Below are 72089 nucleotides of genomic sequence, written 5' to 3'. Positions count from 1 at the left end.
TGTTTTGACCACAGTTATCAGTATTTATTGACACCTACAATGTCTGCAGCTAAGATAATTTATTGTGCAATGTAAATGTAATTGAAAAATACAGTACATTAAATCAAATATTCAGAGAAAATGCAACATTCTTAAAGATTAAAGATAAATGTGACCATGCCTGTGAAAACCCAGCTGAAGTATTTCTTTGTGATTTACTGTTTTCCACATAAATTCATCCTACATAATGTAAAGAACATTTTGTGAAAATATAAACTTGATATCTTTAATATTGACTGAGTAATGTCATGTCAGCGATTGAAATCATAGTGAAATTAATGCTTGAAATTAAACTGTGATGCTTTTTATTTCACAATAAGATTTGAGACTTTAGTCTGATTTTAACAGGCAGTCTCAGTGACATACTGTATACTTGAGCTGTTACACACACCAATAACATTGTAACATTTAAAAATGGCGAACAACAACAATGCATCTTTTCTATACATTTGCATTATGCCTCAAATAAGACTGGGTCAACAATGCTTGACCAAAGCTTGTATTATAATTATTAGCATTATTTATAAGGTAAAGAACAAGTTTCACACACCAGCAGCTTCAGTAAAGCAAAAATAACGACAGATCATTGAAACTGTGAACTTGAGAAAACAGCTATACTGTTATTAAATGAGTCTTCAGACTGTTTATTAATCAACGGGGCTCTAAAATGAAATGAATGACAACTATAACAGATTACGACAGATTTCCATTGATTGCTTAAACCTGTTGTAAGGTGAGAAGCTTTAATATACAAAACTGGACTAGTTTAGCCTTAGTTGCATTTCAGTTTTATCACAATCAACTCGATTCACGACTGCATAAAAATCCTTCCTTGGCATATTGCGTTATAAAACATTGGAGTGTTTAACCGATTGCATTTCTAGTTTATGTTAATTAGCTTATACGGGCAACGTTAATTAAAACAGCTTATAAGGGCTGACTTCGAGTTTGAATCATAACATAAAACAGGGAACGTAAATCACCTTGTTTATTTTTAAACTGAGGTGAACAGAGCGAAGACTTTACAGTGGAAAGAAAACTGCATTGCTCCAGCGTCACATTGTGTAAACTGCATTTATAGTAAGGAAGCGCACATATGCAGATATCATAGCAAAAAGCAGTAAATACACACACCTTGCTCTCTTGTGAAGTTCACGCGCACTGTGAGACCGTGGATTGAAGACGGCGCTAACACGCAGAGAGTAAAGACGGGGCGGAGCTAAGAGGGCTCAGCTTAAGGGGGTTGCGTTTGCGGCACAGTCTTTGGCTGGGGCCCTCAAAAGTTCATGGGCCCTTAGAATCGTCCTAACTTTTCCCCCCCTTACGGCGCCCCTGCCAGCAGCACTGGTGGTATCGCGGACTGGTTCTTCGTGTTGGAGGGAGGAGTTGTCGCAGTAGGTGTTTGATGACGTCAAAGTATGTCTCGCGGTAAGTTGACATCATCCATCTGTCGGTTCTTGCATCGCCTCATGAAGTCGAACACGCACAAAATTGCTGACCTCCGAGCACTCGTCTCTACTACTCGACATAATGGAGCAGCTGTATTTGCAAAGACAAACACACGAACCGAGTCAGCACGAACATCTTTCACCTTCAATTTATTTATATAGCGCTTTTCACAATTGTTAATTGTTGCAAAGCAGCTTTATATGAGTAGATGTAGAGGAGAACACAGAAAATCAATAGATAATATAAGATGTAGAATATAGCGGCTAAGGTTAAACAGTACAAGCAAGTATTAATAATGTAACGTATACAGTAAAGTGCTAAGTTAAGCCGAAGTTGGCTGACTCTCCCTGGGACGAAAATAACCCCTAGGAGAAAACCCGGTGGGAAAAACTCCTAGAAGGACAAAAACCCTTGGGAGAAATTAATATATTTATATATATAGATATGGTAGGTATAGGAAGCAGGTAAGCGGATTAAACTGGTTCAGCCAGTGGTCGTTGGTCGTGCATCGGCTAGGCATCACGTTGAAGGACAGCCAGTAGAACAGTGGTTTGATGACCTTCACAGCAACAGGAACTGGGTCTTTTGTCTCTTTGTCCTCAAGGTCGAGGATGAGACAGGGAGAAAAAACAGAGTTCTATTAGCGTAGGGGCCGTTCGCATGTAATGCAAGTGTCATACATAATAGTGGTTTAAGTCAGCTCGGTTCCAGACAGGCTAACTATTGCGGCAATAGTATATTACCCACATGAGGTATGTGAGTGCTTTGTTTTTAGACAAAATAACTACTGCGAGAAAAGTACATTTACTGGACATTTTATGTGAATGCTTTGTTAAAGAAGAATGTCTTAAGTTTAGATTTAAATTGATCGACTGTGTCTGATACTCGAACATTATTTGGTAAATCATTCCAGAGCTTAGGGGCCAAGTAGGAAAAGGATCTACCACCTTTAGACACTTTTGATATTCTAGGGATAATTAAGTGACCAGAATTTTGTGAGCGCAGTTTACGTGGTGGATTGTATTCTGATAGTAGTTCTTTAATATACGAGGGCGCTCAGCCATTTAAGGCTTTGTAGGTGATTAGTAAAATTTTAAATCGGATGCGATATTTAACTGGTAGCCAATGTAAAGATGCCAGAATTGGAGTAATGTGGTCATACTTTTCAGATCGAGTAAGCATTCTTGCGGCGGCGTTTAGAACCAGCTGTAGCTTGTTTACCTGATTTGAATGGCATCCCCCGAGTAACGAGTTACAATAGTCTATTCTAGAGGTCATAAAAGCATGGATAAGCTTTTCTGCATCTGATGCAGACAGCATATGGCGTATTTTTGAGATATTTCTAAGATGGAAGAATGCTGTGCGGCAGACGTTGGAGATATGACTATCGAAAGATAGATTGCTGTTGAACATTACGCCTAAATTCTTAACTGTGGAAGATGGCACCAACGTGCAGCCATCTACGGACAACTTGTAATCTGACATATTATGTTTGGAGCGATTTGGTTCAATAATAAGTATCTCAGTCTTATTGGAGTTTAGCATAAGAAAGTTATGTGTCATCCAGTCCCTAATATCACTAATGCAGTCTGTTAGCTTAGCAAACTGGTGGGTTTCGCTAGGATGTGACGTGATGTAAATGGTAAAATGGTAAATGGACTGCATTTATATAGCGCTTTTAACAGACCTATGGCCATCCAAAGCGCTTTACAATTAGCCTCACATTCACCCATTCACTCAACCATTCATACAACGACGGCGGTGTCAGCCATGCAAGCAGTGCCGGCGCCAGCCGAGCGCTGATGAGGGGGCGTCTAAAATACCAGAGGGGGCGATCACATGAATGCATATAATTCCCCCAGCTAGAAAATACATAGGTTTGGTACATTAAGTTTAAAGTGTTATAAACAAACATCTCTGTAATACAACCACAAAAACTACAGCTATAGTGAGCAACGTACAGAGCTCTGAACAATACAACAACAACAAAAAAACGCATACCTAACGTTACATATTAGCACAACACTGCTCATTTGAAGTTCAGACCCAGAGGTAGAAATACATTTTACGTAATGGTGGGGGGCAGTGTTGGCAAATAGAGTTGATGGTTTTAGCCCAAAAACGGTCCAAACGCAAGATTTTATCAACATTTTGGTTCAATTTGATCATATAACGTAGTTGCTGTATAATGTAGTAACTGCCACAAGTAATGCACCAAAAGCTAGCGATTAAGCAGCTAGAGAACCACAATAGCAAAATGACAATAACTCGTTTACATATACAGCTATGCTGTAGGATAGGCTAATTCAAATTCGTTAATTATAAATTTAACAATGTCTGTTTTTTATCTATTTACTCCTGATAAACAGGTGTGTGAGAGATCGTACAGGCTTACCTTTAACGTTAAATGCAGAACAATAATAGGCTGTTGGTTGTACGTTGACTTGCAAGGATGCTGAAGAACATGAACATCTGAACTTTTCAAAACTATGTAAAGTCTGGCTGAAGTTCATGGTGCCCGAATTGACATAATGACAGCCGAACATTTGGATCTTTGCACCTGAAATGCTCCGATAATTCATCCACGCCACGGCATTAATTGATGTGTGACAATCCGGAGTCCGGTTTGTAGAACTTCCAATGCTATTTTCCATATATCCATTGCTACAGGGCAGGCCCAGGTCACTCTCACACTCCTGTTTGTAAATTTTTATATAATTTCCCACTTCGACATCTTGATTTCCCTCTGAGACTCAGAACGCAGGCTCATTGTCGGCGTGCCTCAAGCCGTCAACACAAACTTCTTCAACTTCAGGCGCGGCTGCAAGAACCAACAACCACATGACGTCAAAGTACCGCGAGAACGATTCGAGAAATCATACTAAGTGTCGTTTCGTCTCGCTCTCGCGGCATTTTGACGTCTTCGCCTGATGAATTCAAACAAGCCTATAGGCTACACATGAGTGGGCGTGTGTCACGGTAGAATACATGCACACTTGTTTTTTTGTTTTGTTAAATAATTAGACTTTAAAATTCACTTTAGGAAGACAATACACAAGGCAAACGTGATTTTTAAATAGCGCATTTTATCATTAAAATCCCATTCAACATTAATGGTGATCTGAGGGGGCGGGATAGTGCCAGTGAGGGGGCGACGCCCCCTCACGCCCCCTCGTGGCGCCGGCCCTGCATGCAAGGCGCCAGCCAGCTCGTCGGGAGCAGCTGGGGTTAGGTGTCTTACTCAAGGACACCTCGACACTTGGTCTGGTGGAGCCAGGGATTGAACCACCAACCTTCCGGTTTGTAGACAACCTACATGAACCACTAGGCCACTGCCGCCCCTGGAATCCCCACTGGTATCCCAAAACATCCGCACTCAGATCCTCTCAGAAATTCAGGATGCTGGCTCCAGAGGCAGATCAAATCCCAACTCCAGTTCCTCACTATTCAGAATTAATATTCCTGTAAACCACCCGTTAAAACCCTTGCTGGACTCATCACTCAACACTATCCTACAAGCAGTCTCTCCCAGGGCCCTCCAATCCTACCTTACTGCTTGGAAATGTTTTAAAACATTCCATGTCTCTTACAACTTACCTTTCCCTGATTTCTCTCTTCTTTCTACAACCTCTTTCATTTCCTATCTTAATACCACAAAGGGCCTACAAGTCGGGTCTATTAAAGGTTATTTGTAAAGATGGGTGAAAACGTCTCAGTTACGTATGTAACCCTCGTTCCCTGAAGGAAGGGAACGGAGACGTCACGTCGTGACCGACGAATTGGGAACCGCTTCGCGGGTGACCTATCTACTTCCAGAACTATCAGAAACGCCAATGAACTTGGCATGCAGGTATTTGCATAATGCCGGCGCCGCCCCGCCAGGTGCGTATATAAGGCGCAGGTGCATAATACCAAATCAGCTATATTATTGCTGAGAAGCCGAGCAACAGTGCCCGGCCTGAAAACAGCAATGGAACAGCAAACTGTGGCGACGGGACGTGACGTCTCCGTTCCCTTCCTTCAGGGAACGAGGGTTACATACGTAACCGAGACGTTCCCTTTCAGTCGGTCACTACGACGTCACGTCGTGACCGACGAATTGGGAATCCCTACCAAAATGCCACTGCAGCTGAACCCTTCCAGTGCCTGCAAAAGCCCTCCACATAAAGGGGCGGAACCTAAGGCGAAATGCAGAAGGCCGGTCACTGCCTGTTCCTTAACCCACGATAGTGAAGCAGCAAACTGGGGAAGCGTCTAATCTGAGCGGAGCTAGAACACTGCGGAAGCCATCCCCTAAGAAGGTTAAATGGATGACATAAATATATGAAACAACCGAGGGTTGCTCAAAGAAGTCTCTGAACAATACATGGTATGTTGAGAGATGCAGAGCAGGCTCTGCTAAGGAAAAACGTGGAGGATTGGAACCCCACGGACTACCGTAAATCCTCTAATATTGGCCTGTATTCCATTAGCGGCCGGGTCTCTAACATTGGCCGGTCTCGTTGTCGGCGGAGGTAAATAAAGGCCGGTCTCTAATAGTGGCCGGGGCTATTATTAGAAGTAACATTATTCTGGGCAGGTCACAACATTATGCTTGTCATACATGCAAATACCACAGGGGGGCAATGTTTGCTCATGAATCCAACCCATCGCTACGGTAGCCTGGTCATGTCAATCAATCAATCACTTCGCTTTTGACTCGCACGTGAGACTTCAGTCACCATTATTTACCATGGCAGCTGCGGAGCCAAAGAGGAGACGGAAATTTGAAATTAAGTTCAAAGACGACGTGCTGGAATATGCTGCAGCGCACTCAGGGGAGCAAGCTGCTAAACATTTTAACATTGACCCGAAAAGAATAAGATACTGGAAAAAACAGAAAATGGATCTAGCCGCGGCAAACAAAAAGAGAGCAAGACTGCCAGGAGGAGGAAGAAAAAAGGTTAGTGAGGAGTTGGACACAAAACTCTCTGAGTGGATTCATTCAATGAGGGACAGTCATAACCGAGTGTCGAGGAAAATGATCCGAAACAAGGCTCTGGAAATCTACCCTACAGTGAGTGATAGAGGGGCGCGATTTGTGGCTAGCAGGGGTTGGCTGCAAAAGTTTTTAAACCGAAATGGCTTCGCATTGCGACGTCGCACTACAATGGCTCAGAAGGACCCAGATCTCCTAACAGAGAAACTTGTCTCATTCGTCGACTACGTGAGCAAGACTGTCGTCTCGAAATTAATTTCAGAGAACGACATAATTGCAATGGATGAGACAGCCGTCTGGTTCGATATGGTGTCTCCCAGTACTATTGACGTAAGAGGGACGAAGAGTGTTGCGCTCAAAACAACAGGCCATGAAAAAAGCCACCTCACTGTTGTCCTTGCTGCCAAGGCTGATGGCACTAAACTCAAGCCTTTTGTAGTCTTCCGGGGGGCCATACATGAAGTGAAGGCAATGCAGCAAGAGATCTCAAGAGCAGTCATTGCCACATCTGCCAACGGCTGGATGAATGACGACTTGACCACGGCATGGCTCAGATCAGTGGTAGGCAAATTCAGTTTTCGCCCGCGCCTCCTGGTATGGGACGCCTACCGCTGTCACATCAGCACCTCTACCAAACAGGAATTGAGGTCGTACAACATCACAACCGCGGTGATCCCAGGAGGCTGCACTAAGTATGTCCAAGCCCCCGATGTCATGTGGAACCAGCCCTTCAAAGCGAGCTTACATGCTTCTTATGATGAGTGGATGGCTGGGGACGCAGACAAGCAATACACAAGTGGAGGGAACCTAAAAGCACCATCTCGCCGTCTGCTTGTGGAATGGGTTCTCGCTGCTTGGGACAAGCTGGACAAAGACCTGATCATTAAGTCCTTTAAAGTGTGTGGGCAGTCTGTGAAACCCGACGGGAGTGAGGACGACCTCATACTGTGCTTCCGAGAGGGACAGGTATGTTGAAATTAGCACTCACATTTGTCACTATCACTCGCTCTCTCTTTCGCTTTTCCTGTCGCTCTCTACCATTAGATAAATTCCATTTGTGAGTGAGCCTGTCCACTGTGCCTTGCTATAACGCCAAACGAATTAATTAATGTATTGTTTATTAATGTATCGTTCTTTACAGCCCTGCGCTGCTGGACGAGAGGCTCTGACTGCTGCCCGCCTGCGTGAGGAAGAGAACAGACGCGCAGCGGAACATGAGGAGGACGAAGAGGAACTGTATAATAATGAACTTGTTGTAGAGGCTAGTGCAAGTGATGAGGAAATTACAGGGAGAGATGAAGAGGAGGAAACTGAGGAGGAGGAGGATTAAACAGAATTGTTTTTTTTTTTTTTACTTTAAACCAAACGAAACCGGACACACAACAACATGACATAGGACTATAATTGAAAATCTGAGGATGGTTAAACTTTGGAGTGGTAAGGTGTCTAAACCAGTAAGTTGCCTTTTGTTATGAATAGCCTACGGTAATTATCACAGTGTATGGTTAAATGTTCAAAATGCACTACCGTTATGTTTGCTATGTTTTTGCCGGTAGCCTGAATTACTGTTATTTTTTGTAAATGTTCTGTATGCATACCATAATGTTATATGGTAACTGTACGTTTTCAATAAATGAACCTAGTATTTTATAGGTTCAAATTGACACAAAATCTCGTTTTTATTAATTCTACTGGTCGTCCGTTTTGCTCAAATAGAAATAAAGGCCTGTCTCTAATTCTGGCCTCCTTCCAATAAAGGCCTGGGCCGCGATGTGCTTGAGTAAAATAAAGGCCCGGGCCTATATAAGAGGATTTACGGTATACACACAAATGAACCCCACGTAGGGGACAAATGTGGACGCCTAGCCTACACAGGTTTACAGAAAATACATCAGTGATAGGTTGACAGCGGATGCTCCGCAACACCAGCTATCAGGGCGGTGGAGGAGAGGCAAAAACAGTTTTTGAGACGTTTTTACCCCGATGGCCTTCCATATTGGTGCAAATGTACAGCACCAAAATAGAGGCTCCAAGCCGACACACGAGCCGACCCTCGGCTTTCTTAACTAACTGGTAGAAAGAACCTGAGTGGAAACTGGTTCGACACGAACACTATAGAATCTTGTGAACGTATTAGGTGTCGCCCAGCCTGCAGCTATACAAATATCTGTTAGCGAGGAACTGCGAGCCAGTGCCCAAGATGATGCCACACTGCGTGTAGAGTGAGCACGTAAATTAAATGGACAAGGCACATTCTGCTTTTGATATGCAAGGGCTATAGTATCCACAATCCAATGGGACATCCTCTGCTTGGTGACAGCTTTCCCTTTCTGCTGACCACCGTAACAAACAAAGAGCTGATCTGAGGTCCTAAAACTTTGCGTCCTGTCTATATACACACGTAGTGCACGAACAGGGCATAACAAAGCCATGGCTGGGTCTGCCTCCTCCAAAGGCAGCACTTGCAGGTTTACCACTTGATCTCTGAAAGGAGTGGTGGAAACTTTGGGCACAAAGCCGGGCCGGGGTCTAAGTGTTACGCTGGATGCAGCCGGCCCGAACTGAAGGCACGAATCATCGACCGAAAATGCATGAATATCCCCTATCCTCTTAACAGAAGCCAAAGCAAGGAGAGTTAATGTTTTCATAGTAAGAAATTTAACACTCACACTATGCAGAGGCTCGAATGGGGCTTCCTGGAGTGATTTCAGCACCAAGGACAGGTCCCAAGGAGGAATAGAGGGAGGACGCGAAGGATTCAGTCTTCGAGCGCCTCTGAGAAATCGAATGACCAGGTCGTGCTGACCCACTGTCCTACCGTTTACGGGTGAATGGTGAGCTGATATCGCAGCGATATCGACTTTAATAGTGGATGGTGACAGCCTATTCTCCAAACAACGCTGGAGATACAAAAGCACAACACTAATCGGGCATTCTCGGGGGTTTTCACTTTGGGAAGAACACCAGTCGACAAACAGGTTCCATTTAAGCGCGTAAACCTGTCTCGTAGACGGCGCTCGCGCAGCAGCAATAGTGTTAGATACCTCTTGCGGTAAATCACTCACATCCTCCGTGCCCCGTCCAGAGACCACACATGGAGGTTTTACAGGTCGGGGCGCGGGTGCCATAATGTGCCCTCTTGTTGAGAAAGAAGGTCCTTCCTCAGGGGAATCTTCCAGGGAGGGGCTGTCGCGAGGAGAGAGAGTTCTGGAAACCAACTCCTGGTTGTCCAATACGGTGCCACCAACAGCACGCTCTCCTCGTCCTCCCGGATTTTGCATAGGGTTTGCGCAATGAGGCTCACCGGAGGGAATGCGTATTTGCGCATGTTTTGCGGCCAGCTGTGTGCCAATGCATCCACGCCGAGCGAGTCGTCGGCTAGTGAATAGAACAGGCGACAATGGGTCGTCTCTGGGGAAGCAAACAGATCTATCTGCGCTTTGCCGAAACGTCTCCAAATCTGCTGAACCGCAATGGGGTGGAGCCGCCATTCGCCGGGGCGCGCATCCCGAGAGAGCGCATCCGCCTCTACATTGAATGCCCGGGATGTAAATGGCACGAAGAGACCTCAAATTCTTCTGACTCCAAGTGAGGAGGTGACGGGCGAGATGCGACAGGTGACGCGAGCGTAAACCGCCTTGACGATTGATGTACGACACGGTCGCAGTGTTGTCTGTGCGAACTAATACGTCTTTGCCCCGTAACTCGTTGCTGAAACGGACGAGCGCAAGATATACAGCCCACATTTCCCAGCAGTTTATGTGCCAATGCAGCTGGGGTGTCGTCCAGACCCCCGAAGCCGCAAGCCCATCGTACGTGGCCCCCCACCCCGTGTCTGAAGCATCTGTGCATACTATTGCATGCCTGGAGACCTGTCTCAGAGGCACACCGGCTCTGAGAAACGCACGGTCTAACCACGGAGTGAAAGTGCGACGACACGCAGGTGTAATGATAACACGGTGAATGCCGCACAGCCACGCTCTCCTCGGGACTCGATCGTGAAGCCAATGCTGAAGCGGTCGCATATGAAGCAGTCCGAGCGGAGTTACAGCTGCGGCTGCTGCCATATGCCCCAAAAGCTTCTGAAATTGTTTCAGCGGGACCGCGCTCTTGCTCTTGGATGTATTCAGGCAAGTCAGAATCGACTGTACACGCGCTTCTGTTAGACGAGCTGTCAAATCGATCGAGTCCAGTTCCATACCGAGAAAAGAGATTCTCTGCACGGGGCAAAGCTTGCTCTTTTCCCAGTTGACCTGAAGACCCAAACGAGCGAGGTGTTTTAAAGTTAAATCTCTGTGATCGCACAGCGTCTGACGTGTTTGAGCTATTATTAGCCAATCGTCCAGATACGCGAGAATGCGCACACCTTTCTCTCTCAGGGGTTTTAAAGCCTGTGCCGGGGGAGAATCGATACGTGGAAGTACGCGTCCTTCAGGTCGATAGATGCGAACCAATCGTTTGGACGAATGCATGGAAATATGCGTTTGGGCGTCAGCATTTTGAACGGCATTCTGTGAAGTGCACGGTTCAGCGAACTCAGGTCCAGGATCGGTCGCAAACCGCCGCTTTTCTTGGGTACAATAAAGTGAGGGCTGTAAAACCCCGACCTCATCTCGGCTGGAGGGACCGGCTCGATCGCGTTCTTCGATAATAAGACAGCGATCTCCGCACGGAGGACGTGCGCATCGGCAGCTCTCACCGCAGTGAAGCGAACGCCGGAGAATTTGGGGGGACGCCGGGCAAATTGGATCGCATAGCCGAGACGAATCGTGCGTAAAAGCCAACGCGACGGGCTGGGAAGCTGTTCCCACCCCCCAGATACCGTGCGAGGGGGACTAAAGGCACGATCGGTGTACCCGCGGCGGGCGCAACGGAGGTGATCGCCGGTGTGTGCGTAATGGCCGCACCGACAGCAGTGTTGTGTGTGAGTCCGTTGCTGGGTGGGTGAGTAAGGGAGGCTCTGCTGAAGAAACCTCACACCACTCGATGCACCCTCTGGCGAAGGAGGAGGAAGACGATGGGTTATGAGCCCGTAGCTGTCTCCTACCGCCTGAGAAGTTGGAGAGCGCGGTGGGGTTATGAGCCCGTGCGTCGCTCTCGTTCTCCTCTGATGAGTCAGAGAACGAGGGGGGGTTATGAGCCCGCTCGTGTCTCCGGCGCTCATCTGAAGACCTAGAGATGGAAGTGGAATTCGCTCTATTTGTGAAATTATGGGTGCCGACTGAAAAGTCGGCGGAACAGAAAATTGAAACAAAAGATTCCCCAACCGGCCCTCCTCCGGTGGGGGGAGTGGTGCCTTCACCATCTCCCGAAGAGCGATCCCCTCCATCTCTAGGTCGCACGTCTCAGGGCCGCTTCGATCTCCTCTTTCCACCCTTCGAAGCGGGCTGAGCGGGCGGGGCGGGCTGCTGACGACCGGTTCCTCGCTTCTTAGAAGAGCCCCGGGGAGGAACGGAGGTGGCCGCCGCAGGACGCCCTCGGCGAGGAGCAGGCTGAGGCGCCGACGTGGACGGGGCAGGCGCAGGACGCTTCCGACGTGGCATGATCTGAGCGATGGCCTCAGTCTGCTTCTTGGCCGCGGAGAATTGCTGGGCAAACTCCTCGACCGTCTCGCCAAACAGGCCGGTCTGGGAAACCGGAGCATTCAGGAGCCGGGTCTTACCAGTGTACCCCTTGGCATCTCCACCCTCGAGAGAGGTGAGGGGTGAAGGCTGAAACGGCCGGTTCCGGGCGGAAAACGGGGTTTTCCACGACCGCGTCAGCTCTTCATGCACCTTGGGGAAGAAAGGCACCGGGGGCGAGGACTGAGAAGCCCTGGCACCCCCGAAGGAAAATCATCGAGGCGGGACAGTTCAGGTGGGGGAGGTTTAGTCCACTCCAAACCGACCGCCTCTGCCGCCCGAGCGAGCATGGCTGCCATCTGGGGGTCGAACGCAGAACCCGCAACCTGGCCCGAAGGCGGGAGCGGATCCGGATCGACGTCAGAGGCTGACAACCCCCCCTCCGACGTTACGGTGGACATCGCGTCAGGTGGAGGCTCGACAGAGCGCGAGGACACTGTAGAACACGGGCCGCTCGTCTCCATCGAGACCTCCACTGGCAACGGATCAGGGCGCTGGGAGCTGCTGGACGAGCCAGCAGACTGACCCAGCACCGTTATACGGAGATCATCCTTTCGCGAGTCTGGTAACTGCGCCCTTAGCAGTACCAGACTAGGAATGGCGGGGGCCGTTGCCGGAGGAACGACACCCGTCTCCGCAAATCCGCCATAGTCATGCCCTCGCAGACGGGGCATGAACTATCACACAACGCTGCCTCTGCGTGCTGGAGCCCCAGACACGAAAGACAACGCTTGTGGCCATCCTGGGGGGCGATGAACACACCGCATCCAGAAACGGAGCACGGACGGAAATCCATCTTTAAAAAGACGACCCCGACCGTGACACGCAGGGTGCGATTTGCCGGGGGGGATGCGTGGGATTTCCCCCTTTCTGGTCAATGTATCCCTGCCTCTGCTTAATTATTTTTATCCCTGGTGGGGATAAATTTATCCCCCCCTCAAAGTGATCAGTGCTACTACACTTGTGGCGAGACGGATCACAAAACTTATGACTGATCCGTGGTTTGATTAAAGTCAATTTTGTTTTTAAATGCGCTGCTTTGGCTGGCTCTGATACAGCTGCCGCGCGCAGCCTCTCTGTATTATTATTCACCACTCTGCAGACTTGCTTAATGTCCCGCCCACGGCGCTATCTGATTGGTTACAGACCAGGTTACACCTCACGAGTAGCCTATCAACACATGCGAGATGGTTATGGAGCTGTGTGTCGAAACGGTGGAAGGCAGCATATTCATCCGCATATTAATAAAGCGGGAATAAACATCACAATCTGATTATCTGTTTATGATGACAAGCAGAGTTAGTGTCCCAGTCACACCACTGAGAATGGCCGAAGTTACACGCAGATGAGGCGTTTAGCGAGGCGAGGGCGCGTCCAGTTTGCGCAAATGAGGCTAAGTGACTAACACATAATGCATCTGTCTTTTCTATCATTTCACTGTAGCTCCGCATTGCGGTGTAAAGTTAATATTATTACTTTAAAAGCAGCAGTAAAACTGTTTCTACTGTAATGGTTTAACTTTGCAATCAAGACATTGTTCATATTTATGTTTAAGTTGACACTACATTGTGCCATACAGTTTTGCCATTCAAGATTTAATTCTTACGCGTTTTTCGTTGTGCATGATCACAGTTCATATGTGTGGGGAAAGATAAGCTATTAGAATAAAAATATTGCGTTAGGCTGCTTCATGAGTTAATAAGAAAAAAGATTTTACAATTCCTGCAAATGCAGTGATGAGTTCATGTTCTCATTATTTATTTTTATGAATTAAAATGTTTTGAAATGTGCTGTGGACAGAGACGCATTATGTCAAGAATTATAAAAAATCGTCAATAAGCTCATAATTTGCGCTAAAATAGTCTAAATGTTAAGTTTTAAAACCATTTTAAAAAGCTGGTTATATTTTGATGTTTCTGCGCAAGTTCAGCAGACAGTGAGGTTCGGGTTTGTTCTGATCAGAGCTCGTGAGCGGAGAGCGCATTTCTGAATATTAGAAATATTTAAATTAGAAATATATAAAAAAATAATAATAATATTATAATGGATTTTTGTTAGGTCAGACAATGATTACCACATTTCTCTCTCATATTGCTCTTCATAACCACTGAAAACAGTAAAAAAAGTAAAAACTAGTGGTGGGTACAAAATAACTCATGACGAAATATGGTGGGTGCCCACCGTCGCCGAAATCGACGCCTATGAAAACATCCCCCCCTCTGTTTTTTTCACAAATCGCACCCTGGTGACACGAATGAGTGGCTGTCTTTAAAAAGACACAAAGCTCAAACGTGCTGCTCTTTTAGGGAAATCACTCTTTGTGCAAGCTGGTGAAACACACAGGGAGAGGCAACGCACTCACTCGAACTCAAGTCTAAATTAAAGAGACAGAGAGAGAGAGAAAGGGTGGAGAAAAAACACTGCGAGCCTCCGCTGATGTGTCTTTGCCCAACCAACTTCAGCAAGCTGAGATCTTATTTTCTTCCCTTCACAGAACAGGATCTATGAAGATCAGTTTAGAAAGCTTCTCGAGAGCAGATGTCTGCCGGCTTCGAAGCAATAAAGCTGATTTGGTATTATGCACCTGCGCCTTATATACGCACCTGGCGGGGCGGCGCCGGCATTATGCAAATACCTGCATGCCAAGTTCATTGGCGTTTCTGATAGTTCTCGAAGTAGATAGGTCACCCGCGAAGCGGTTCCCAATTCGTCGGTCACGACGTGACGTCGTGATAATGTCTCCTAGAGGTAACATATATAACGAGAATAGAATAGGGCCTAGAACTGATCCCTGAGGTCATCGTATTTAACGGGGGAGTGATATGACTCTTCCTCATTTACATAAACAAAGTGATATCAATTGGTTAGATACGATCTAAACCAGGCTAACGCCTGACCACTGATGCCAACATAGTTTTCTAGTCTATTGAGTAAGATTCTGTGATCTATTGTGTCAAAGGCTGCACTAAGGTCTAGTAATATAAGGACTGAGATTTCACCACGATCGGATGTTAATAGGAGGTCATTTGTAACTCTAAACAGCACTGTCTCTGTGCTATGGTGGGGCCTGAATCCTGATTGGCACTTTTCATATGTATTATTATTCGCTATGAATGTGCGTAGCTGGCTTGCCACTACTTTTTCTAATATTTTAGAAAGAAAAGGTAGATTTGAGATTGATCTAAAGTTATTAAGATCTCCCTGGTCGAGGTTTGGTTTTTTAATGAGCGGTCTAATAACTGCTAGTTTGAAAGCTGTTGGAACGTATCCTAATTCGTGAGATGAGTTAAAGATATTTAGTACCGTGTCTGACACTACATGAAATACCTCTTTTAGTAATTTTGTGGGAACGGGGTCTAGTATACAGGACGATGATTTGGATAACGTTACTAATTTAGAGAGCTCTTCTATTGTAGTAGGTTTAAATGACTCAAGATGTTCGTATGATAATCTAGTGGTAAATGTACTATTGGGTATAGTGGTGGCTGCTTGCGTAGTTTCTATGTTTTCCCTAATAAACATAATTTTGTTAGTAAAGAAGTTCATTAAGTCATTACTATTGTGTTGGAGTTTACTATTGGTTTCTGTTTGTTCTTTGTTTCTAGTCAGTTTCCCAACTGTGCTAAAGAGGAAACAAGGGTTGTTATGATTTTCTTTAATAAGCGTACTGAGATAGGTAGATCTGGCGGTTTTAATAGCCTGTCTGTAGTGTTGAACACTCTCTTTCCATGCTGAACGCCATACCTCTAACTTTGTGCTTCGGTAGTTTCTTTCCATTTTTATAGCTACTTTTTTAAGAGCTGCAGTATGATGGTCATAACATGGAGCTGGCGTTTTTTCTTTGATTCTATTTTTTCGAAGGGGAGCAACGGCATCCAACGTGCTAGTGCAAACGTTGTTCAGGTTTTCTATTATAATATCCAGATCCTCACGGTTATCTGCTACATGTTTCATTTGAGACAGGTCTGGAAGTGTGCTAATAAAGCTATCTTTAGTGGTTGTTCTGGCTAATCTGTAGCATGTTGTAGACTGAGCGGTCCTATCTAGAAGTATTGTGTATGACACAAGGCAATGGTCTGAAATGGCATCGCTCTAGGGTAACATCTCGATGTCATTAATATTGAGTCCGAGTGACAGAATTAAGTTGCCATTGAACCCCCACTGGTATCCCAAAACATCCGAACTCAGATCCTCTCAGAAATTCAGGATGCTGGCTCCATGTCATGATTTCGGTCTTATTGGCTGCTTTGTCTTTGTTTCTCTATGTGTTGTGTTTTTGTTTTGACAGCTCCACACGTGCGCGTCCTCCACCTGGTGATCTCATTACCTCTGACTTCTCTCACCGGCGTCCCGCACCTGATTCTTATTATTGCCCAATCCGGTTTGATTTAAATTCCCCTCGTTTCCTTTGTTCTTTGCAAGTTCGTCTTTGTGTGTTCCTGCCCGCTAGCCCTGTCTAGTTCTTGTCGTGTCTAGTTTATTCCTAGTATATTTCACCGTGCTCTCTGCTGCCTTTGCCCCGTTAGATTCCCCGCCCTGCTGTCAGTATCTCTCGATTGGTGTGGCATCTGTCTAGTCTTTGGAAGCTTTCAGTCAGAGGATTCTCCAAGCGATATTCTACACCTTGCGCTGTCCAGACGCAGTGCGCTCACGAGCGCGTAATTCTGCAGAAGACGCTGACACCGCAGTGCGCTCTAGTGCGTAATTCTGCTCTACACCCTGTCCAGCCGCAGTGCGCTCACGAGCGCGTAATTCTGCGGAAGACGCTGACAGCCGCAGTGCGCTCTAGCGCATAATTCTGCTCTACACCCTGACTGCCGGAGTGCGCTGTCCAGCGCGCGTACTGCTGAAGACTCTAACCGCTCTCTCTCTCTCTCTGTGCCCCACCAGGATTCTCCCCCCGTGCCACCAGGACTTCGTCCCTCTGATTACTGTGTCATCTCTTCTCCTTTTATGCATACACGGACACTGAGAGTTCTCCATTATACATATCTGATCCATCTAGTGTTTTCTCCTATACATTTGCATCTGACTACATTGAGTGTTGTCTATTATACACATTCTGTGAATAAAACCTCTGCGCTGGGATTCCGGTCTTGTGTCTTTCCTAACACTCCAGAGGCAGATCAAATTCCAACTCCAGTTCCTCACTATTCAGAATTAATATTCCCGTAAACCACCCGTTAAAACCCTTGCTGGACTCATCACTCAACACTATCCTACAAGCAGTCTCTCCCAGGGCCCTCCAATCCTACCTTACTGCTTGGAGATGTTTTAAAACATTCCATGTCTCTTACAACTTACCTTTCCCTGATTTCTCTCTTCTTTCTACCACCTCTTTCATTTCCTATCTTAATACCACAAAGGGCCTACAAGTCGGGTCTATTAAAGGTTATTTGAGCGGCATCCAGTTTTTCCATAAATTGATGTACGGCGCTCCCTCCACAGAGATAAACAATTCACAAACTTCCTTCCTGATTAAAGGGATTCAGAAATTCCAGCCCAACTGTACTGACACCAGACAACCCATAACGCTAGATATTCTAACCAAATGTATTCACACTCTCTGCACAGGCTACCAGACCCTAGATACCGCCCTCAAACTTGACGCCATGTTTATCCTAGCATTTTTCGGCTTCCATAGATACTCGGAACTTGCCATCACTTCCAAATTCGACCCAAAAATGTACCCTACCATCATCTCAGACTTATTCAATTCAATTTTATTTATATAGTGCTTTTCAAAATTGGTAATTGTTTCAAAGCTTTACATTAATAGAAGCAAGGAAAAACACAGAAAAATCGACAGATAGCATAACAATACAGATAGCATAAGCAGCAGAATTTGCTGCAGCTATGAATCAACATTATAAGCGGGCGTATTACTAATGTAACGTATAGATAAGGGTGCTAAGTTAAGCCATTGAAGATTGACTCCCCGGGTTGAACAACCCCCTAGGAGAAAAAAAGTCCTAGGAGGAAAAAACCCTTGGGAGATTTATATATATACTGTATATATGTAAACGAGTAAGGAGATTAAACGGGTTCTGCCGGTGGTCGTTGGTCAGGCATCAGCTGGGCATCACGTTGAAGGACGGCTAGGAAATCAGGGACCTTCACATTTACCGGAACTGGGCCTGTTTGTCTCATTGGTCTCCAAGTGGATAGAGTGAGAAATTCCCCGGTAGAGCACTTACGTTTTTCTCTTTCATCCAGTGAGCATTTGGTCTCCAGCAGATGCAGTGTAAGAAAATCTCCCGAGCAAGCACTCATTTATCCTCTTTTCCATTTTCTTTTCCTTCCAGCGAGCATTGGTCTCACAGCGGATGGAGTGAGAACTTCCCCGGTAGAGTATTTATGTTTTTTTCTCTTCATCCAGCGAGCACTTGGTCTCCAGCAGATGCAGTTTGAGAGAATCTCCCAGGCAAGCACTCATCTTCCTCCTTTTATGTTTTTGTCCAGCAAGCATTGGTCCCACAGCAGACTTTCAACTGCTCCACGTTCCCAGGCCAGCAAGGCACACCAGTCCAGGCAACGTGCGGCCATCACAGGCCCTCCTAGTCAAAGCATCTAGACCCTTCCTCTAGATGCTAGCCTGCCAAACTCGGTTCTCATTGGGAGGTCTTTAATCCGCCGGCTGTCCTCTGCTTTTATTTTTTTGGGGGGAGTACTCTGGGTTTGGGCTGAAATCCGAGCTCGGAGCCCTCCCTCTGGACAGCACACCAAATACACATTAAACCTTACCCCCTCAAATTGTGTGTAAGTGTGAACTTGTGAAGTGCAACTTAGTAGTTCTTTGAATGTGTTGTCCATGTTATTGAGGCACATGATATGTGTAGAGTAGTGATGATAATTGACCGAATATGTGGACAGTAGTGATGATAAATGACCAAATAAAGATTAGCCATAGCTCATCAAATATAATATTGTCACAGGTCGGAGAAGCGGACTGCCCCTGTTGGGGGTCACGCTCCCCCTAGTTCCACCCCGAGGAGGTCCCTAAACACCCCAATGACCAGTCAGACAAGAATTAAAATTTAACAACTTTTATTTAAATATTTAAAATAGTATTGGGGGGGGGGTTCGTGGTTCTCAGGTAACTGACTCGTGGTCCCCTTCTTTAGAAGGCTCGTGGCTGAAACACAGAATCAACACTTTCACAATTAACTGTGGCTTTTCTCTCTTACAGGTGGCTGGTAGCAGTGGATACGGTAGGTATTTCTAAGGTAACTGACTCGTGGTCTCCTTCTTTAGAAGGCTCGTAGCTGAAACACAGAATCAACACTTTCACAACTCACTGTGGCTTTTCTCTCTTACAGGTGGCTGGTAGCAGAGGATACGGTAGGTATTTCTAAGGTAACTGACTTGTGGTCTCCTTCTTTAGAAGGCTCGTGGCTATATGTGGCTTTTGGTGGCCTAACGTGTACACAGTAGGTGGGTTTACTCACAGACCTCCCGTGGTAAGATGTTTACTCGTGGTCTTTGCCTCCAAGGCCTCTGTTACGACCGGGGGATTCTGTACTGTCACCGTCGAGCCGAATGCTGCCCTTTCCTCTTCGTACGTGTAGCTCCAGAGATCTGGACAGGGGCGCACCTTTGAAGAGGCTCTGCGACAGGCAAGTTACTACACACTAGGCTTCCACAACAGTGTGCTTGTTCCTCACATATGCACTAGCACTCTGAAATTCTACTCACGCAAAGCTCTGGGTCTTCTGTGCAATCCACCACCGGCTCCACACTGTATCGTTGCACAGCATATAATTTTAAAAGCACTTCACCCACCGCACGGCGTCTTCTCTCACGGCCGACTCTCTATAATGGCTCCTGACAACAGATACACAGCACTGCAATGCAAGACATCAAGTGTACACACACACTCAACAAAGTCAAGACTCACCCACGACACACTTCAAGTGACACAAAGTAAGGTCAGGCCATGATCTTCCAGGAGCCGGCTGAGAACCTGCGGGGCGTTGTAGTAGGGGAAAGCTGATGGTTAAAGGTAGCTGTCGCGAAGGTCTTCCTTCCTGGAAATGCTACGCCGCCGGCTCACCCACCACTCTGCTCCGTGATAGGGCCGCTATCCTAGTTCGCTGGGTGCTCACACACACACATTGAACAATACGCTTGCAATAAACACATCCAGCTGTATATTCCTTGTACTCACAGTAAGTTATCACACTTCCTCTCTTTATCTCCACGATATCCACACTAGCTGGTTTCCTTTACACTGCATGTAATCCAGTCGTACTCATCCGACTATCACACTGAAGATATGCATGTCAATACTCTCACAATATCAAAGACTTCCAATATACTCAGCCACGCTATTATCCTCTTCCTCCGTTTCCAACCAGCGTCTCGTTTAGTCCTCCGTTTCCACACCACAGCAGCACAATATCCACTTCACCACCGGAACTCACGTACCGACTGTACCACCACAATACACGGCCAGACTCCCACCAACTACAACAACACTGTGGTGCTCCTTTGATAAACAGCCTCCACTCCTTCCTTTGGGCTCCTTCGGCCGCACTCTTTCCGCTCGCTTTAGCGATCCCCGGATCAACGGCGCCTTCGGAGGAGTGGGTGTTTAATCCGCCCTTGGCGGAGCAGAGCTTGCCCCGAAAATCAACTCCCTCTCTTTGTGTCTCTGCAGATCTATTTATGTGTCTCCTCTTCAACACATCCTCCAATCACACGCAGCTGCATTTAATCCACACACCTGTTGCTCGTAAGCCCTGAATTGTGTTGCCATAGTAAACCAGGAAGTGGTCGTGTTTGTAAAATAAGGTCCGGGCGGAAACCATCTTCAGGCGGAACCAATCTCCCCCACTTTTGGTTCCGCCCTACAATAGTCACCCTGTGACAATATGATTTTGGTCTCATTTATGTAACAGATGGCTCGAAAGTCAGATCGAGGCCATTTGGCATCTGGATCGTAACAGCTCTAAAATTGTGACTTTAGATAACCCTGTCTCCATTCGGAGACAATCACCCGAGATCTCTATCACCTATCAGGGGTGTAAAATGGGCAACAATTATAACAAATACAGTCTTCAAAAGAGCTTCAAAGGAATTCCACCAGAGAAACCTGAGAGCCGATCGAATGTCAATCGCCAGAGACACAGCAGGGGGCACGGACTATATGTCTCTGATGAAACCACGTTTAAAGATCACAATGAGCTGTTTAAATGTATATATATTTTATATGCCTTTACTGCATGATCGTGTATATGTGATGTAACTGTTGTCAGAGTAAGAAACACAAACACAGATCCAAATGCAGATGAACAATTTTTATTAGAATAAGGAGAGAGAAAGAGAGAGAGGAGAATGCTGATAGAAAACAGGAAGAGATCCAATGCTTGGTGACAGGAGCTTGGTGACATTTAGCTGTACTCTGCTGTTTAAGTTAATTAAATGAAAAGACCACATTAGGCCAACTCAATTAAATTTGTTATTTTCCCCATTGCTCAATTAAACTGAGAATCACTTTCCTCAAATCATTTGAGTAGTCTAAACTCAAATTATTTGAGTTAAGGTCAACTTAATTAAACTGAGTTATCATTTTCCCCTTTACTCAATTAAACTGAGAGAATCACTTTCCTCAGATCATTTAAATCAGGAGTGGGGAACCCTGGGTCCTGGAGAGCCCCTGTCCTGCAGAGTTTAGTTCCAACCCTAATCAAACACAGCTGAATTTCATTTCCAAGTGATCCTGAAGTCTTTAATTAGATTTTTCAGCTGTGTTTAATTAGGGTTGGAACTAAACTCTGCAGGACAGTGGCCCTCCAGGACCAGGGTTCCCCACCCCTGCTTTAAGTAGTCTCAACTTATCGGGGTTACAGTGTATGTTCAATAATAAACCCACACAAACTACTAAAACCACCATAGTGTGTAATAAAATAAAATAGCATTTTGTATTTAATAATATGTTAGCCTGAATAATCAAAGTGTTTTTTTTTTCAAATTCAGCATAAGTACAGTGTAAAGTGAAGTATGTTTTGCAGGTAAAGAATAAGTTCCTAATAAGTGTGTTGCTTGAGGTTTTCCTAAACTGTAAGGTTGAAACATTTGTAATACTGCTGATAAACTGTAAACTTTATTTGTTTTTATTTCAGCACACAATTTTATAATGCTGATGACCAAAATAAATTATGCCAATCGTTCATTGACATTTAATTAAGTTAATTTATTCATCAAATAAAGGTGTCCAATAAATGTCCAATAGCAGGGGGATGTACCAAATAGATTACTCAAATTAAAAAGTAATTTACTGTTCATACATGTAATCTTGACATATTTGCCCCCATTAGTTGATAGGTACTGTACACTTAACAAAAAAAAGGACATTTCTGGATCCTTAAGTCAAGTTCAGAATCTTATGTTATTAAATGCATCTCTTTCCATCTCTATCTGTCCTGTAAACATACAGTACCAGTACAGTAAATTTAAAACATTGCTGTATACCAGAAACTAGCTGAAGTGCAAAACCGTCATATATTGCTCATGTCTGCATGTAAAAGAAGTCTTCCTATACCATGTACTGGAAAAAAGTCTTAGCTTAAAACTTCATAAGAAAAACTCCAGGTTCCAGGTGCCAAACAAAAATTTCTTTATTTGCTCGAGGCAACAAAGTTCTGATAATCAATAATACTGTCAGGACTCTGCCTTGAAGTCTTGTTAGGGGTCAAGCCCTGAAGGGGCGAAGACCCCTATTGTATTTGTTAGTTTTCCTATTATAATAATAATTATTCTGGTTCTTCTTCCGCCATTGGGTCTATGGCAGCCCATAGAACCGTACGTAGGAAAGTTATGAAATTTGGCACACTGATAGAGGACAGTCCAATGTGTCCCCACAGCAAATTTGGAGTCTCTATCTTTAACCCTCTAGCGCCACCAACAGTCCAAAGTTGCACTTACGTTTTTGCTTATAACTTCTGATCTGTAAGTCCTAGAAACAAAATTCTTGTTTCATCTGATTCCTTGGCTCCAGACGATTCGATTTGACCCTATGACGTTATTTTCCGTCATGGAAATTTTTCCGCCATTTTGAATTATTCGTAAAACCTACTTTTGCGAACTCGTCCTAGAGCTTTTGCCCAATTTCCACGAAAATCGGTATGTAGCATCTACAGACCCTCACGGCAAAAAGTTATGGAATTCATGTCAATTCGTCCATCCGTTTCCGTAAACCGCGTCAACAATTTTTACGTAGAGCGCAAAAAACGGATTTGAGGCTGTATCTTCGCCAAACTTAAGCCTATTGACACGATACTTGGTACTTGTGATGCCAGTCAGGAACTTAGAGTGCATGCAGAGTTTCGTCACAGCGCCACCTAGTGGTCATACTTATGCTTTAAACGCCTATAACTTTGGCTCCGATTGACGTATTTTCACGGGACTTGTTTCTTTAGAGTTCTGAATAGTTGCCAAGTCCAACGATACCAAACATGCCAGAATTCGCCTTACGGTTAACCCTGCAGAGCAAAATAGCACTTAAAAAACACGCGCGAATATCTCCGCGAGTGTTATTCCGATTGACTCGAAAATGCCACAGGAAGAACATTGCATTACCTTCTGAACAAAAAACTCTATTGGCGTTATATTAAAATTTTCATCAGAAATTGCCGAAAATTGCAAAAAACGAAAAATTACCTTTAAATTTTCAGTTTTTACACATAAATGGTTATAACTTCGTAACGCAAAGAGATTTTTTCACCATATTTGATACGCTGATGTACGACCACAGTCTGAGGCTACACAAAAAAAATTGTATGCTTGCACCACTAGTTGGCCTTATAATTGAACAAAATCTTTGAAATCAAGCCACCCTATGGTCATACAACTGTTTCTTCACTAAACTAAAGTGTATAGTCATAAAACTAGCTAGATGTAACACAGTTATGACCTGAGGTTGCATGCACAACTTTGTCATTGCGCCACCTAGTGGTTTTGAGATAGAAATATGGTATTTTTGCCTAAAACTACTCCAACAGTACATCTAAAATCTTGGGTCATCATGTATTATTCCTTTCGTGGCTTGGAGATCATTGGTGCATGCGAATTAACTCCTTAGCAACCAATTAGGATACCTTATCAACCGTTTTTGCAAGAGCTATATCTCTGCGTCAGAACATTGTAGAGACATTGGGGTGGTCTCTTTTGACTCATTAACACCACTGTAACATTTTGTGAGCTAAGTATTGCCACTGCAAGCACCACTCACATTTTCTTCAGTGTTCTAGTTGTCAATGCTCCTCGAAAAGAGAGGGAGAGATTACACTGAATGAAAACACAGTTTTTTTGCTGATAACTGTTATATTATTTAGTCTGAAATCAATACATTTTCCTAGGTTCTTTAAACTGCTCATCCGAATTCAACTTTACTTTCTTCTGTGCCCTTTTTGGCTTGACCCCGGCATTGCTGCTTGTTAGGGGTCAAGCCCCGAAGGGGCGTAGAACCCTATTGTTATTGTTAGTTTTCTTATTATTAGGGGTCAAGCCCAGAATGGGCGAAGACCCCTATTGTATCTGTTAGTTTTCTTTTTCTTTTTCTTTTTTTTCTTTTTCTTTTTCTTTTTCTTCCTCCGCCATTGCGGTCTATGGCAGCCTATAGCAGCGTACATAGGAAAGTTATGAAATTTGGCACACTGATAGAGGACTGTCCAAAAAGTCTCCACAGCAAATTTGAAGTCTGTATCTCTAACCCGCTAGCGCCACCAACAGTCCAAATTTGCACTTATGTATTTGCTTATAACTTCTGACCCGTAAGTCCTAGACACTAAATTCTTGTATTCTCTGATTCCTTGGCTCAAGACGATTCGATTGGACCCTATGACGTCATTTTCCGTCATGAGAAATTTTTCGCCATTTTGATTTATTCATAAAACCTACTTTTGCGAACTTATCCTAGAGCTTTTGCCCAATTGCCATGAAAAACGGTATGTAGCATCTAGAGACACTCAGGGCAAAAAGTTATTAAAAGAATTTTGATAAACCATTCCGTTTTCGTATAACGCGTCAACAAATTTTACATAGAGCCCAAAAAAACAGGTTTTAGTGTGTATCTTCGCCAATCTTATGTCTATTGACGCCAAACTTGGTAGTTGTGATGCCAGTGAGGATCTGAGGGGGCATGCAGACTTTCGTCACAGCACCACCTAGTGGTCATACGAATGTTGTACATGCTTATAACTTTGGCTCTGATCTGTGTTTTTTCACAGGACTTGTTTCGCTGAAGTCCAGAAATGTTGCCGAGTCCAACGTTACCAAACATGCCAGATTTCGCCTTACGGTTAGCCCTGCGCAGCAAAACAGCACTTAAAAAACACGCGCGAATATCTCCGCGAGCGTAATTCTGATCGACTCGAAAACACCATAGGAAGAACATTGCATTACCTTCTGAACAAAAAGTTCTATTGGCGTTATATTAAAATTTTCATCAGAAATGGCCGAAAATTGCAAAAAACGAAAAATTACCTTTAAATTTTCAGTTTTTACACATAAATGGTTATAACTTCGTAACGCAAAGAGATTTTTTCACCATATTTGATACGCTGATGTACGACCACAGTCTAAGGCTACACAAAAAAAATTGTATGCTTGCACCACTAGTTGGCCTTAAAATTGAACAAAACCTTTGAAATCAAGCCACCCTATGGTCATACAACTGTTTCTTCACTAAACTAAAGTGTATAGTCATAAAACTAGCTAGATGTAACACAGTTATGACCTGAGGTTGCATGCACAACTTTGTCATTGCGCCACCTAGTGGTTTTGAGATAGAAATATGGTATTTTTGCCTTAAACTACTCCAACAGTACATCTAAAATCTTGGGTCATCATGTATTATTCCTTTCATGGCTTGGAGATCATTGGTGCATGCCAATTAACTCCTTAGCAACCAATTAGGATACCTTATCAACCGTTTTTGCAAGAGCTATATCTCTGCGTCAGAACATTGTAGAGACATGGGGGTGGTCTCTTTTGACTCATTAACACCACTGTAACATTTTGTGAGCTGAGTATTGCCACTGCAAGCACCACTCACATTTTCTTCAGTGTTCTAGTTGTCAATGCTCCTCGAGAAGAGAGGGAGAGATTACACTGAATGAAAACCCAGTTTTTTTGCTGATAACTGTTATATTATTTAGTCTGAAATCAATACATTTTCCTAGGTTCTTTAAACTGCTCATCCGAATTCAACTTTACTTTCTTCTGTGCCCTTTTTGGCTTGACCCCGGCATTGCTGCTTGCAGCTATATTTATTAGGGGTCAAGCCCCGAAGGGGCGTAGAACCCTATTGTTATTGTTAGTTTTCTTATTATTAGGGGTCAAGCCACGAAGTGGCGTAGACACCTATTGTTATTGTTAGTTTTCTTATTATTATTCATCCTAGTTCTTCCGCCATTGAAGTCAATGGCAGCCCATAGAACCGTACGTAGGAAAGTTATGTAATTTGGCACACATGTAGAGGACAGTCTTAGAAGTTACTATAGCAACATTGGTGTGTCTAACTCAAACCCTCTAGCGCCACCAACAGTCCAAAAATCCACTTATGTTCATGCTCATAACTTCTGACCCGTGAGTCCTAGACAATAAATTCTTGTTTCCTCTGAATCCTTGGCTCATGATGATTCAATTGCACACATTGATGTCATTTGTGTCATGCACATCTTTCCGCCATTTTGAATTTTCCGTAAAACCTACTTTTTCGAACTCCTCCTAGAGCGTTTGTCCGATTTGCATGTCATTTGGTATGTAGCATCTAGAGACACCCCAGACAAAAAGTTATCAAAAGCTTTTTGATAGACCAATGCGTTCTCGTATACAGTGACAACATATAAGGCGGCGAGCACGCCAAAACGGACGTGAGGCCGTATCTTCGCAAAACTTTTGTGTATCGACACGAAACTTGGTATATGTCATTACAGTCATGACCTGAGGGTGCCTGCAACGTTTCGTCTCAGCGCCACCTAGTGGTCACGAGATTCGAAAAATGCTTATTTTTGCTTATAACTACTTCAAACTTGAGTCTAAAATCATGAAGGTGGTTTTGTTAGATTCCTTGAGGCATGCCGAGTCAAACGATAACAATTGGTTTTCGGTCGGCCATTTTGGGTGTCGGCCATTTTGAATTTTCTCATTAAGTTCAGTATTTCACAAACAAAATGGCGTATCGCTACGAAATTTGGCATGGTTCATCAGTGACATGTTCTGAGCGCACCTATAAATCTTTAGGACAGCGCCACCTAGTGGTCAGGATATGTAAAGAAATTGTTTAAAATCTTTATAGCATTTGATTCATTTGCCACACTGACATGAGACTTCACTCTATTGATTCCTTGGCTCGTGCTAAGTCCGACGGTACCAAATATGTCTGAGTCAAACCTACTTCCTGTCGGCCATTTTGAATTATATTGAACACCTACTTTTTCGAACTCCTCCTAGAGCGCTTGTTTGATTGGCTTGATTTTTGGTACGCATCATCTAGAGACACTCTAGACAAAAAGTTATCAAAAGCTTTTCGGTAGACCTATCCGTTGTCGTATAACACATCAAAGAATGCGAGGGCGAGCACGCCAAAATGTGTTTGAGCCTGTATCTTCGCAAAACTTTTGCGTATTGATATGAGACCTGGTATATGTCTTAACAGTGATGACGTAAGGGTGCATGCACCGTTTCGTCACAGCGCCCCCTAGTGGTCACGAGATATAAAAATTTCTATTTTTGCTTATAACTACTGCAAACTTAAATGTAAAATTATGAGAGTAGTCTTGTTAGATTTCGTGAGGCATGCCGAGTCAAACGATACCAAATGGTTTTTGGTCGGCCATTTTGTGTGTCGGCCATTTTGAGTTTTTTTTAAGTTCAAGCATTTCAGAAACGCAATTGCGTATTGTTATGAAACTTGGTATGGTTCATCAGCAACATGTTCTTAGAGGGCTTGTAAACTTTTTGGCGCCCCCTAGTGGTCAAGAGATTTGAAGCTATATCTCTGCATCTCTTTATCGTATTTACACCAAATTTGGTGGGTGTCATCACAATCATGACCTGAGTCACCATCTATTGTTTTGGTCAGTGCCCCCTAGTGGTCAAGTCATTTAAGGCTATATCTCCGTATCGCTTTATCGTATTTACACTAAATTTGGTATGTGTCATCACAGTCATGGCCTGAGGCACCATCTATTGTTTCGGCACAGTGCCACCTAGTGGTCTCAAGATACAAAAAATTGCAATTTTTTCCCTAAAACTAATGCAAACTTAGATCTTGAATCATGACCGTCATCACGTATGAATCATTTTTGCCATGTTTGGCTTGACCCCGGTATCGCTGCTTGCAGCTATATTTATTATTCATCTTCTTGTTCTTCCGCCATTGAAGTCAATGGCAGCCCATAGAACCGTACGTAGGAAAGTTATGAAATTTGGCACACATGTAGAGGACAGTCTCAGAAGTTACTATAGCAACATTGGTGTGTCTGACTCAAACCCTCTAGCGCCACCAACAGTCCAAATATCCACTTATGTTCATGCTCATAACTTCTGACCCGTGAGTCCTAGAAACTAAATTCTTGTTTCCTCTGAATCCTTTGCTCATGTTGATTCAATTGCAAACATTGATGTCATTTGTGTCATGCAAATCTTTCCGCCATTTTGAATTTTCCGTAAAACCTACTTTTTCGAACTCCTCCTAGAGCGTTCGTCCGATTTGCATGTCCTTTGGTATGTAGCATCTAGAGACACCCCAGACAAAAAGTTATCAAAAGCTTTTTGATAGACCAATGCGTTCTCGTATACAGTGACAACATATATGGCGGCGAGCACGCCAAAACGGACGTGAGGCCGTATCTTCGCAAAACTTTATTGTATCGACACGAAACTTGGTATATGTCATTACAGTCATGACCTGAGGGTGCCTGCAACGTTTCGTCACAGCGCCACCTAGTGGTCACGAGATTCGAAAAATGCCTATTCTAGCTTATAACTACTTCAAACTTGAGCCTAAAATCACGAAGGTGGTCTTGTTAGGTTCCTTGAGGCATGCCGAGTCAAACGATAGCAAACGGTTTTCGGTCGGCCATTTTGGGTGTCGGCCATTTTGAATTTTCTCATTAAGTTCAGTATTTCACAAACAGAATGGCGTATCGCTACGAAATTTGGCATGGTTTATCAGTGACATGTTCTGAGCGCACCTATAAATCTTTAGGACAGCGCCACCTAGTGGTCAGGATATGTAAATAAATTGTTTAAAATCTTTATATCATTTGATTAAATTACCACTATGACATAAGACTTCACTCTATTGATTCCTTGGCTCATGCTGAGTCCGACTGTACCAAATATGTCTGAGTCAAATCTACTTCCTGTCAGCCATTTTGAATTATATTGAACACCTACTTTTTCGAACTCCTCCTAGAGCGCTCGTGTGATTGGCTTGATTTTTGGTATGCATCATCTAGAGACACTCCAGACAAAAAGTTATCAAAAGCTTTTCGGTAGACCTATCCGTTGTCGTCTAACGCATTAAAGAATGCGAGGGCGAGCACGCCAAAATGTGTTTGAGCCTGTATCTTCACAAAACTTTTGCGTATTAATATGAGACTTGGTATATGTCATAACAGTGATGACCTGAGGGTGCATGCAACATTTCGTCACACTGCCCCCTACTGGTCACGAGATATAAAAAATGTCTATTTTTGCTTATAACTACTGCAAACTTGAATGTAAAATTATGGTCTTGTTAGATTTCTTGAGGCATACCGAGTCAAACGATACCAAATGGTTTTTGGTCGGCCATTTTGTGTGTCGGCCATTTTGAATTTTTTCTTTAAGTTCAAGTATTTCAGAAACGCAATTGCGTATTGTTATGAAACTTGGTATGGTTCATCAGCAACATGTTCTGGGAGGACTTGTAAACTTTTCGGTGCCCCCTAGTGGTCAAGAGATTTGAAGCTATATCTCTGCATCTCTTTATCGTATTTACACCAAATATGGTGGGTGTCATCACAATCAAGACCTGAGTCACAATTTATTTTTTGGTCAGTGCCCCCTAGTGGTCAAGTCATTTAAGGCTATATCTCAGCATCTCTTTATTGTATTCACACCAAATTTGGTGGGTGTCATCACAATCAAGACCTGAGTCACAATGAATTTTTTGGTCAGTCCCCCCTAGTGGTCAAGTCATTTAAGGCTATATCTCCGTATCGCTTTATTGTATTTACACTAAATTTGGTATGTGTCATCACAGTCATGACCTGAGGCACCATCTATTCTTTCGGCACAGTGCCACCTAGTGGTCTCAAGATACGAAACAATTGCTTTTTTTTATAAAACTAATGCAAACTTAGATCTTAAATCATGACAGTCATCACGTATGAATCATTTTTTGCCATGTTTGGCTTGACCCCGGTATCGCTGCTTGCAGCTATATTTAGGGGTCAAGCCACGAAGTGGCGTAGACACCTATTGTTATTGTTAGTTTTCTTATTATTATTATTATTATTATTATTATTATTATTATTATTATTATGTTTCCTCTTCCGCCATTGAAGTCAATGGCAGCCTATAGAATCGTACATAGGAAAGTTATGAAATTTGGCACACATGTACAGGACAGTCTTAGAAGTTACTATAGCAACATAGGTGTGTCTAACTCAAACCCTCTAGCGCCACCAACAGTCCAAAAGTCCACTTATGTTCATGCTCATAACTTCTGACCCGTGAGTCCTAGAAACTAAATTCTTGGTTCCTCTGAATCCTTTGCTCATGATGATTCAATTGCACACATTGATGACATTTGTGTCATGCTAATCTTTCCGCCATTTTGAATTTTCCGTAAAACCTACTTTTTCGAACTCCTCCTAGAGCGTTCGTCCGATTTGCATGTCCTTTGGTATGTAGCATCTAGAGCCACCCCAGACAAAAAGTTATCAAAAGCTTTTTGATAGACCAATGCGTTCTCGTATAAATTGACAACATATATGGCGGCGAGCACGCCAAAACGGACGTGAGGCCGTATCTTCGCAAAACTTTATTGTATCGACACGAAACTTTGTATATGTCATTACAGTCATGACCTGAGGGTGCCTGCAACGTTTCGTCGCAGCGCCACCTAGTGGTCACGAGATTCGAAAAATGCCTATTTTTGCTTATAACTTCTTTAAACTTGAGTCTAAAATCATGAAGGTGGTCTTGTTAGATTCCTTGAGGCATGCCGAGTCAAACGATACCAAACGGTTTTCGGTCGGCCATTTTGGGTGTCGGCCATTTTGAATTTTCTCATTAAGTTTAGTATTTCACAAACAGATTGGCGTATCGCTACGAAATTTGGCATGGTTCATCAGTGACATGTTCTGAGCGCACCTATAAATCTTTAGGACGGCGCCACCTAGTGGTCAGGATATGTAAAATACATTTTTAAAATCTTTATATCATTTGATTAAATTGCCACTATGACATAAGACTTCACTCTATTGATTCCTTGGCTCATGCTGAGTCCGACTGTACCAAATATGTCAGAGTCAAACCTACTTCCTGTCGGCCATTTTGATTTATATTGAACAGCTACTTTTTCGAACTCCTCCTAGAGCGCTCGTGTGATTGACTTGATTTTTGGTATGCATCATCTAGAGACACTCTAGACAAAAAGTTATCAAAAGATTTTCGGTAGACCTATCCGTTGTCGTATAACGCATCAAAGAATGCAAGGGCGAGCACGCCAAAATGTGTTTGAGCCTGTATCTTCGCAAAACTTTTGCGTATTAATATGAGACTTGGTATATGTCATAACAGTGATGACTTGAGGGTGCATGCACCATTTCGTCACACTGCCCCCTACTGGTCACGAGATATAAAAAATGTCTATTTTTGGTTATAACTACTGCAAATTTGAATGTCAAATTATGAGACTGGTCTTGTTAGATTTCATGAGGCATGCCGAGTCAAACGATACCAAATGGTTTTTGGTCAGCCATTTTGTGTGTCGGCCATTTTGAATTTTTCTTTAAGTTCAAGTATTTCAGAAACGCAATTGCGTATTGTTATGAAACTTGGTATGGTTCATCAGCAACATGTTCTGGGAGGACTTGTAAACTTTTCGGTGCCCCCTAGTGGTCAAGAGATTTGAAGCTATATCTCTGCATCTCTTTATCGTATTTACACCAAATTTGGTGGGTGTCATCACAATCAAGACCTGAGTCACAATTTATTTTTTGGTCAGTGCCCCCTAGTGGTCAAGTCATTTAAGGCTATATCTCTGCATCTCTTCATTGTATTCACACCAAATTTGGTGGGTGTCATCACAATCAAGACCTGAGTCACAATTTATTTTTTGGTCAGTGCCCCCTAGTGGTCAAGTCATTTAAGGCTATATCTCCGTATCGCTTTATTGTATTTACACTAAATTTGAAATGTGTCATCACAGTGATGACCTGAGGCACCATCTATTCTTTCGGCACAGTGCCACCTAGTGGTCTCAAGATACGAAAAAATTGCTTTTTTTCATAAAACTAATGCAAACTTAGATGTTAAATCATGGCAGTCATCACGTATGAATCATTTTTTGCCATATTTGGCTTGACCCCGGTATCGCTGCTTGCAGCTATATTTATATTTGTATTTTGTCATGGTGGCAGAGTTCTGGCAGTCCCTGGCATTGTGTGGAGGTTCATGCCTTGTATTTGTGTTTGGCATGTGCCTCCGGTGTCTTGTCTCTTGTCCCCGCCCCCTCGTTCTCCTGCTTATTGGTAATCATTAGTTTATTCCCATCACCTGTTCCCTCCTCGTTATCTTGTTTGGTTTTCTTATTTAATGTCAGTGTATCTTTAGTTCTGTGCAGGATCATTGTGTTGTGTTCTGTTCCTCGTGTAGGCTCAAGTCTTGTTACCTAGTCAAAGTTTAGTGTCATCTGTCAGAGTTTCATGTTTCGTACCCCCTCGTGGGTTTTTGTTTTTTGTAAAAATAAAGTGTTTTCTGTTTTCCCCCGACATCGTTTGCGTTTGGGTTCATCTGTTCCTGCTATTCCTCACAAATACATCAGCATGTATTTAAAGATGACATGTATAGAGATATATTTTCTCTCTGGACTTCATTTCTTATACAGAAACATAAAACACTTCTTATCTGAGATGACGTACACTCTGCTTATTACCCTCTCTTGGTATATGATTCGCCATCATTATTTACGACCCCAGTTATTACTTCAATGCAGATGCAGCTGGACTTTTTTTAAGATAAGCTTTTTTATTAACTAAACTTACAGGAAACGAAAGTCAGCTAAGAAATGGAAGTATCATTGTGGCCTTGGGGCCTTAAACTACATTCAATGCTTTACTAATACTTGAATAATCCAGTGCATAGGCATCGTTAAGCAATTTTTTTTCCATGTTAGCTCCATAAACTGTACCCTGATTCGTGATCGCTTCAGTCTTGTTAATATTTACATGAAAACAACAGCAGGGCAGACTTCGGCTCTTCCCCCTTTCTAGTCTGCCATGTTTTTATTCCTGAAGTATCTATTTACTGTATGATGATGAGATGAACAGTTTATGTTTTTTGGTTTACAACAAATAAACAATAACATGTTTCAAAATAGCTTTCTTAGTGAGTATCATAGTAAACAAATGTATATCTTAACCAAATGTAAACTTAAAAATGTAATTTCATTTGGTCTTATATGTGTGCATGTAAAAATCTCTGTAATTAAAGGGATAGTTCGCCAAAAAATAAAAATTCACTCTTATGTTGTTACAAACCTGTATACATTTCTTTTTTCTAATGAACACAAAGATATTTTGAGGAATGTTTGTAAACAAACCGATCATGAGCCCCATTCACTTCCATAATTGGAGAAAAGAATACTATGAAAGTGAATGGGGCTCATGATCGGTTTGGCTACAAACTTTTCTCAGAATATCTTACTTTGTGTTTAGCAGAACAAATACATGTATACATGTTTCTAACAACATGAAGGTGAGAAAATGACAGCATTTTTATTTTTGGGTGAACTATCCCTTTAAAGTTAATTAAATAAGAAAAGAAGAAGAAAAAAAATCACTCTGTATTTTTGCAACAAAGATTAATCCATATTTATTTTAAATAGGCCAAATATATTTTTTTTTTTGGCAAAAATTCTTAGTGTTAAGTTTAAGATTTACCAGGGAGTTTAGATCTTTATTTTATTAACAGACAGTAAATCAGATTTGAGCAATAGAAAAGTTTAATATTCAGCCTTGCATTATGTTTACATCTGTGTCAGTAATCCATGCAGTCAGTTCAGTAGGCTATGGGAATATTTATCTACACATCCTTTTCTTTCATGGACCCCATAAAGTAGCCTTGGCCACCCCCCCCCCCCCCCTCGGCCACTCTTTGTATATAGACCTAACCACTGTATTCAATTTTTTTATTTTAATTATTTATTATTTTTATTATACACTCATTGGGTGGCTGAGCCCTCCTAAAATGAAAATCCTAGAATCAGCTCTGATCCAGTGTACAGTGTATGTTCAATAATACACACAAACTACTAAAACCACCAACTTCCTCTATGACTGGCGGGATGTTGTTTGATAGATGGGAACCAATAAAACAGTATTAAATCCTGAATGTAGCCCACACTATATTGGTTTTAACAGTTTGTGATTCATAAAGTATTTATAGTAAGGTGACCTGTAGCAGTTATCTTTGCCAAGGAGCATGCACTAATACTCTGTTATGAGAGTAAAAGTAAAAGTGCTGGCGTGAAGAAAAAAGCTGCTGATTTCTCGGAAATCACCATCGTGTAATAAAGGGTCGTATAAACACTATTTAAGGGCAAGTCCCTTAAATGTTTAGTCAGTATTCATCCTGGATGAATAGAAAGCCACGGTAAGATATGTTTATGTTTTAGAAGTAACATTATGTAAATGCATATTGTAAGATGGGGTACAGTTTCAAAGCTTATTGGACAGTATTTGCATATCTGTAACTGTTTATATCGCGACAGCTTTGTTGAGATACAATTACATTTTATGGTGTATTTACAAAACATTCTTAAGAAAATTCTAACAAAGTTACTATTTTAATTTTAAAAGTAGTAAAGTATATTTCAGTTCTTTTTTAATGATTGCTGTTAATTAATTAAATAAATACATTTGAGATAAACTGTTGCATTAAGATGTTCAGTTATTGTACTGGATTTTGTATTCCCTGGTGAAAAATAGTATGCTAAATATATTTAATTTTGATATACTTCAGTATACTTGCAGTCACACTAATGACCAGTATACTTAAAGTGTGCTATTGATTAGTTTACTTAAACTAATTTTGTACTTTATATATTTTAGTTGTATATTAATTGTAACAAAGTACAACTTTAAGTGTATTTAGTGTACTTTTGTGTGCTAAAGTGGAACAACTTCAAGTGTACTTAATACAATTTAAGCACATGACTGTGTTTGTGCTAAATTCATGCTTGATAAGAGTGTGTTTTATTTATGTTAGGAGTACATTACAAATGTATTATGAGTGTCTTGCAAACATACAATCAGTATACCTTGAATACCCTGGTAAAAACAAATATACTTTATTGTATTTCAAGTATTAAACTTTGCAATAGTACATTACAAATATACCTACAAAGAAATGTGCTATCTTTAAAAATATTGAAAGTATGCTTACAACATATTTGCACATATTTTTACAATTAAACGTTTAACATACTTCAAAATAATTATAATTTAGTATATTTTCTAAAAGTATACTTTAGAAAAATATACTTAAAGTTAAAGTTTTGTGCAATTTTTAAAGTATACCAATTTAAACGTATTTTAAAATATATTTTAGGTATACTTTATCGGTATGCTTAAAGTTATCATTATAATAATGCACTGACAGCATATTTCTAAAATACATTATTTAGTATTCTTTAGAAACAGTATATTTTAAGTACATTTTGAAAGGATATGGGGTGTACAAATGTATATTATTTTATGGAGAAATAACGTAGACTTTAAATTATGAGAGAGCAGTATGTTCAGTTACATTTTATATTATAGATGTATACATTTGTAATGTACTATTAACATAAATAAGGTATAACTTCACCATAGTCAAGCATTGAATTAACCAATTAACTGTGTTTTACTACAGTTAAAAAACATGGTTACTGTAGTTAAACCATGGTTACCACAAAATAACCATGGTTTTGAAAACAATGGAATTCAAAAACCATATAAACCATGCTTTCTGTAGTAAAACCATGGTTTTGCTAATCGTAATCAATACACCAAAAAAAAAAAAAAAAATCATGGTTTATTTTCATAAGGGGAATATCTGTTTTTTATTGTTTTTATTGTTTTTTAGTCAATTGCATTCCGCTTTCTGCTGTACACATTAATTAACTTAAACCGTTTTCGTAAATGCGTTTCAGAGAAAAGGGAATAATGCATCTGATGTGTGGGCTGACACACGTATTTTAATTTTGACCAGTCGTTCAACTTTTCTTTTCAGACGGATTCAGTCATGGGCGTAGATTTAGGGTGGGACGCTAGGGACATGTCCTTACCAATATTCAGGGAAGACTGAATTGTCCCTAGCAATAATTTCGACCAAACAAATAATCTGTATTTATATATAATCACTGATGACCATCTTATTCTTGTGTTTTCAATTTTTTACTTATTATATTTTTTTCAGGAATCATTTAAATGAGATAAGAAATCTTTTGCAATCCCGTTCTGTAAAAATAACGCTTGTGGTACACAAACGGTTAACAGCTTTCGTTCTCTGCAATGCCCGCCTCCGTAACTCACATCGCTAATATGATTGGCTTTGCATTTCTTTAGTCCCGCCTCTCTTACTCACATTGCTAATATGATTGGATTAGCATTTCTTGAGTCCCGCCTCTCTAACGCACATCACTTTATGATGGGCTTGTCTTTACTCGCTACGTGTGATAGGATGGTTTCACTTTGTACAACGCGCCAAAGTTCACTCATCAAGACGAGCGTGATTATTCGGGCTACAGGTAAGTGAGGAAGAAAGTATTATTATACCCACTGTAACTGTTTCATGCACAAAATACGGAACAAGTTGTGTCACATAATGATTCAAGGACAGTGTTTTCACCAATACACGACAATCCCATGTTAACCTGAGGAGTTGCAAACTTGTCTCAACCTTTTATAAATGGGGTGGCAAGGTTATTTAGGGGGTCCCTAATCCATGAAAGGAAATAACCCCAACATGGTAAAAACATGAATTCATGTCATGATTGCTGAATACTTTACATTACTGCACTGTGGTCATTACTTGCATAGATGTAGACATAATGTAAGGTTGCATTTTAAACTTAAACTATTTTTTTAACACTGATTAACTGTCTGTTAATGAAAACAAGATTTAATGTGAACTACAGAAACGTTGATAAACGTTGTTCAGGAAACAGCATGATATACATACCTACTTCAACACTGGGATTTTTTTGGCAAAATTAAATTAATAATTAAATATTAATTGCATATTCTTCAATGTTATAAAGTAAATATGGATTCATATATGCTACAATGTGATTTTCTTTTTGACAAAGACTTAAACAGTTACTGTTTATTAGGCTCTAGGACATAACGAATTGTTTATTATAGTACATTAAATTTGGGATGGCACCGGGGGTGGCGAGTCAGATGTCACTGAATAAAGTGCATACTGAGTTGTCTCTTGTTTATGTCAAGTAAACGGTGATAAACAGTTTTTGCAATGCAACCATTTTATTTATGTCCCCACCAATGCCAGAATCAAACCTACGCCCTTAGATTCAGTCCCAAGGTACGTTAAAATATCTTAAGATTAATTTATTTTGATTAACGTTTGACCATTCTGAAGTTTATCAGTAGACTATCATATTTCGCATGCGAAATGTTGTCAATACCAACGGTGTCTAACTCGCTATTAGTGATAAGTTGCTGTGTAGCTTAGCTTATAACTAATGTTAAAGGTTTTAGAGATAGCACTGTTAGCCTGTTATATCGAAAATTAATACACCCCATTGTTTTGTTAAATATATATATTGATGTAAATATATTTGTTAAGGAATAAAGGTAGCGTCAGAAAATCTGTTATGCAACGTAATGTTGCGTGAAAGTTAACCAATTATTGACTGTTTAGTTTACCTCACTGAATTCAGTATTAATGATGCTGCATTCTTTCCTCAGAAGCTAAAATTTTGCAAAGACATTTGTAGGGAGGACATTGCAGCTCATGGTAAGTCATTTAAACTCTTAATATATAACATCCAATGAGTAGTAGTAAATCAAGCTTCAGTTTAGATATATACATATTGGGGCAGTTTCCCGGACAGGGATTAGACTAGTCCTAGAATAAAATAAATGTAAGAGCTTTCCAAACTGAAAATAACTTGCACTGACATATCTTAAAATACATCAGTGCCATTTTTGCCTCAAAATGTACACAAGTAATGTTTTAGTAAGGCATGTTTGTTAGAACTAGTTATATTTCTTAATTAAACTAAGGCCTAGTCCTGTCTTAAGCTAATCCCTTTCCAGGAAACCCCCCCATTGTCTGCTTGTTGCTTTTCTTTCTGACAAGTTTTACATTTAGATTTAATACAATAAAATCTTTCCTTAGGAGCTGGCATATTTTATGTAAGGAGGACTTTGCAGTCCATATAGACAAGTCATTATAATGGAAACTCTTAATATATATGATGACATTCCAGGCAAGCTTTAGTTTAGTATACTATCTGCTCAGTTGCCATTTTTCTCTTTAGTCAGTAAACTATAGATTTAATAAAGAAAGTCTTAAATAAATGCAGTGTTTTAATATTAAACACTTGTTAATTGAGCTTATTGTCTCTCTTTTTTAGATTTCCTTAGGCTGAACCAAAACCTGCCAGACTAAAGTTGATTTGGGAGAGAAAGAAGTTGAAAACTCAATCATCTTGACATTCTTCAATGAGTAATTGTTCAATCTTTAGGCAAATACTGTACACTTTGAATGCTGTAAATAAAAAAATATTTTAAATGAATTGTTTTGACTGTTTTAATCAGCTTTTATTTATTTGGAAACTTTTATTTGGAAAAAAATATTTTGGTTATGTTACCAGCTAAAGTAATCTATTCCCAAAACAGCACTCTTAAAGTTAACTAATCATTAACACACTTAAAGTATACTCGTTACTAGTCTAGCTGCAGGTATGTAAAAGTATACAAAATGTATACTTAGCATATTCATTTTTCAACAGGGCAGTTTTTAGAATTTTGGATTGGCCAAAAATATAGATATAGATATTGAATGCCTACTGTCTACAAACATTAATAATATTAATATTACTATACATCGTTTAAAGGGTATAACTTACGGGTTTAGCATCAGTGTATGGTCTCTGTTTTGAGATACAGATGCTCTAGCATCCTAAATGTAGTATTTTGTGACAGAAGTCCAGATGACAACATGCAGAATATAAACGTGACTTCTTATTTTTGTGTTGATATAACGATCGCGAATCGAATCCAGTCTGTTTCGGATGTGTGAATAATCCATGAAAACCGCATCCAATAAAATACATCCAATGACCATTTTTGTCAACAAATGCGTATAATCCGTGAAATATAGTCTGTTGTTTACATGCGATTTCGCATGAACGTCTTGTAAAAGAATATACAATCTGAGGACTACGTCGAAACAATGAGATTACACTTTAGGTTCCAGTAAACAAATAAACACGCGTTAAAACATAATATATCCAAATAGTGATGTTATTTCCGTGAGACATGATGACAATGTAGGATATCAACGATGACAACAGTAAAGTATATAGCGCTTTTGCGGAGTGACTGCTCTCTGTAGCTACCTGATGGGTGGAGACCTTGGTAGTGGGGTGGGCGAGAAAATTCAAACGGAATGTGACGACAAGGCTAGTTACGTCACAACGGAGCTGATTTTGAAACAGTGCAATCTGAGACTCAAGGTAGAGGACATTCAGAAACCTGTGTCTCACTCAAAACAGCATGAATGGATTTTTTTCCAAGTTTGTATGCGTGTGGAAGCATCAGAGACACAAATGAACACCCAAAAAAAAAAAAAAAAGAAAAAGTGAGTTTTTCATACTATGGGCACTTTAAGAGAATAAACAAACCTTAAAATTAAACTTACCTTTATAATTGAATATGTCGTTTTTATAGAAGAATTTATATCCTTTCACAAGTTTGGATACTTTTGTTTGTGAATCCACAATCGTGTAAACATTGGTGATTTGGGAAAGATTCTGCAGTGATATTGTAAACATTTGTGCCTCCATTTCTCCAAATGTTAAAATGATAAATGTTGTCTAATCATATAGATCAGCGTTTCCCAATCCTGGTCCTCAAGTACTACCCCCTTCCAGAAAGTTTTAGATGTCTCCTTATTTAAAACACCTGATTCAACTAATCAGCCTCCTTCCAGAATGGATAACATGTCTCCCTAACAAGCTGATCAGTTGAATCAGGTGTGTTAAATAAGGAGACATCTAAAACTTTCTGGGAGAGGGTACTTGAGGACCAAGTATGGGAAACACTGATATAGATGGTTCACTCTCAGTAAACCTCCGGATTCTGAACTGGTTGCAGTTCAACTCTGGTTCCAAACGAGGGTGCTCACAGGACGAGTGCACTGTAAGGGGAACAATAATTCATTAATTTGTTACATTTATATAACACTTTTCTGCAGACCTCAAAGCACTTAACATATGAATGGGGAATTTCCTTAACCACCACCAATGTGCAGCATCCACCTGGATGATGCGACGGCAGCCATATTGCGCCAGAACGCCCACCACACACCAGCTTATTGTTGGAGAGGAGACCGAGTGATATAGCCAATTAGTAGATATGGGGATGATTAGTAGGTCAATGGGCAAGTTTGGCCAGGATACCGAGGCACACCCCTACACTTTTTCGAATGGCATTCTGGGATTTTTAACGACCACAGATAGTCGGGACCTCGGTTTAACTTCTCATCCAAAAGACGGTGCTTTTTGACAGTATAGTGTCCCCGTCACTATACTGGGGTGTTAGGACCCACACAGACCACAAGGTGAGCACCCCCTGCTTGTCTCACTAACACCTCTACCAGCAGCAACCTGGTTTTCCCAGGTGGTCTCCCATCCAAGTACTGACCAGGCTCAGCCCTGCTTAGCTACAGTGGGAAAGTTGTCTTGGAAAACAAATCTTAATCCCCATCCATCCGTTGGCCCAATGGCGGTAACCAACGACATGGTGAAGGATACTGTTCGGTCTTTTCCGGCGCTTGGTTGCTGCTAGAGGTTCGACCATATGTTCAGAAGGCCGTCTTTTATGCTTGCTCATCTCTGAACATACTTTATTTAGTCCCTATAGAGGTGCAACTTAATTATTACAATAGTTATTTCTAACCAAAGGTTCACGACCACTATCATAAAACAAAAGTGACCGTCTTCTCCAATGATAGCTTTGTATAATCGTGCCATAATTTAATATGCAACTTAGATAGATTTATATTGAAATAACCAGAGTTTGAGGCTCATCTGATTTAGAGTGGTCAAAACAGGAAACTCTAAACAGGAAATACACTATTAGCCTCCACGCATCTAATTTAACTTAAACTAACGCCAAGTGCTAGTCGGACCTCCAAAATCCTCCACTGATGTACCACTACGCCATCTATACTGGGATTTTAGTCCGGTACTAGCCTGATTCTTGTCAGGCCATAGGAGACCTGACAAGAATAAATCGTAATTTACAAGTCATGTCAATAACTGTCATGGCAACACAGAATAAATCCAAACACAATTTATTCGCCAGGTAGGAATTCACAATCCAATTAAAACACGAAGACTCAAATGAGAATATTGCATACCAGGCAACTGATGAAGATCTGTTTACTACAGTATATATAGAAAGTCCCACCTGAATCTTTTACACATCTCTTTAAATAACCAAAGAACAAAGCATATCGAAATTTGGTAGTGATTGGTTATTTTCAAACTCAGGGCTGTCCTTAATTTGCATACAGGGGGTGATTGGTTGATCTAAGATGGGAGGTGTCTATCAACATTGAGTGAAGTTTGCTTACAATTTAACATTGAATTCTGTTGTTATAAGAGTGAGACCATTGTAACCACTATACAGTTTGCTTTGAGAGAATGAGAGTACAGATATATGATGCCCTAACGCAGGGCTATTCAAATCTTACCCTGGAGGGCCGGAGCACTGCATAGTTTAGCTCCAACCCAAATACACCTGAGCAAGCTAATCAAGGTCTTCATGATCACTAGACAATCACAGGTGGGTACGTTTGATTAGGGTTGGACCTAAACTATGCAGTGCTCCGGCCCTCCAGGGTAAGATTTGAATAGCCCTGCTCTAAGGTGTGATCTTTAAAAACCAAATGGTCTTGGTTGGAGGTCCACTGTGAATCGTAGAGAGTTGTTTTCCCGGGCACTCACTTTCCCCACATGCAGTTTCCGTTGGGGAGGGGCTATCTTTATTCAGGAAATTGTCCTTACAGCACAATGAATGGATGTCTATGGAGCTATACCCCTCAAAATCCACTTTTTTCAGTAATTTTTTTGTCTACTAATTTGAATGTTTTATGGTAATCCTTTAGTCACTTTGGTATGTCCGGTCGTAATCAGTATTTTAACCCATGTTGAACTTGCAAAACCTAAAACCAAATCTAAGATTTCTTAATCTAGTAATCAATTGGGTGAAAGAGACACATTTAGCCGTCTAGTTTTATAGAATTAAAGCAATTTTGCGCTTAGGGTGAGCGACCCCAGTGAAACTGTGGTGAAACTACAACTTAAATTTCGGTACAATAGGGCTTAACAGGAAGTGAACAGGCTCTCCGTAGATGGGCTCTGATAAAGGCCTATAAAGAACTTTTTTTTTGTCACAGGCACATTTTCTCTTTTGTGCATTGAGGGACTGTCACTAGCACTGATTGTTACCATGTGCTACATGTCATATATGTAATATGTTTATTCATCATATCTTCTACTTTTAAAATGATTATATTTACAACAAACTATTGACTACTACAGAAAGAGTAAAAACGACTTACCTAATACCTAACGCTGCTTTTTCCAAGTTGTGCTAGCATATTCTGCGGAAACAAAATGGTAACAGAGTCCACAAGTATTGCGATATGTTGACTCGTTGATAGAGAGATTTCTTGGTTTAAATACAGTTTAAATAATCTTCTTTGCAATGAAAATCCACAGCTAAATTACAATAATAGTCAATGGATATGGCATGTGATGGATTGTGTTATAATTTTTCATTTCATTTTGTGTGTGTGTGTGTCTGTGTGTATTTGTGTAGAGTCAGTCATGTCTTCTACTATACACATGCCAGCTCCTGTGTGTCTCATTGAAAATGAAGACAGTGGGACGCTGAGTGTCAGGAAAGAGGGCAAAGACATTCTGGATAGGATCAGTGGACCAGTGGTGGTAGTGTCTGTAGTGGGACTTTACCGTACAGGAAAGTCTTACCTTATGAACCGCCTAGCAGGACAACAGACAGGTGAGACAGCCTGCAGAAAGTCTTTATCACATGCAGTAAATGTTAATATAAAATCACATACCAAGCAAATGTATGTGTGTATCTGACATTAGAACAATAAATGCATTAAAGCGTAACACTTGCCAAAATGCAATCTATGGTGTTTTTGGTTGTAAATGAGACCAACATTCATTTAAAAGTATAATTACGACCAAAGAGCCACTTTTAAGATGGACTGTGATTTTGTTTACTGGTACAATGGACTTTGAACGGAAGTTCTAGGGGCACTACTTTGACCGCATCAAAATAAAGCAATAAACCCCAAGAAGCAGTGGGTTACTAGTGCATTTTATAACAGCTAAGGGGCGTTGTTAGGCACGACGCGAAGCGGAGTGCCTAAAACCCCCTTAGCTGTTATAAAATGCACTGTAACCCCACTGCTTCGCGGGGGTTTATTGCGTTTATAAAACGGTTACTTCATATGCATAGCAGGGTTTCACAAAATGAAACACAAATAAGTTGTAACTATATTAGTACAAATATTGCTCTTCCGTCAAACAAAGTAGTTCCTCAGAATCAAGTGTGGCTGCAACAGAGCGCAGTTACTAACCAACACAGACGCAGCAAAGACACAATGAAAATATAATTTAAGACTGTGGTGTTTATTTTTATAAGTCAACATTCATCTAAAATATACATTAACATTTATATCGTGCAACTGTTGAAGTGATGATCAAATATGCTTGAAAGCATGCTTAACTCTTTCCCCGTCAGTGTTTTTTTTTTTTTTTTTAAGTTGCCCGACCCAGTTTTAGTTTAATGCCTAGCAGAAAAATTATCTTCTTTAAATAAACATAAAATATCAAATGAAAGAACAGACCATCCGCATTCAAGCAACAACAACAACAACAAAAAGCCCATTTCATCCTACCTTCATTTGTTCTCTTATCAGTTATCACCTCTCAAATTTTCAAAAGCGGAGATAATTCCATTTTTGTGAAGAACTTTTGCAAGAGATCAGATTGCACGTTACGCTAAATCCACCACAACGCTGTTGTGTTGAGTAAATGCGTCTGTGTTTAAGTTGGGTAAGATTGCCATCTAGTGGACAATAGCGGAAATATCCATTTAAGACAAAACAACCCAGAGAACGTTTTCTCTTTATTGACGAAATGACTCAACAATATCTATGACATTTATCTGGATATCATATCACCATAATTGTGCAAATGTAGAAAAATTTAAATTTGATTTGAAAGACTTTGGTGTTTATTTTCATAAATCAGTATGCAGCAACAGTGGCGCAGTGATACTTGTGATGCGGTCTGAACCGTGGGTTTACCGGGGTATTTTATCACGGCTTAGAACGCGTTTCAACCAATCAGAATGAAGAACCAGAACGAGCCGTTTTATAATCCTTATTTTTACAACACTAAAGCCGTTTCTCAATATGCGTTCTTGTCTGTACTTGCGTTCTTGTGGACTTGTGAAACGTCATCAGTCGCGGCCCAAGTACTGTTCCAATTCAAAGTTCGCATCAAGCCCAAGTTCACATAAAATCCCCGGATGTGTTCTTGATCCGCCCATTTTATCGAGGATGCATCAGAGGAGACTTGTGTGGACTTATGACAGCGAGGTTTCCCAGAATGCATTTCACGTCAGGAGTTCGTTCTTCCGAGTCTGAACTTCCAAGTTCGAACTACGAAGGACACAAGTCCGAGTTTGGCGTACTTGGTATTGAGAAACGGCTTAAGGCTCGACACAACATGATACTTTGCTCGAAGTATCACCTGGGTCTCTACACATGAACTCGAGCATTGAGAACATTGTTTGTGTACACAGAGTTTACTAAAAAAATAAGGTTTTGAACAATTCACTTTAGCTGTTGTGGTTTCCGCTCGCAGCCATCTTCCCAGTAAGCATCGATCTCCGAATGCAAATGAATGGACTCCATATGCTCCTTTTTCAACTAGAAGGTCAATATTGTTTATCACTTATGACAAAAAAGCTAATTATCCATGCATTTATATGTAACTATGCTTTAGGAGCTATCTTTACTCTCCTCCCTGTTACGTCACATTTGGAGATCAACACTTCTTGACTGCACACTAAAAACTCCTGGGTCAAAAACAACCCATAATGGGTTATTTTTGACCCAACTCCTGGGTTAAAAAGGGACCAACTAATTTCTGGGTTATTTCAACCCAGAAAAATGGGTTATTCTTTTTGACCCAACTTCTGGGTTAAATACCTGACCCAACTTCTGGGTTAAAATAACCCAAAATTGTAGTTAATATAACCCAACTTCTGGGTCAAAAGAACAACCCCAATATCTGGGTGGAAAAACCCAGAAATTAGTAGATCCTTTTTAACCAAAGGTCAAAGATAACCTAAATTGTGTAACTATGCCTTATTTCAGAAAAGAAAAATTACACACTTCAAGCAGTTTTAAATTTTTATTGGATTCAATTAAATTCTATATAAAAATGCACACTTGGACCTATTTATTTTAGGTCACACTGTAATAACATTAGAAAGTAAAAATAGAATAATAAACAACTCTCAAACATTTGACAACATTCAATAATTGGATTGAACTTGAGGCTTTAAGTCTTCAAACATTGGTTGTGTGCAGCTTGAGATCTCCCAGAGGGGAACGGCTTCGATTTCTGAAGGTATTCCACCAGTGGCGGCCGGTGACTTCTTTATTCGAGGATGCTCGATGCAAAGTTCGTCACAACATGTATGTAGCTCGTCATGTGTGTGGTTTGTAATTTTAAAATATGTGTTCTGCCCATCGAGAGATCCTGTGTGCATCACGTGTCATGTCAAAATAAGTGCCTGCTGCAGACGCGTCTAAAGGGTTTATGATAAAAGAGATGCTCGCGTTTGCCAGATACTCGCATAATCTCATGCATAATAGGAGTTTACTGTTAAGGAAGTGTCTGGCGTGTATTTTAGAAACATGAGCGTCTCTTTTATCATAAACGGTTTTGACGCGTGTGCAGCAGGCACTTATTTTGACAAAACACGTGATGCACACAGGATCTCTCGACACGCAGGACACATATTTTGGAAAAGGGAACCACACACGTGACAATCTGAACACTTATTTTGAATTAGCGCATCTTTGGATGAGCAGTTACGACCCGCCACTGTATTCCACCATATTTGTTCCAACCTAAAACAGACAGAGACAGAAAGATATAAAGTGAATATTGTGTAGAACGTAAATTGTAAGCAAGATAATAGACTACCAGTTTGTGTTATAATGCTGATACTAACTGTACAAGGAAGCCAAATGAGCTGTGGTTCTTAATTGGTGTCTTCATTTTGAGTGGGTACAAGAAAATGTGGGTTGAGAACCACTGAGTAATAAAACTTAACATCTTTAACTTAACTTTCTAGTCAGATTGCTACCTTAGATGGCATCGCCCAAAACTGAAATACAACTGCGAGGAACCTTGAAGTTGTTTTTTTAAACCAGGATTCACCCTTTAGCTTCCACATGAAACATGTCCCTTGTATAGCCTTCTTTCACATGAACAGTATAGTTATAGAATTAAGAATATTCTCTCTCAGAGTAGTGCTGAGAAACTGGTCCATTGTACTTACAGACATTTGGTGTATGAACGCTGTCAGGGACTCTTCAGTGGAATGCCGGATAGTCTTCTTCTCAACCCTGTAGATGGCCTGTAAATGATGACAGAATTTTCATTTTTGGGTGAACTATCCCTTTAAGCCCTATTAAAGAAAAAGTATTTCAATATTTTACTATGTTCTTACCTTAACTTAGACGAAATAATACATCCTTTTTTCTATGCATGCAGTTCATCTTTGTACAGCGCGTTATTAATGCATTTAGTCTAGCCCCATTCATTCCTTAGGATCCAAACAGGGGTGAATTTAGAAGCCACCAAGCACTTCCATGTGTTCCCTATTTAAAGACTGTTACATGAGTAGTTACACGAGTAAATATAGTGGCACTAAATAATTTTTTAATCTGATAAAAATGAGAACTATATTGTATGGCGGAAGATCACTTAGTTTGCAGCACTTTGACCTCTGGTGCAGTAACATCATCACTCATCACACTGATTTTGAAAAAGATGAGAGAGTTCACAGGAGTGATGTTACTGCACCAGAGGTCAAAGTGCTGCAAACTAAGTGCTCTTCCGCCATACAATATAGTTCTCATTTTTTAATCCGCTTAAAATATCGTCACCTCTTATTTTGTGCCACCATACTTACTCGTGTAAATACTCATGTAACAGTCTTTAAATAGGGAAAACATGGAAGTGTTTTGTTGCTTCTAAATTCATTCCTGTTTGGATCCTAAGGAATGAATGGGGCTAGACTAAATGCTAACAAATTCACGACATGCTGTACACGATGTACTGCACGCATTAAAAAGACAGGGATGTATTATTTTGTCTAAGTTGATGTAAAAACATAGTAAAATATTGAAAAACGGTGTAGTTTTCCTTTAAAGAAAAATGTTTAGGTATAGAGAGATGATATGAGTGTCGTGACTTTGGTTTCTGTGACCGCTGTATTTTGGTTTCTCTGTTCATGTTTTTGTGTTGACAGTTTCACACGTGCGCGGCTCTGTCACGGGTGTCATCAGTGTCATTTCCTTCACCTGCGTCCCTCACCTGATTTTCATTTGATGCCCAATCGGTTTAGTATTTTATCCCTGTGTGTTTGTTTGTTCCTTGCAAGTTCGTTTTGGTATGTTCCTGCCCGCTAGCTTGTCTAGTTCTAGTCCTGTCCTGTCGTGCCTTAGTATCTGTCTCCTGTTTTTGATTTTGGATTACTCTCTGTGCTCTCTGCTGACTTTACCCCTTCAGATACCCCGCCTGCTGTCAGTCTCTCCTGAGTGGCGTGTCTCCCATCTAGCCGCTGTGAACACTCTGTCTGTGGATTCTCCGAGCGCCTGTCTCCATCTTGTGCTGTCCAGCCGCAGTGCGCTCCGGCGCGTAATTCTGCATAAGACTCGGACAGCCCCTGTGCGCTGTCCAGCACGGACTCTGCTGAAGACACTGACCGCCTCTCTCTCTCTCTCTGCCCGTTGCAGGATTCCTCTCTACCACCTGTCTCGTGTACCAGCAGCTGGGCTGACTAAGATTTCCCTGCGTGAAGTGATCAGCCACATATACTCTCTCCCACCGTTCGTTGTCTGGCGGAGCCCGAACGTGTGTGGTTCTTCGCCCCAGTGCCTGTGTGTGCTCCCCGCTCTCAGCCGTCTGCCTTGGTGTGGCTTTTGCCCAGACGTGCTATTGTCATTTTTGCACCCATTATTATTTAAATAAACTTTTCTGTTACCTGCACTGGGATCTTCTGTATTCATTGCCTGACAGAACGAACTTGCCAACATGGATCCCGCAGATGCAGATTCCGTTCGTTCAGCGATCGCTCAGCAAGGGGCTTGGCTGGGTAGACACACCGATCAGCTCACAACTACAGCCCGGGAGATGGAGGATTTGTCCGCTCGCTTTAATGAGCTTTCGTCTCGTCTGGACAGGACTCACCATTCCCGAGATTCGGAGCCCCATGCCGCCAACCCTCCTCCGTACGACGGTGACCCCTCCTCCTGTCGGGCGTTCCTGTCCCAGTGTTCTCTGGTGTTTGCGCTCCAGCCTCGTCGCTATGCGACTGAGCGCACTCGTATCGCCTATGTTATCACCCTGTTGGTTGGAAGAGCACGCCAATGGGGCACCGCTGTTTGGGACGCCCAGGACCCTTGCTGCCATTCTTTTGAGGAGTTCCGTGAGGAGATGGTGAAGCTCTTTGACCGTTCAGCTCGCGGAGATGCCGCCGCTGCCCGGCTGGCCCGCCTTACGCAGGGAGCCAGCTCCGTCACTGATTTTTCCATCCAGTTTAAGACCTTGGCTACAGCCTGCAGCTGGAACGAGGCGGCACTCCGGGCACAATTTCTTGAGGGTCTCTGCGACAACATTCAGGACGAGATCGCTACCCACGATTTGCCCCATACCCTTGACGGCATCATTGAGTTAGCATTGAGGGTGGAGGCTCGGATGCGGTTTCGCGATCATCGCCACACACTGCGCCATCGTGTACATCAGAGTGAAGTCTCTCAGTCCAGTCAGAGCAGTGTTCCTTTAACTTCGGAGACTGAGCCCATGCAGTTGGGTAGAATGCGACTTTCGCAGAGAGAGAGAGAGCGTCGCCTCCAGAACTTCCTATGTCTGTACTGTGGCAAACCGGGACACTTCGCTAGATCCTGTCCGGTAAAAGGGGACCGCCCATCGGTGAACCGGGGAGTCCTGGTGGGCGCTACTTCAAGGAAATCCTCCTCGACTTCATGCACTCAGCTTCCTGTCACCCTGTCCTTTGCTGGCCTCGATCATTCCACCACTGTGTTGCTCGACTCGGGCGCTGAGGGCAATTTTATCAGTGAGGATTTGGCTCGTCAGTGCGGCATTCCTGCTGTTCCTTTAAAGGTTCCCCTTGATGTCTGGTCCATTAGAGGTCAGCAGATGGCACAGATCACGCACTGCACTCCTTCTGTAAGTCTTTTTATTTCTGGCAATCATCGTGAGGAGATTGTGTTGTACATCCTTCATGCCTCGCTTGCACCCATTGTTTTAGGGCATGCATGGTTGGCACAACACAATCCCCACGTTGACTGGCAACTCAATGTCATTTTAGCTTGGTCTCAGTCGTGTCATGTGTCTTGTCTGGGTTCTGCTGCTTCGGGTTCTGTTTCTTCTCTCCCTCAGGTTTCGGCGGTTGATTTGACCGGGGTCCCGGCGGAATATGCCGATATCGGTCAGGTGTTCAGTAAAGCCCGGGCCACCTCCCTTCCTCCCCACCGGTCATACGATTGTTCTATTGAACTTCTCCCAGACACTTCTCCGCCTAAAGGTAGACTTTATTCTTTGTCTGGTCCGGAGAGAGAGGCTATGGACCGTTATATTAATGATGCCCTTCGCGCTGGTCTCATCCGTCCCTCCACCTCTCCCGCAGGGGCGGGGTTTTTCTTTGTTAAAAAGAAAGACGGCTCCCTACGTCCCTGTATTGATTATAGGGGTTTGAATGACATTACTGTTAAGAATAGGTACCCTCTTCCTTTAATGTCTTCTGCCTTTGAGCTTTTGCAGGGAGCGCGGTTCTTCACTAAGCTAGATTTGCGCAACGCCTATCATTTATTGCGCATAAGAGAGGGCGATGAGTGGAAGACAGCATTTAATACCCCTACTGGACACTTTGAGTACTGCGTTCTCCCTTTCGTGCTTTGTAACGCTCCCTCTGTCTTCCAGACTTTGGTTAATGATGTGCTGAGAGACATGATTAACAAGTTTGTCTTTGTGTACATTGATGATATTCTCATCTTTTCTCCCTCCATGCAGGAACACACTCAGCATGTCCGCCGAGTCTTACGCCGATTGCTTGAGAACAAGTTATATGTGAAGGCGGAGAAGTGCGAGTTTCATGAGAGGTCGGTTTCGTTTCTGGGTTTCGTGATAGCCGAGGGTGAGATCCGTCCCGATCCAGATAAGGTCAGAACGGTGGCTAAGTGGCCTGTCCCCGACTCTCGTAAGGCATTACTGCGTTTCTTAGGGTTCGCCAATTTTTACCGGCAGGTAACACTGTAATTTTGACCATTGTTGATCGCTTCTCTAAAGCAGCGCATTTTGTCCCCCTGCCCAAACTCCCCTCTGCCAAGGAAACGGCTCTGATTATGATAGAACACGTCTTTCGCTTACATGGTCTGCCTTCTGACGTGGTTTCTGATAGGGGTCCTCAGTTTATTTCCCGTTTTTGGCAAGAGTTCTGTAGACAGATCGGCTCCACAGCCAGCTTGTCTTCAGGTTATCACCCACAGACCAACGGGCAATGCGAACGGGCTAACCAGGATCTTGGTCGTGCGCTCCGCTGTCTGACATCTCAATATCCGAGCTCCTGGTGCCAACAGTTACCCTGGGTAGAATATGCACATAACTCTCTTCCTGTTTCATCCCATAAGATGTCTCCGTTTGAGGCTTCCATGGGGTTTCAGCCCCCTCTCTTCCCAGATCAGGAACTCGATGCGGTGGTCCCGTCTGCGCTAGCCTTTGTTCGACGTTGCAGACGCACCTGGAGGAGGGCTAGAGATACATTACTTAGGACCTCCAGACGGACCAAAGCCGCGGCTGATCGTCACCGTAGACCCGCGCCCCGTTTTATCTGTGGGCAGAAGGTATGGCTTTCTTCCAAGGATCTGTCTCTCCGAGGGCCATCTCGTAAGCTGGCGCCTCGATTCCTTGGGCCATACAGTATTGAAAAGGTTATTAACCCGGTGACGGTTAAGCTCAGATTGCCTCCTGCTCTCGGTCGGGTTCATCCAGTTTTTCATGTGTCTAAACTGAAGCCTGTTTTTTTTCTCCCCTTAACCCTGTCCCTTCTGCCCCCACCCCTCCCACCCCGCAGCTTCTGGACGGTGCCCCAGTTTTTACTGTTAAATCCCTGTTAGATGTGCGTCGGCGGGGCAGGGGTTTTCAGTATTTAGTGGATTGGGAGGGCTATGGTCCGGAGGAGAGGTGCTGGGTACCGGCCCGGGACATCTTGGACCCTGACCTGATTGTGGACTTCCGTCGGAGACGGGGTGAGTCCTCCCATGGCCCGCCTGGGGGCGGTCGTGGGGGGGGGGTCCTGTCGTGACTTTGGTTTCTGTGACCGCTGTATTTTGGTTTCTCTGTTCATGTTTTTGTGTTGACAGTTTCACACGTGCGCGGCTCTGTCACGGGTGTCATCAGTGTCATTTCCTTCACCTGCGTCCCTCACCTGATTTTCATTTGATGCCCAATCGGTTTAGTATTTTATCCCTGTGTGTTTGTTTGTTCCTTGCAAGTTCGTTTTGGTATGTTCCTGCCCACTAGCTTGTCTAGTTCTAGTCCTGTCCTGTCGTGCCTTAGTATCTGTCTCCTGTTTTTGATTTTGGATTACTCTCTGTGCTCTCTGCTGACTTTACCCCTTCAGATTCCCCGCCTGCTGTCAGTCTCTCCTGAGTGGCGTGTCTCCCATCTAGCCGCTGTGAACACTCTGTCTGTGGATTCTCCGAGCGCCTGTCTCCATCTTGTGCTGTCCAGCCGCAGTGCGCTCCGGCGCGTAATTCTGCATAAGACTCGGACAGCCCCTGTGCGCTGTCCAGCACGGACTCTGCTGAAGACACTGACCGCCTCTCTCTCTCTCTCTGCCCGTTGCAGGATTCCTCTCTACCACCTGTCTCGTGTACCAGCAGCTGGGCTGACTAAGATTTCCCTGCGTGAAGTGATCAGCCACATATACTCTCTCCCACCGTTCGTTGTCTGGCCGGAGCCCGAACGTGTGTGGTTCTTCGCCCCAGTGCCTGTGTGTGCTCCCCGCTCTCAGCCGTCTGCCTTGGTGTGGCTTTTGCCCAGACGTGCTATTGTCATTTTTGCACCCATTATTATTTAAATAAACTTTTCTGTTACCTGCACTGGGATCTTCTGTATTCATTGCCTGACAATGAGGGCAATAAGAGTAAAAAGCTCACCTCAAAAATGTCTCTGTCAGCTCAAACAGCCGCCACTCAGTTAACTTATCAGTGACAAAGCTGTCCATTTAAAAAGACCTGGAGAAAACATATAGAGGTTAGCAACAATTTGAAGACTTGACCTGCTTCTTTAAATCTCACTACTTCAGCCAGTAGAGCACTGTATAATATTATAAGCATGGTGCAGCTGGTAAACATAACTCAAAGCAACGCAACGGTTGGTTTTGCCGGTTGTTGATGAGTAACAGCTGTGAGTGATCACAACACGCTTAAGCAGCCACATCACAGGATAATAAGTGAACAGTGTCCCAATGTCAAGTGAGCTAAAGTCCTTACCAGTGCCCGAACCTGTGTACATGATAAACTGATTCACGACCTCGGGAGCTAGGGAACGAAGAGACACAGGGTACAGTATGTGTGTGTACCGGCGGCGCCATTTTGCGTCTGTCTGCGGCGCCGAGCGCCATGTACATAGTTTTAAATTTACACTTATTTGTCTCTAATTCGCCGTTAATGTATATACAGACTTCACCATGTGCTGTAATATACATTAAATTTTACATTCATTTACAGAAATGAGCTACTTTCATGAAAATTGGTTGATATTGGATTTTCAGGTGATATCCTAAATTCATTCAGTTTACGGACGCTCTGAGGTAAAGTGTTCAGACTGCAGACTCAGCAACGATTGTATTTAATTATACAGTACAATCATAACATAGTACTGATATATCTTAATTCCATAATGTCCTTAAACATAACAATATTGCTGGCCATAATCTGAGAAAGTGCGGGATACCTCGAGTGGTCTTATATACGGCGCGGCGCTTCTCGTCCGGTGTTCCCCGTCCGGTGTTCCCCCTTAACCCCCTAAACGTTGCACGAAGTCATAGCTGCCCTGTACTTATCGTATTTTTACCGTTATTATAACAATGAGATAAGCAACGGGGACATGGACACAGAAAGTTTACGTTACATTGACACTTAAAATACTTGCTTACCTTGAATACACAACGAAGAAGCCCAGGCCAAAACGGATCGAGCGCGCCGCGATCTCCGGTGACAGTTATTTCAATCAACTGTTGTGAGAAAATTCCAAAACAGCGGGGGGCGGGGCGTTAACCCAGAACATCGGTTAACCTTTGAAAAATAACCCAGAAACCCAAACAACCCAGGAATTGGGTCAAAATATTAGCCCTATAACCCAGAAAATGGTTACTCTCTGAAAAAATAACCCATAATTTTAACCCAACACAAATAACCCAGAATATGGGTTGAAGAAATAACCCAGGAGTTTTTAGAGTGTGGCAAGATGGCTATGAGCGGAAACCCCAACAGCTAAAGTGAATTGTTCAAAAACTTTCTTTTAAGTAAACTCTGTGTACACAAACAATGTGTGCAATGCTCGAGTTCACATGTAGAGACACAGGTGATACTTCATGCAAAATATCATGTTATGTCGAGCCTTCTAAGTGTTGTAAAATAGCGATTTTGATGCGCTCAAAGTAGTGCCTTTTACAGGCCATTGTACTGGGTAAACAAAATCACGGTCAATCTTAAAAGTAGCTCTTTTGTCATAATTACGCTTTTAAATGAAAGTTTGTCTCGTTAACAAAAAAACACCCTAGATTGCATTTTGGCGAGAGTTACACTTTTAAGTGCTCAAACATTTTAAATAATAACAATGTTTCAGGTTTTGCTCTCGGCAACACTGTTGAATCAAAGACCAAAGGCATCTGGATGTGGTGCGTCCCTCACCCATCTATGCCAGGACACACACTGGTGCTGCTGGATACAGAAGGACTTGGTGATGTGAAAAAGGTGAGCAAAGTGACTCATTCATTGTCCACATTATTAAAATGAAAGTACACAAACAAAGGCATATTTTTGGGATATGATCTACAACCCCAAAACAGAAAAAGTTGGGACACAGTAGAAATTGTGAGTAAAAAAGGAATGGAATAATTTACAAATCTCATAAACTTATATTTTATTAACAGTAGTATATAGATAACATATCAAATGTTGAAAGTGAGATATTTTGAAATGTCATGCCAAATATTGGCTCATTTATGATTTGATGAGAGCTAAACATTCCAAATAAAGTTGGGACAGGTAGCAATAAGAAGCCATAAAAGATAAATGTACATACAAGGAACAGCTGGAGGAGGACCAATGTTTAGGAATAGGAACGTTGTCCCATTCTTGTCTAAAACAGGCTTCTAGTTGCTCAACTGTCTTAGGTCTTCTTTGTCGCATCTTCCTCTTTGTGATGCACCAAATGTTTTCTGTGGGTGACAGATCTGGACTGCAGGCTGGCCATTTCAGTACTCAGATCCTTCTTCTACGCAGTCTTGATGTTGTAATTGATGCAGTATGTGGTCTGGCATTTGTCATGTTGGAAAATGCAAGGTCTTCCCTGAAAGAGACGACGTCTGAATGGGATCATATGTATCTAGAACTTGGATAAACCTTTCAGCATTGATGGTGCCTTTCCAGATGTGTAAGCTGCCCATGCCACACGTACTCATGCAACCCCAAACCATCAGAGATGCAGGTTTCTGAAATGAGCGCTAATAACAACTTGGGTTGTCATTGTCCTCTTTAGTCCGGATGAAATGGCATCCCAGTTTTTCAAAAAGAACTTCAAATTTTGATTCGTTGGACCACAGAACAGTTTTCCACTTTGCCAAAGTCCATTTTAAATGAGCCTCGCCCAGGGAAAACGCCTGCGCTTCTGGATCATGTTTAGATATGGCTTCTTTTTTGACCTACAGAGTTTTAGCTGGCAACAGCGAATGACACGGTGGATTGTGTTCACTGACAATGTTTTCTGGAAGTATTCCTGAGCCCATGTTATGATTTCCATTACAGTAGCATTCCTATATGTGATGCAGTGCCGTCTAAGAGCCCGAAGATCACGGGCATCCAGTATGGTTTTCCGGTCTTGACCCTTACGCACAGAGATTGTTCCAGATTCTCTGAATCTTTGGATGATATTATGCACTGTAGATGATGATAACTTCAATCTCATTGCAATTTTTCTCTGAGAAACTCAGAAAACTATTTTTCGCTGCAGCATTTGGGGAATTGGTGATTCTCTGCCCATCTTGACCTCTGAGAGACACTGCCACTCTGAGAGGCTCTTTTTATACCCAATCATGTTGCCAATTGACCTAATAAGTTGCAAATTGGTCTTTCAACTGTTCCTTATATGTACATTTAAATTTTCTGGCCTCTTATTGCTACCTGTCCCAACTTTTTTTGGAATGTGTAGCTCTCATGAAATCCAAAATGAGCCAATATTTGGCATGACTTTTCAAAATTTCTTACTTTCAACATTTGATATGTTATCTATATTCTACTGTGAATAAAATATAAGTTTATGAGATTTGTAAATTAGTCCATTCCTTTTTTACTCACAATTTCTACTGTGTCCCAACTTTTTCTGTTTTGGGGTTGTAAATGTGGTAAGATTTGTAGTATTTCTAAGATATTAAGAAAAGTTGTGTGTTTCAGGGAGACTCTAAGAATGACAGCTGGATCTTCTGTCTGGCGGTTTTGCTCAGCAGCACCCTGGTGTACAACAGCAGAGGAACCATTGATAATGATGCAGTGCAAAAGCTCCAGTATCCTTTAACATAATCTTACATACTGTACATTATACATTCATCATACACTTTCTTTTATTTAACTAATGCGGTTATTCCTTAATGTTCTGCAGATACGTTGTAGAGCTCGCTGAGCAGATCAAAATCAGATCACCAAAATCTGCATCAGAAGATAAAGAGGTGGAAGAAAATGACCAGTTTGTGCGTTTTTTCCCATTATTTGTCTGGGCAGTGAGAGATTTCACTTTGGATTTGGAAATCAATGAAAAGAAAGCGACAGAGGACGAGTACCTTAACTTTGCTCTTGAGCTGAAGAAAGGTATTTTTAAAAACTATTACTGTATTTGCCAACCAAATGTATCTGTGTTTTTAGTAGAATTTGTTTTTAGTTCTTTAGTAACCATTATATTAACTAAAACGTTGACATGTGATACCCAGTAACGGCTCTGAAAAAACCCCACTGGTATTTGAAAACTAGTCCACATACTAAATTGTAGTTCACATGTACAGTACACTATGCATGCGCCAGGTATTGTTATCCAGAGTGCATTTAATCTGTATATTTTATCAGTACATGCATTACCTTGTAATCAAACCTACTGTACAGTGTGAAAAAAAGAAATGCAATGTGCTGACAAATCCAAGTACAAAAAATGTTTTATCCTGAATAACTGAATAACTCTTTCATTTAGGTGTGGGTAGGAAAATCAGTGACTTCAACCTGCCTCGTGAATGTATCCAACGTTACTTTCCTTCCCGGAAGTGTTTCGTGTTCCCATCTCCAGCCTCACCGGAAAACATGAGATGTTTAGAGAGCCTTCAAGAGCAAGACCTTGTGCCAGGTTTTCTGGAGGCCACACATAATTTCTGTAAATACATCTTCGTCAAGAGTGCTGTGAAAAAACTGAAAGGAGGTCACACTGTTACTGGAAAAAGTGAGTGTTTTACTAAATAAAAATATAGGTAACACTTTATTTTACAACCCGCAAAGTACCGCGTAATTAAACCGAATTTACAGCGTATTTGTAACAACAGAGTACCTCTACAGTACGTACTTGTAGTTATAAGGGAACAATATTTTAAGTTTGGGGTAATAAGGGGGTAAGAATATATGGAAAATTATTCTCTAAGTATTTCATAACTACAGGGTACCTATTGTAATATTACGCGGTATGTATGACTTACGTCTAAGGGTAATATGGTCTATGTGTAATATGTTTTTTTTTCATATTTGCTACTTACCTGATGAAGTGTTTTGTATAGCCTACAGTTGATGTCTACAAGCCACGTCGGCAAATAAAATATAACACACAATAAAAATAATAGCAACTTGTACCTCTTTGATCTGTATATGTACATGAGTTACCAGGTAACTCTTATATTTGCGGGCTGTAAACTAAAGTGGTGCTTATTCCCCGATTGTTCTGTGTATGTACCAGGTAACTCTCATATTTGCGGGCTGTAAACTAAAGTGGGGCTTATTCCCCGCTTGTTCTGTGTATGTACCAGGTAACTCTCATATTTGCGGGCTGTAAACTAAAGTGGTGCTTTGTTCACCTCTTGTTATAAATGTTATAGGGTAAATAAACATACAGAATATTGTTATTTTTATTTTAAAACAACTTATTTCAAAACATCTTTAAAACACTATAATTAAGCCAACACTTAATGTTTATTATCACATAACTTTTATTTAAAATAGTCATGACAATTTTTCATTGTTTTTGCGGCTTGGCTTCCTCTGTTGGTGTTCTTGTCCACTCGGATGATGAGTTGATGTCGTCTCACAAATGCTGTTCTTCATTACATATAAAAAACATAAATGAAAGCCTTCAGTAAATGTTTCTTCACTGTGCCTTGACAGAAACAGAGTTTTCTGAGCCAGTTACGTTAATAACTTTAGGCTTATAACTTATGTGCTAGCTACGTTAGCTGGCAACTTTCTTGAAAAAACATTGTTTGAAATGCGTGAGTCATGTATTAACAAAACCAGTCACCTTATCCAGCACGCGGATCCTGCCAACATCACTCGCAGCCGTACTCCACAGTGTAGAATGTTTTTAAAACCTCTTACCTCAGGATCGCGTTCCAGCAAACCTCCTGCAGACGGCTGCGCGCTCTACACCTGCGCAGTAGCCTACGTATGTAGTCGTCTAGCGGGAGCTGATATCTGCTGTTGTTTCATTCTGGTTTACCATTGCATAAATTATATTTGGCTAAAATACTTGTGTTTACAGTAAATAAATTGCAAAGCATCACTTCAAATATGTCCGCAAATGTAGGAGTTTACTGGTAAATAGGGAATAAGTTGCTATTTTTATTGTACTTACCTTAAAAAAAAGATAACCACATTAAATAAGCTGGACATTTGTTATTAAAAGCAAGTAATATAGGCTACTAAAATAAAAGTGATGTGCTGTTATATTTATTTGCCGATGTGGCTCGTAGACATTGACTGTATACAACATTCAGTAGTCAATATGAAAAATTCACAATAAAAAAATAAAACAATTTCCCCATAGAGTTGACTAAGTCATACATACCACGTAATATTACAATAGGTACCCTGTTGTTATAAAATACTTAGAGTATAAGTAATTTATAATTCTTCATATTCTTACCCCCTTATTACCCCAAACTTAAAATAGTATTCCCTTATACCTACAAGTACGTACTGTAGAGGTACCCTGTTGTTACAAATAGTTACGCTGTAAATTCGGTTTTTATTACGCAGTACTTTGCGGGTCGTAAAATAAAGTGTTACCAAAATATATACTGTGTGCGTAGACAGTAACAGTCATGAGACGTTCAGTCATACTGTACTGTAAATTGCATGTGGCGACTCTTGGTGTTAAAGCAGACCGTAATCGAATTGCTTACAGCAGTCATGTACTCTGTTTGTGTGAACACACCATCTGTAAATGGTATAAATTATTTTCTCTTTAACCGTGTGTGTTTATGTTGTCAGTGCTCGGTCAACTGGCTCACATTTATGTCAAGACAATCAATGATGGTCAAGTGCCCTGTCTGGAAAATGCAGTGGTTACTCTTGCAAATCTGGAGAACCAGGCAGCTGTTGAAGAAGCTTTAAAAGTTTATAAGAATGGGATGGAAGAGGTAAGACACACACATTCTGTATATAGCTTTTGAAATGTTTAGGTTAATGCACATAGATGCCTATTTGTTTGCTTACTGGCAAACACAAAATATATAAATGTGTGTTTTTTACAGATAAGCAGTAAGTTCCCAGTTGGCATGGAAAGTATTACCATTGTGCACCAGAAGTGCAGCAGTCTGGCTAATTCTGAATTCATGAAACGCTCCTTTAAAGATGATAAAGGGGAATACATTACAAAACTGACGGTGAGTTTAAAATAGAAAAAAACCTTGCATGTGAAAGATAAAAATGCAGGATACACATTGGAAAAAATCACAAATAAGATCTCTTTTGTCTGAATTATTGAGTGCGATGAGATTAAATAAAGAGCAAGGCTACATCCTGTTGAATTTTTCACTTGAGAATCTTAAATTTGTCTCTTCTAGAGTTTCAGGAGAGATCTCAAACTGTGCCACAGTCACATTCTTCTAATCAGATTCTTAAAGCGGAATTGAACCCTAGACATTTAAGCCTGTTATCACGGGTATTTTATGTCCATTTTGCATTTTACATGAGGAAAAAAAAGAAATTTGCACGATTTCGATTATTAGATTAATAGTGTATTGAAGCAGAATTTTCGTAACGGTCTTTGATGGACTCAATTAACCAGAATGCACAGCGCGAAACTGAGTCATTAGCTCCACCCACTAACCACTGCGATGCAGCCTTCAGGATTGTTCGACTTCATGCTGCGCCACAAGAACCAACAGCCAAATGACGTCAAGGTTGTCAATTCTTGTGGCGCCGCATGAAGTTGAACAAGCCTAATAACTTCTGAAGGGGAAATCACCAAAACCGTTGATAAAAGATGACTACACCCTGTGCAGTATGTGGATGTAAGGACAACAAATTCAGGCCACCGGAAGTTTTAATTGTTTACATCAACGCGACCCTCAACTGACACAGCACTAACAGATTACTCGAATATTTGAATATGCAGCCAGCACTTTCGTCAGGAAGATTTCGAGTACTGTTTTCAGCCCAGTTTTTCCACAGACTCAGTTAATGTAAAGCGGTAAAAATATCTGAAACATAATTTGGCTGAGTTGTTGCTTGTTTTGTGTAACTACGGTAAACATACTACGTAGAAAGTTATTATTACGTTGTTTTTATGAACACAAGCAAAGCAAGCTAACGTTAGCTCATCCTGTGCAGCTGTCAATCAAAGAACGTTATCATCTACTGTCAATCATCTCGCCTCAAGACCCGCCCCCATTTAGAACGTTCAGAATTATGTAGTCGTGCATTTTTCTTCTGGTGATCGACGACCCGTCAAATCACCATTATTGTAGCAGTTAAAAGCTTCATTTTTTTTATATGGAGTTAGTACATTTGATGGCAGCACAATCAACTACATATGTGTAATGAAATGTAGTGTTGGAGCATAACGTTGTTTTAGGTTGGACTTCCGCTTTAAAGGCACTCTAAGCGAATCTGTGTGATGTCCCTTCTTGCTGACGTTCAAACAAAACAGAGCGTAGCTAACTCCTCCCCTCCCCCTCCCTTCCGTGCTTTCTGAACGAGTCATGAAGCGCCCAACCCCCACTCCCAAATCTTTCTTGTTGTTTATTGACTGGAACACTTTGTTATGTTTCGTGGTGGTAGGTTTGACCACTTTGTTTTTGTTGCAGTTTGTGAAGCCTGGGCTGTCTACAGAGACCGCGTTTTTATAGTGTGTTCAGAGGACAGGCAGCTAGCAGATAGAGAGGAGATGTTTACTGTATGAAACAAATAATTTTTATGGTGCTCTAAGCGTGTGAATTCGTTTAGAGCACCTTTAAAGATCAGATTATCTAAGCTGTGCAATCCACACTAATTTCATACTGTAGCTCTATATTTGTATGGTAATTGTTGGTACATTGGTGGGAAAGTTTTGATGCTGGTTGTGAATAATAATGCCTGTGACACAAGAAGGAAGTTGTTAATGATATTTCAATAAAAGATGAAAATTACCCTATGATTTACTAACCCTCAAGCTATCCAAGATACATATGTCCAAGTCTATGGGCCCTATTTTGCACCCAGCACAAACGACTTTGTACACCAAGGCTAGTTGTGTCATTCCTATTTGTCACCCGACACACAGAGGAGTTTCCCCTCCATCGACGCACGTTGGTAAATTAGTGAATGAACATGCGCTCCCGGGGGCGGTTCAGCAAAAAGAGGAGCCGTGTTCAGGCGCAAAAGTTCCCTTGTGCTATTTTGCAGTTTCAGAAAGCAATTACACCACTGACCTGAAAAACCAAGTCGGTACCAAGTTATTTAGATGCTATTTTAGGGACGCATGCTTGATAATGTACTGTGTGCGCAACGCACTCACGCTCTCATCTACACTGACGCAGCAGTTCCCATTTTTGCAAACCATACACAAAGAAAAATAGTAGGCTACCACATAAGGGAAATCAACATTTTTAAATTAAGAAAATTATTGCTTTAAAATGTAAAAGATTATTATTGTGTCTCCTGGACATGAATAAGGACTTTAGAAGGCGTGAGAAGCTGCTTCACCTGTAGCCTGGTAAGCAGATTTTATTTGCTTTTAAAAAGTGCAAAAATGTAATATTGCTTTTATTTTGATTTTTTTTTAATGCTACCCCACGGATTTATTGTATATGATCACTTTGGTCCTCTGCATATGGTGAGATGAGAACCATTTTAAAGGGATGGTTAACCCAAAAATGAAAATAATGTCATTAATGACTCACCCTCATGTCGTTCTAAACTTGTAAGTCCTCCATTCATCTTCGGAACACAGTTTAAGATGTTTTATATTTAATCCCAAAGCTTTCTGACCCTCCATTGAAAATCTAGTAATGGTTTACTGCCCATGTCCAGAAAGGTAATAAAAACATCATCAAAGTAGTCCATGTGACATCAGTGGGTCAGTTAGAATGTGTTGAAGCATCGAAAAAAGATTTTGGTCCAAAAATTAAAAAAAATTCGACTTTATTCAACATTGTCTTCTCTTCCGGGTCTGTTGTGAAGCGCATGCGCGAGACTAAAGTCACCTTATTACCTTCCTGGACATTGACAGTACAATGTGCATAGATTTTCAATGAAGAGTCAACAAGCTCTCCAACTAAATATAAAACACCATCTTGGAAGCAATGGTTAAGGGTAACGCAGATCAACGCCTGCAGACAATGACCACTATCATCATCAGCATAGCAGCTGAGAGATTTGGGCTGGAGGAAAAGAAAGCAGCAAGCCTCCCCTACATCATGAACAACAGGGAAAGCAAGATCCATTAGCTTAGGAAAGAGATGAAAATCCTGAGGAGGAGGTTTAAGGAGGCGAGGGAGAAGGAAAGGGGTCCTCTGGTAGAGCTACACGTCCACATAAAGGCTTATGACTCTGAGGAGAGCAAAGTGGCACAAGAGGAGGAGGAGAAAAGAAAGGGCCAGGAGGCGGGCTGCCTTTGTAGTGAACCCCTTTGGGTTCACAAAGCAGCTACTTGGGGAGAAGCGGTGTGGCCGGCTCACGTGCTCCAAAGATGAGATCGACCGTCACCACAGTGACACCTTCTGTGACAGATCCAGGGAGCAAGATCTTGGCCAATTCCAGTATCTGATTGATCTACCTGTACCAACTATGGACTTCGGTGGGAAGGAGTCCAGCTGAAAGGAGATCCAAGAGGTGATCAAAAAGGCCAAAACAAGCTCTGCCCCAGGACCAAGTGGGGTACCTTATATAACTTATAAGAGCTGCCCGAAGCTACTCCACAGGCTCTGGAGGGTCCTGAATGTTATATGGAGGAGGGGTAAGGTTGCTCACCAGTGGCGGTTTGCAGAAGGGATGTGCATTCCAAATGAGGAAGAGTCAAAGACAATCAACCAGTTCAGGATCATCTTGCTGTTCAGTGTTGAGGGAAAGATATTCTTCAGCATCGTTTCTAGGCGGCTGACCGACTACCTCCTAAGGAACTCTTACATTGACACCTCAGTCCAGAAAGGAGGGATCCCGAAGGTGCCAGGGTGTCGGGAACACAAAGGTGTGGTCACACAGCTGATCAGGGAAGCCCGGGAGAACAAGAGGGACCTGGTGTTGTTATGGTTGGACCTCACAAACGCCCATGGGTCTATACCCCACAAACAGTGCAGAGGTCCCCTCAACAGGTCTGGTGTCCCAAGCCACCCATCAGGGCTTTCATGGATGATCTCACGGTGACAACACCATATGTCCCAGGGGGCAGGTGGATCCTGAAAGGCCTGGAAGAGATGACCACCTAGGCTCGCATGTGCTTCAAGCCAGCAAAGTCCAGATCTCTGGTGTTGAAGAAAGGAAAGGTTACCAACAAGTTCCGATTCACAATTGGCACAACTCAGATACCATCAATCACTGAAAAAACAGTGAAAAGCTTGAAAAAGATGTTTGACTGCAGCCTGAAAGACACTGCAGCCATCCGTGCAAATAATCTTGAACTGGAAGGCTGGCTAGCTGTAGTGGACAAGTCGGGCCTACCTGGCAAGTTCATGGCCTGGATTTACCAACATGGCATCCTCCCACGGATTCTCTGGCCCCTCATGATCTATGAGGTTCCAATCTCAATCATCGAGGGCTTTGAGAGGAGGTTTCTATGGAAGTGGCTGAGTCTACCTCGAAGCCTGAATAGCATCACCTTTTATGGGCAGAACCACAAACTAAAGCTCCCTTTCAGTAGTCTGTATGAGGAGTTCAAGGTGAGCCGTGCCAGGGAGGTGCTGCAATACAGAGAGTAACAGGACCCGAAGGTCTCCCAGGCTGGGATTGAGATGAGAACAGGGTGGAGGTGGAGGGCAGCAGAGGTGTTGGATGTGGCTAAGTCCCGGCTATGGCACAGGGCACTGGTGGGAGTAGTGAATCATGAACGAGCTGGCCTGGGTAGCAGCACTACATCTCATTACAACAAAGCACGGGGGAAGGATAGAAGAACACTAGTGCAGGGAGAGGTGCGGGTAGCAGTAGAAGAGGAGTGGGCCAGCAGGATAGTTGGAATGTGGCAGCAGGGAGCCTGGACAAGATGGGAGCATGCAGCGGATCACAGAGTCTCATGGGCAGAGCTGTGGAAAGCAGACTTCCATTGCATATGGTTTCTCATCCAGGCTGTCTATGATGTACTTCCAAGCCCATCTAATTTGTTCAGCTGAGTATTGGTGGAGTAACCAGCCTGCACCCTTTGCCTGAAGAGGAGGACCCTAGAGCACATACTCAGCTGCTGTTCAAAGGCCCTGGGCGAGGGGCGCTACCGTTTGCGCCATGACTAAGTCCTGAAGGCCATAGCGAATACCATCAGCTGTGGAATTTGCCACTGCAAGCACCTCCGCCCAGTGAAGAGCACCATTGGTTTTGTCAGGGCTGGGGAGAAGCCACCATCAGCTGCCAGGGCTATCTCATCTGGCCTGCTAGTGACAGCACGAGACTGAGAGTTGACCTGGAGAAGCAACTGAAATTCAACTGAAAATACTGACTTTGTAAAATTTCAGTTAATAAATATACACCTATTGAATGTGTTTGCAAGTAGATAGTTTGCTAGACTTTCTTTTTGCTAATGCTGGGTACACACCAAAAGATTTTTTACATCTTATAAGATTTTAAAAATGTGATAGACCACAAACATGAGTATAAAAAAATCCTAGATTTAACCATTTTGCTCCTATAGTGTGTAGTGTGCCATTATGTGTCAAAGACAGCACACCACACATAAACAGATTATTAACCAGAGTATCGACTGTGAACACGGGAAATCCCACAAAATCTCGCGAGACTTCAGAATAAGCATGGCGGACGATATGCAGGAAGACGTTTCAATGATAGTGCTTTGAATAATTTTTACAAGACATGTTGTGTAAACATTCGTGCTGTACCCACAAATCAACAAGCTGATCCTCCATCTCTGCTGTCCACATCAACTTAGCCTGCGGAGGTCGCATATGCAGGCTGCATACGTCATGAAACCTGGTTTATTCAAGTTAACTGAGCATTACATTGGCAAGTCATAAGTATATTACAACAATATACGATAAACTAGGAATAATAGTCAATTTTATAACTGTTAATATTCTGAAATAAGACAGTCTTGATGACGTATATGGAGCCTGGAAATGCAACCTACAGATTGAGAAGCGGCCTTTGCGCTGCGCCATGACTGCTTCCGTCTTCCCTCATCTCGCTTTCTGATTGGATATGGTTTCGTTTCACGTGATAATCTCAATAGCGTGCTCGCGTTTGTCCTCGGGATTCCCCACACACATCGGGATTTCTGATCGTAAATATTCAACATGTTGAATATTTACAATTAGCATTCAGCGCGGCTAAGACGTTCTTCCGAGCAAGTTCAGTCACTCTTAAAACACCTCACACGAAGGGACAATGTGATAAAATAATCTGTAGAATACATTGCAATACTTGGGACATAGCTACGATTGTCGGAAGGGGGGAAATCGGGCCAAAATCAGCCCGATTATCTTTTGGTGTGTACCCATCATAAGTAATTAAAATAAAACGTATAAAAAACCTTTACGGCCCTGACGAGAACGTCAGTCTCCTCGGCTGTGAAGTATTTAGTATCTTTTTTAGAAGTATACTTTAGAAAAATATACTTGAAGTTATTTTAAAATATATTTTAGGTATACTTTATCGGTATACTTATACTATCGGTTATCATCATAACAATCAGGGCCTGAAGTTAACTGTTTTGACCACCAGCCACTGTGACAGGTGGATTTAGAAATCCAACTGCTACAGTGACTTTTTACCAGCCAGTTTTTTTTGCCTGAATAGTGAATAATAACACTGTCTTTATTATATGAATTAAATATAATTAACTTTAGAGCTACAAAAGTGAATTTGTCTTAGGTTGTTTGATTAACATTAATGACACAGACTTAAGTATGCCAATTGAGGTTACTGTCTCTTTAAGACCAAATAAGCACAGACTATACATACACTTAAGACATAAATAAATGTTTTTATTACAAAAAGAATACTGTAAAGATAATTTTGTTTGTATGTCCCCTGTCAAACGCGTCTCTCCGTATGTGCACTATGGAGTGCCCTTATACCCTCGCACGCACACACAGACGGAGGGGGAATTCCAAACTGCGCACATAAACAGTCGCCCCACATACGTTGTTTTTCATTACTCTATTCGCAAAATGTATGTTAATGTACTACAGTATAAGACACCGTAGCGCAACTCACTTTAAAGTTTACACATCAAGAGTTCTGATCCATCACAGCACTACACATCTGTGCAACTGTGATTGTACTGTAGGCTATGTCAACATTGCATTCTCATCCCATCTTACCAACAGTTCAATACTTACTCGCACATCCAAACTTAGTCAGAGAACGTTGCGAAACAACAGTCACATCCTCTCAATGAATCACTCAATTGACATCAGTGATGCGATGGTTGATCCGAAATCACCAGGGTGCCTACGGTCACCCACGGTTATGAGTCATCCAAACATTTTTTTTTAACTATTTTAAACAATTATTACTTTAAACAAAATGTGGTCCGAGTTGTGGGCGGCTTCGTTGAAAACGTTGATCGGGTGTGGGTTGTTTATACACTGATTCGCTTTGGCTACCTGCCAATGTGGCCAGTAGTTTGACAGTGTTACCCGCCAATTGCAATTTCAGGCCCTGATAATGCACTGAATGCATACAAAATATGTATATTTTAGGTTAATTTTGAAAGTATATGTGGTATACAAATGTATATTATTTTTAAAAAGAAATAACGCAGACCTAAAATTACTAGAGAGCAGTATGTTCAGTAATGTATGTATGTTCAGTATACAGTATGTTCAGCTCCTGGTGTGCACCTGGCAAATGCGCCTTTACAATAGCAACCCACCGTGTAACAAGCACGCCTGCTCTTAAAGGGAATGTGAGATGGCGCTCTGATTGGTTCATTGCACCTTACGTCCAAACCACACCTAGCTACTTCAGACCAACCCATTTTAGATATGCACCAGGCGCAAGACTTATTTATCCGAGCTCTGCCCACAAAGCTACTTGCTTTTGGCGTTTGATACTTGTGTTTCAGATTGTTTTAGAAGTAATCCACATAGTTCCAGGCGTTAATAAAGACCTTTTGGGGGTAATTGATGCAATTTTGTAAAAAAAATATCCATATTTAAAACTTCATAAACTATAATAACTAGCTTCCGGTAGCAGCCAGTGCGCATTCACCAGAGAGTACCGTAGCGCATAATGCATATGATTCGGTGAGAAGACTTGTTTTAGCTCCTCTTCTCTTATATCAAAATCCTCTGCCATTTTCTTTAAAATCATAGGTTTAGACGACTTTGTATTAATGACTGGCATTGTTTTGGTCTGTCCTCTGTGTCTTAACGTTTGTCACTATGCCACTACGTCTATGTTGATATTCTCTGGTACAGATGTCTCCAACCCTGCTCCTGGGGCCTCAGGCCTCATTTATAAACCGCGCGTACGCACAGATTTGATCATAAAGTGTGCGTACGCAAAAATCCACGCAAAATTTAATATTTATTATTTTTCTTTCAAAATCACATTGATTACCCTCTGAAAGCCTTTATTAACCCCCTGGAGTGGTGTGGATAACATATGTGAAGGATAGAGGCACTGGGGGCTTTTTTACTGAACTATCCATTTAGATTCTGTTTGAGCTGGTAAAATAAGTATTGAACACGTCTTTTTCCCGATTGATATTTATAAAGGTGCTATTGGCATGGAATTTTCACCAGATGTTGGTAACAACCAATGTAATCAACACATTTAAAGAAATCAAACCATATGTCCATAAATTAAGTTATGTAAAAACTTTTGATATTTGAGGTGAGACATATTCATCTGCTACTAGGTGGATGGAAGCAATCACCCAGCAAACAATTTCTGGTTCCCAGAACGTTCTGGGAACAATTTTTTGTTCATGGAATGTTCCCTGTTGGTTAGCCAGGAAAGTTTTCTTAACGTAAATATAACGTTCCCTTTAGGTTCTGGGAACGTTCCCTTTGGGTTCTGGGAACAATCCTAGAACGTTCTTGGTAGGTTCTCAGAACATTCTCGGAACCTAAAGAAAATCTAATAAAATCTAATAAAATTTACATTCATTTACATTAATACAATTTATACACATTTTATTGAACAATAATTTATTTTCAAATGGTTTCAGGCACCACTTTTATTAGATTCTTTTAAAGCTACTCTATTTTTGCCTTACTAAACTGCATGTTTTTCATGCAGCTAAATATATGATATGATCTGTAGTGTTATACCAGATACACCAGGTCATATATTTAGTCTTAATTTGGGTGGTCAATCTGCATAAAGGGTTTTAAATCTCTTTGGGGCAGTTTCCCTGAGGGAGTTTAGATTATTCCAGGACTGGGAATAATATTTTGGGACATTTAAGTAGTTTTAACAAACACACCTTACAAAAAGCAATACTGGTGTGCATCTTAAGACAAAGCAATGGCACTGATATATGCAGCTCAAACAGCATTTTAGTTTAGGACTAGGATAAGCCATGTTCAGGAAATCGCAGCTATGGGTCTTATTATCTCTAATATCTACGTCAATAGTGCACAAGCGAGTACTGGAACTTTTTTCCTCCAATTCAAGCACTGAGATATGTCACTGTGTTTGTATGCTTATAGGAAGCTATAGATACTTACTATAAAGATCTGCAGCAAAAGAATGAGATGGCATCTGAAGAAAAATGCAAAGAGCTGCTGAAGAATCTGTTCTCTGACATGAGTGAACGGCTGCAGAATGGAGCATACAGTCAACCTGGAGGATATAAAGTCTACTGCAGAGACAAAGACGACCTCATTGCACAGTACCACGGAGAACCAGACAAAGGAGTAAGGGTGAGGATGCTTCCTGTGTGTGTGTGTTTGCGTGCGTGTGCGTGTGTGTGTGCGTGTGTGCGTGCGTGCGTGCATGTGTGTTCTACAGAAAGTTACAGTATTTGTTTTTACACAGGCTGAAGCTGTGCTGAATGAGTTTTTAATTGAGAGAGGACCTGAAGCAAACAGCATCCTTCACGCTGATAAAGAACTCACTGAAAAAGACAGAAAGATCCAAGGTAAATCTTTTTTAAAGAAATAAAAATTTATTTAAGTTGTTAAGTCCTGGAACATTTGTACCTCAAAAAAAACAAAAAAAACATGTGAAACAGAGTGTATGTAAAAGCATAAAAGCAACATGGCACAGTGCTAAAGGGCTGCTGGTTCAAAAGCAAAGATCAAGCAATGTTATTAATCTGAGCAAGCCCCTAAACTGATCTGTTGAACTGGATGTGAATAAAAAATTAGCAAACCAAAGATATTTCATATAAACGAGATGCATTAGTGATATTGATATGAATGGGGGAGATCGCAACAGTCAGTATGCTTTTCTAGTCCCGCCTTCCCGTAAAAAGAGCCAATCGTCAACTGTTATGATGATATCCTCTGGGGGAGGGACTTTGCACATATAAAGTATCTGACAAGTCTTTGCAATTATGGCGGCACAATGACGTGACTTCCAAAAAGACTTTGGCAAAACTATAGAAAATCTTAAACCAGCACAACAACAAAAAAATCTTAGTACTAATTTCCGCTAGATTTTTCTTGTTTACTCAACTTTTGGGCCAAATAGTTGACCTAAAACATTCATCTTTTTAACATAAATTTTACCATTGAATTGAGCATGATGCAATGCATGCTGGAAACTTACAAACCCCTGTTTACTTCAAATATGTTTGTTCAGATTCATCAGTTTGGCAAGTCGAGCAAACATAAAGTATTAATAATTTTTGTTATGTTAACGGCTTATCTTATTTAGTATAGACGGTTTCATCAGACGCACGTGCGTTGACGCGATTATGCATCTGGTCGGAACTTTACTTCCAGTTTCAGTTTTTTAATAGTCTGACCAGTTGCTAAACTCAACTCTTGAACAAATACCTCGTCAAAAATAACAAATTTTTTAGATTCCAAGGTAATCTATGTGTTGTTTATTTAGCTTGTTATATAAATAAACTACTTTAAAATGACTTTGTTGTTATTTATTCCTAGCGGAGTTTACGGGAAGTTACGTGTTGATCACGAAAGCCACTTGTTTATGTTGTTACTGCTAAAACCGTCTATACACAAAATAATAAATGGATTCCTACTAAAAAAATCTTTGTTCAAGATATTTAATATGTTTGTTAGGAGAACGTTTTTACAGTGAAGATAATGACTCATAAGCTTATAAATTTTTTGTTTCTTTCTGAATGTTCAGAGGAGAAAGAGAAGGCGGCTCTGCTTAAACAGAAGTGTAAAGAGGAAGAGGAGAAACGAATTGAGAGTGAACAAAGGATGCTGGCAGACCAAGAGCATCAGCAGGACATAATAAGGCAGTTGCAGGAAAAGTGCAAAAAGGAGATGGAGCAAAAGCAGGAAGAGATGGACAGAGCTCTAGACAGCAAACTGAAGGAGCAAGAAGAGCTGATAAAGAAAGGTTTTGATGCGAAAGCTGAACAACTCGAGGAAGAGATTGTGCGTTTAAATAAAGAAAAAGAGGCGGCTGGTAACTTTTTTAAAGAATATATAATGCCACTTGCCAGTGCTGGCTTAGACCTGGCAAACAAAGTCCAAACGCAGAAAGCAATTCAAAATGTCCTCACATCGTTTTTTAAGGCACTTTAAGTGATGTGTGTGACTGGCTTTGTGACGTCACTTCCTGTTGATGTTCGAAGTGTTGTCAAACAAAACTGAGGATAGCTCACTCCTCTCCCTCCCCCTCCCTTCCATGGGTGATGGCTCAACCCACTTCATGTGCACTCGCACTTACCCCCAACCCCAAGTCCTTCTTGTCGTTTATTGACTGGAACATGGTTTGTTATGTTTTGTACTGTTTCTGTGTTAATTTACAACAGAGTTGACAAGAAATCTGGTGAGACCTAGTGCAAGAACAAGTAAATTGGATGTGACCTTTTGATCTAACATTTTTGGGATAATCATAGTTAGATCTTTTAAAGTGTATTCATTTTTGGGCAATATTGGCAGTGCCGGTCTTTCCTATACGCAAAGTACGCAATTTGCATAGGGCCCCGCACCACTAGAGGGCCCCCTTGATCTCAGAATTATTTAAAACCATTATATCAAAGAAAAATTATTATTATGTTTAATGAAAACAAGACGCTATAATTTAAATAATTTGCAAACTTCCGAATTTGTGCGGGTTTTTAA

General features: G+C 41.6%; 1 protein-coding gene and 1 long non-coding RNA gene across 3 annotated transcripts; one reads left to right on the top strand and one right to left on the bottom strand.

The window, feature by feature from the left end:
* Window positions 1-34830: 34830 nt before the first annotated feature.
* Window positions 34831-71822, top strand: LOC135748605 (guanylate-binding protein 2-like). Its single transcript, XM_065266839.2, has 11 exons — window positions 34831-34962; window positions 43434-43634; window positions 54827-54954; window positions 56653-56762; window positions 56858-57063; window positions 57437-57679; window positions 59713-59861; window positions 59976-60107; window positions 69528-69740; window positions 69856-69958; window positions 71140-71822. Exons 2-11 carry the CDS (start codon window positions 43442-43444, stop codon window positions 71544-71546), a joined length of 1884 nt encoding a protein of 627 aa, XP_065122911.1. The 5' UTR covers window positions 34831-34962; window positions 43434-43441; the 3' UTR covers window positions 71547-71822.
* LOC135747156 (uncharacterized) lies at window positions 46088-54210 on the bottom strand. 2 transcript variants are annotated; one of them, XR_010531705.2, is made up of 4 exons: window positions 54135-54210; window positions 53134-53211; window positions 47229-47306; window positions 46088-46794 (listed from the first exon to the last, which is right to left on the bottom strand). It is a non-coding gene; the product is annotated as an uncharacterized lncRNA (long non-coding RNA). The 2 variants fall into 2 exon arrangements; XR_012336916.1 differs by lacking the exon at window positions 54135-54210 and adding an exon at window positions 53470-54027.
* Window positions 71823-72089: the final 267 nt, after the last annotated feature.

The sequence above is a fragment of the Paramisgurnus dabryanus genome, chromosome 6, assembly GCF_030506205.2.
Source record: "Paramisgurnus dabryanus chromosome 6, PD_genome_1.1, whole genome shotgun sequence".
NCBI classification, from domain to species: Eukaryota; Metazoa; Chordata; class Actinopteri; order Cypriniformes; family Cobitidae; genus Paramisgurnus; species Paramisgurnus dabryanus.
The sequence above is the reverse complement of the archived record's forward strand: the minus strand, read 5'-3'. Positions and strand labels throughout refer to the sequence as shown.

Bases quoted from the DNA above. Each gene is read 5' to 3' on its own strand.
- LOC135748605 (XM_065266839.2), top strand. From the start codon at position 43,442: ATGTCTTCTACTATACACATGCCAGCTCCTGTGTGTCTCATTGAAAAT. The intron at 43,635-54,826 runs GTGAGACAGCCT...ACAATGTTTCAG, and splicing joins CCTAGCAGGACAACAGACAG to GTTTTGCTCTCGGCAACACT. The intron at 69,741-69,855 runs GTGAGGATGCTT...GTTTTTACACAG, and splicing joins AACCAGACAAAGGAGTAAGG to GCTGAAGCTGTGCTGAATGA.